A 72,089-nucleotide genomic window follows, 5' to 3' on the forward strand; every position below is an offset into this window, starting at 1 on the left:
AAAAGATATTTTACATGCGTAATTCCTGTAGTTTTTGGGCTTAACGTGCAACAGACTTAGATATAACTGAAAACGCATGTTTTATAATACTTTCTGTGTAAGTGTTCCATCTATACGTACTTTCTGTATGAAACAATGTAGGCGGTCAGGATCTCACATATAAATGGATGTATATAACATATAGCCGACGAAGGTAACATAAGTATATGTATGTGATATACGAAAAACTGTTAGATGTCAGACATCCTGTAACGGCATGATAACGTATGCTCCGTACTGATTTCTATAGTAAGCAAGAGGATATCGTATATTTGTACAATATATCGCTGTCCGGAGAACGGATTTTATTCTGTGCAGTTTTTACGTTCTAGATCCGTCACTCTTTCTTCTTCTTCTTTCTTTTTTTTACATTTCCTTCACTTTCTTTTAAACAAAAATACGCCCATACAACAATGGGTATAATTTATGCTATTTAAATCACATACACACACATACCCCCCATATATATATATATATATATATATATATATATATATATAGATAGATAGATAGATAGATAGATAGATAGTTAGATAGATATAGATATAGATAGATAGAGAGAGAGAGACGCACAGGAGCGTCATTTCAGGTTTTCTTTGGGAGGGCAAGACTCCTTGATATAAGTAAAATTTCGCGTTTTTCACTGACTTACTACTATTCTATTGATATAATCTATATACACCTCAAACTCAGGGGGGCAAATGCCCCTCCCTGCTCCCCCTAAATGCCCCTGGATACGCAGTTGCTTTACTTCTGATGAACAAAGAAAAATTTAATCATTTATATTAATCAAACAGTCAGTGCGAGAATTTCCCAGGATTTTCACGTTTTATTGAAAAATTCTCTTAGATTTGGGAAAATTCCCTCAAACTACGAACACGCGCTAATTCGTAATAGTACACTCTAGAACTAATAGGTGTCGCTACCTGCATTACTAACCTATCTGATGTAAATAGATGTCTCTAGTGTTGCAGGCAATTTGCAGATTTAAAAAATATTGTTAGAATGGTTTCATTCCAACTTAAAAACTGCATCGTTTCAACTTTATTTCAAAATAGAATAAGGAAATTATATAGATGGGAATATTAACGTTTATACAGTATATTGCTACATCATTATAGACATGACGATCTTTCAATTCAGTCACTGTTGCCACACTTGGTACAATTGTACCAAATTCAGCCCTTTTTGTCATTCGTCGGCCCGTTGGTACCACGCTGGCATTTTCAGCCCCTTTTGTGAAAAATTTGGTACAATTCTACCCAATTCAGCACCATTTAACAAATACTTGTCACATGTTCAAAAGTGTCAGTAAGACTTTCTCTACATCTTTCTTTTGATGTTTTTCAGGGAAGCTTCTAGGTCCCTGGACCGGTTTTACATCTTTTTAGAAATGTCAGTTTACTTACCTTATATCCTTCTTCGGTCGTGAAATGAGCGAGAATAAGGAGCAATAATTTATATTTAATATTTTATTATAATGTAGGCTACTGTTTACACTCGAACTCGGAGATTATTAATTTGTTTCTAGTTATATATATATATATATATATATATATATATATATATATATATATATATATATATATATATACCGTTTTGGTTTATTGGTCACATTGAAATAGAGACGCGTTTGGTTTCGTTACAATACATACCGAAGATGATAACTGTTTTCCCTTTTAATCTGCGGCCTCTGTTATCCTTCCTATGCGCAACAAAAGTTTCATCTACTTCCAAGGTTGTTCGGGTTCTTCCTATTTGGATGTTTTTAAAAAAAGTATTTTTAAAAAGAGTACTTTCTTGATTTGCAGTCTTGGAAGAAGGGGTGGGAGTGTTCTAGAACTTCACCTCTTTTAGTTTCTTGTTATTATAGAGCCATGTATTACACTGGTATAAAATAATGAATTCAGCCCTTTTTGTTTCAATTTGGTACTATTTTTCAGCCCACTCCAGAGATAGGACTGTGGCAACGTTGAATTCAGTAGTCAACTGACGTAAGACTCATCTTGTATATACTTTATTGAAATGTAGAACATTATGCACAAATAATGACCTGAACCAAACCTAATATTCATGATTGTGGCAATTCCTTTCAGTGTTATAAGCCTGTTTTTCTTGACAAGCTGTTCCACTAACGCAGAGTTTTCGTAGGTCACTATAAGGTGAGCCTGTCATTGTCGAGGAGCATCTTCCACACATGTTATACCTTTTTTAAACTTCCTACACCACTCATATACTTGCTGCAGGGACAAACGCGAATCGCCATGGTTTGCTGCCATCCTGCGACAAATTTCAATTCGTTTCACATCTTCACTGCTGCTCAAAAACTGGATCACCGATCGCTGTTTTAACGTGATGCATGTGGACAATGGGTCGGCCATCTTTATACTAACTTTACCACGTGGCGGTCATTAAGTTATAATGACAATCCTGCGGCGAGGACCATCAATATTTTATAAGACAATACTTATATAAAGATCCTCAGTTAATATTTGTATATAAATAAGGCTACTAAAACACCACAAAACATTTCACATTGCCTTCTAATATTTCCCTTTTTATTATGGCACATAATCACTACAATAAATACACACCTTCAAAGATGGTTCTGGAATTATATGTTATTTATATTTCGTTGCTATGACAACGAATCTCTATTTTAATATAAAACAGCAACGTATATCAACAGCAAAATAATTACATTTATATAGGTTTATCCTTTTCTTTCTATATATTTCTTCTTCCTTTTCTTAGATTGCTTGTGCATCAACTTGAAGTGCATTCTGCCCAAAGATGTTGAAATACAAGTAGAAAAATATACATATTGTTATAAAGTGCAACTCAAGACATTACTTTAACGTACCGAAACAATCATTCAACTTTACTGGATTTGATTACATTTTTAAGGTTTTCATTTGATCCTCCCTCCTATATTCTGACGGTTTAATTGCAATTTATACTGTATTGTTTCAATTTATCTATTTGAAAATGTATATTCTTGATATTAAACGTGCATCTGCTTTACTGTTTTATATGTAGGACAAATAATGATTGATTTTTATTAAGCTCGATTTAATCTACACATAGTACAGAAAGATCAAGATATATATATATATATATATATATATATATATATATATATATATATATATATATATATATATATATATATATCTTCATACCAAATTTAATAGGATTTCAAAAAAAGATATGCATATTGCAGCATGCTTCAAGCGTCATATGGTGAGTGCTACTTGAAATTCTACGCGTTTTAATGCCTCCCTTGCCCGGACAGATAGTGAACTCAACCTTGCCCTAGAGATCGTCTCCATACGTAATTGTTAAAAGGATGGAAGCGTACAGAGGAACACGCAGAAACATTAGCATGAATACATATACATGGCATGCAAGATGCATACGTACATTACATGTTAGGGCACTATGTCATACATGAATAACTGTGTGATTGACGTATGATGTATTTCCTGTTTGAGGTCTCGCTCATCAGTCATGGGAGAACTGTAGCCGACAAGACTACTGTATCATTGTCTGTGAAAGGTTTTATTGAAAGTGCCAGTGAGAAAGGAGAGGGGGATAATCAGTTCATGTCATTAATTTGATCCCTCGACTCTCTCCCCCCTCTCTCTCTAATACCAAATTGGAAAATCGAAATACGCATTGTCCTTAGATAATTATATTACTACATAACTGTTTTTTCCCTCATATGGAAAGACCTGACACAAAGCTATTAACGTATTGTTGTTATTATTATGGCTTTTTGGACAAAATGGTTAACGTGCCTTCTGCACGTAATACTGGGTTCATTCTCAGTGGAGTACTTAGTTCGGGTACAAACTCGAGGATGTTTTAGATTTCACTTTAATACAGTAGTCTAAGTCTGTCTTATATCGGTGTTGCAAGGAACCTTATTGCAATTATGTTGCTAGTCTTCAAACTATAGACTCTGAAGTATAGGAACTTTTACAGAAATACTGTGTTATCAGTCTGAAAATATGTAACAGAGTAGAAGCGGTGAGAAATAGGAAGAAACATTTTTAATATATATATATATATATATATATATATATATATATATATATATATATATATATATATATATATATATAACTAACTAACTAACTAACTCTATGGCCTATGGAACCCGGAGGTTCAGTGCCGCGTTCACAAAAGCTCTCCACTGACTTCTATCCTTAGCTAACTGGATCCAGTTTTTACTTTGTATTCCTATCTCTGCGAGATCCATCTTAATGTTATCCTCCCATCTGCGCCTAGGTCTTCCTAATGGTCGTTTTCCTATGGGTCTACCACTCAAGACTTTGAAAGCGTTTCTACTTTCTTCCATTCTAGCTACATGACCTGCCCACCTAAGCCTCCTAGACTTGACGACCCTCACAATGTTGGGTAAACCGTATAAACTATGTAGTTCCTCGTTATGAAGCTTCCGCCATTCCCCATTCTCGTTCCTTTTGGGTCCGAATATTCTTCTCAGGATCCTGTTTTCAAATACTTTCAGTCTATGTTCTTCCCTCAGAGTAAGCGACCATGTTTCGCAACCATACAGAACAACAGGCATGATTATCGTTTTATATATTTTAAGCTTCAAATTCCTCGACAGAATTCGCGACGACAAGAGATTTTGAACCGAATAGTAACACGAATTCCCTGCTTTTAGTCGACATTTAATTTCTTCGTGAATATGATTTTCGTCTGTTAATATTGATCCTAAATATTTGAAAGTATCCACTTTATCAAAAGTATTATTTAATATTTTAACGCCTCCACAATTTGCCGTATTACGGTCCCGACGCACTTCCATGTATTTAGTTTTCTCTGCATTTACATACATATATATATATGTATGTATGTATGTATATGGATTCTACGTTCTGAGAATAGGTTCAAATCTTCTTTTATCTCCCATTCAAATTGGAAGATATAGACATTTTGCCACTTTCGGTTTGAACGTTGAATATAATAGAGAGAAAATGGTAATGTATAGCGAGTTTTTTTTTTTTTTTTTTTTTTTTGCAATGGAGTCAACGTCTCGAGATGAAGCCATGTTTCCATATTTGGCCTTCGGTACTGGTTTATTTTTGGCACACCACTAGAAAGAAAGAATTGTTGAAAAATTATAATTATTCCACTAATTTCCCATCTTATTGTCACCTGAAATGTTTCCGTTGGGCGACATGAAAATTTGTCAGTTCGCTTGTATAAACTTCAAGGGAGCCACCAGGAATTAATTGTTGAAAATTTAAATTTCTTTCACGATTTGCGTATAAATACGGCTTCTCGATGTATGGGATAAAAACTGCAGTGCAAAAAAAAAAAAAAACTAACCTATGGTAATTGGCTACTAAAGAGCACGAATGCTATCTAACAGAGTCAGGGTAGGGCGAAGGTGGAGGGCCCGTGCAGTAGCGTAAGAGTGCGTCTGAAGGGAGCAGACGTGTCAGCGAGTATGACCGTATCCCACCATTCTACGTTGTCAGTGTTGCCAACCAAGTGTAAACATCAGAATGAAATGAAATCTTTGAGTTTTACGTCCCACAGTTATGCCGGTTAGGCTAAAGGAGACGGTGATGATGAATGAAGAAAGTGAAAAGAAACGGGAGAACCCCGAGAAAACCAACGCACATGGTATTTGTCCACCGCAAAGTTCACTTGGCGGGAGCTGGGATCGAACCCGGGACCCCAAGCACCAGAGATGAACGCTCTACCACTGTGCCACCGCTGCCCAAACATCAGAATGTTGCAAATGGCATGCGTGCCACTGAACGAATACATAACAAATGTGACATAAGCAGCATTAAACAATGGAAACCATAGTATGAGTGTCCCGTCTCATAAGCAGCCAAGTATAACAGCGTTGCCAACCAATGTGAACATTCAGGATTTTAGCATGAGCGGGCATAATTACGCTATGATCCATGCTAGGTTTTCCATTGTCCTATGTTGCTATTGTCACATTTGTTATACATTCGTTCAATGGTACGCATGCCATTTACAACATTCTGATGTTTACACTTGGATGGCAACACTGACAACGTAGTGTTGTGGGAGATAGTCATACTCAACGTATTTTTGCTATAGTCGTGTGATATCAAACTTGATGAATAAACGTCTTATCGTATGGAAGCTGTAAGACTTACATATCATCCTAACTGTTACCAATCAGCTTAGCGAATGGGAAAACTATAGATCCGACATTAACATTGGTCGTTCTTCATTATTAACATGTGTCACTTCTTTCCACCCCCTAAGGTCGTGGAGTGTCTTACCTGCAACATATTTTTTTTATAGACTTTAAGTCATATATGTACTATGATTGGTTGAAGTTGACTCTGGTGTTCCATAGTTATGCTGGAATATATACAGTGGTGCCCACCCCCCTCATGTCCATGACGCACCCCACCTCAATTGTCTATCCGTAGGTGTTCTTCCATGATAAAAAGCTTCTCGATTAATTTTTACACCACCTCAAATATATTTATATAGATTTTTAACCCCCCAAATACTCCAATGACGCAGTTTGCGTCATAGCCCCCCCCCCTTGTGGGCACACCTGATAAATATAAATATATGCACACCCATTCATCCATATTTTCCATATTAAAATGATTGTAAGGAGGTGAAAAGGCCACATTGCAAGTCCCAGTAGAATCTCAAACACATCGCCACGAACATTAGTGTACTTTTGAGCGCGTCGAGTGACACATGTGCTCACTACGAAGGTCTGGATTATATTCAAGGATTAACTCAGAAGCATTTGTTATTTGAACTTGCAGTACATCACTCGGTATTCATCCTTTCCCAGGAAATCTTTTTTCATTCACACCCCATAAACAGAAATCAAAAAAAAGATGGACGAGGTCAGGAGAACTAAGTGGTCAAGTAACCAAACTACCATAACCAATCCATCAAACCCATCACAATGAAGCTAATTTACTAACGTTTCAAGATACGGAAGTTAGTATCCTAAAATAATAAACATCGTTTAAATGTTATTACATCAGAATCTTCGTGGAACTCTCATGGAGCGAATGGTTCTGATAACTTGTAGTTGAAATTAAGAAAAAAAAAACACCAAGTGAATCCACTCCACGTGACGACCCACAAGGCACCGTTAGTTCATCATGTGGCTTAGAAATATATCATGCCAAGCGCTTAAATTCATTTTACAACAGTTTTTTTTTTTTTAGTGCTTTACAGAACATTGTACAGTCTGCAGCAAAATAACTGCAACATGAGCATGTAAGTTTATTGCGAAACTACGCCTAACAGCCGAGAGAATCAACATAACGTCTAAGTGGCACGAATCCCACCAGAAGAAACATCAACGTTCTCCCCTGCACACTTCTTTTGGTGCAAATGACTTCGTCGTTTAACAATAAACTTACATACTCATGTTGCAGGTATTTTGCTGCGGACTGTACATATATCAATTTCATCATGACATATTTTTGTTATAGAAAGAATATATTCTCAAGCTTGGTGACTTCAGCATTATGTTGATCCTAGCCTTTTTTTTTTTTTTTTTTCAATAAAAGATACCTGTATTATTGGTTCTAGCTCTACACTAACTGAAGGCACATGGAAGTATAATGATGATATAAAGTTTGAACAATCGAATTCATTTTGAACTAGTCGGGAATATTACGCCTTTGTTCTAATGATTAAATATTACAATTGTCTATGAGTGTACTATGACTTTCAAGTGAGTAATAAATTCCAGTTATTTTGAATACCAAATTCCTTAAAAATTTAGATCGAATTCTTTTAGTTTGTTGACGATATTTTTGTTGTGAGGGATTCCAAATCACTACAGCATATTCCAACTTGGTGCGTACATATGAATAACACATTTTCAAGTGTGTTTCAATATTTCTGAAGTCCTTATCACTTCTAATTATGAATCCTAATAATTTTAAACACATCATAACTAACATTTTCGATGGGTTAGTGAATGTTAATTTAGGGTAACACGTAGATCTTTAACTGTATTAGATCTGCTTATGGAAGTATTACTAAGCTTATAATCATATTGAAGGGTAATTTTGTTTCTGCTCAATGATATTACGTTACATTTGTGTATATTTTCTCCAAGTTTATTAACTGAACACCAGTTCGCAATTTACCAGTTCGAAAATATTTACGATGTAAGATCAGAAAGCCTTACTTCTCTTCTAGCGTGAAACACTAATTATAACTCTGATCTCGATTAGTCGGCAAATGAAGGCGTCTGGTCAATTAGTTAATCCTATATTTATCTAGGTTTAGGGCTCATGATAGACAAATTTGACGTTAAATTTGTAGTGCGGCTTATATAGCGAAAATTCCCTCTCTTTCTATCTAAATTCGCAATTAGCCGAAGCATCGAAAGTTATACTTATGGGTAAAGTTATTTCCATTTATTATTAATCGCTTTGAGGATGTTAACTCTAAAGGGTTCTTGGACGTATATGTTTTCACGTGTTTCTTTATGTCTACATATCTATACATATACGTATATGTGAGTGTGTGTGTCCATGTATACATTTAACCATTACAAAGCAGAGAATCCACAAGGGACATTGAGACAAATATCGGTCTGTTTGGAGGACAATAGAAGCTTTGTTCCGGCACCTAGTTAACTATGCTCTAAGCCGGAGTGCCCTGAAGTGGTGAGGAGCAACGGTCCAATGAGCTTGACGTGGTGGACACCAGACGCATACACATACACATACACTCTCTCTCTTTCATACACATACACTTTTCCTCCCTCTTTTTCTGTCTCCTAGTGTTTTCAGCTAGACGAGAATAATTTATAGGAAAAGTTGTGTCTTGTGTTACATAACAGTAGATCCATTGCAGGCCACGCCATCCACCACATCTGTTTGATATTTACTGCTTGTTTAGGATTCTTCAACCACTAAAACTTTGGGATCGTGAAATTTTAATAGCTTTAGTTGCTGTTCCTATCTCTACTTCCAATATGTAAACCCTGCTCAATGCAGTTATTTTGCATAGAGATTTAATAACGTCGAACTAAGAGATAGAGAGCTGTATCTGTGTTTAGACTGACTCTCATTTATTGGCCTATGAAAACGCAGTGAGAGAAAGGACGAAAGATACGTCCATCATCTTTTATTGCTGATATAGCTTTATTTTCTTTTGAGAATGGATTCAGAGTCGTTTATTTAAACATACGTACGTGTGTAGAGGCATGGAAGCTCCCTTGATGTATACAGAGATAGATGAAATGGCCAAGCAATCAAACTTGTGTTTGTATTATAGTTTTGAGCGTCCAATATAGATATCTAACAAACGCACTTGATTTTCTTTAATACATGGTGGGAGAGATTCACATTGACCTGCACGCAGTTCTTGATATATGTATTCTCGATAGTTTTAAGATTTTTTTGTTTTATCTTTGTTATAACAAGTGGAGAATTACTTGGATGACATTGAGTCAGACTATACGATAAAGGAAAGCTGAAGTAACGGTATCATGTATCGATGCACTGACTACGTATTGGTGAATATGAACAATCGAACTCGGCTATTTTTAATTGTTCGATGTGTGACGTAAGAGTAGGATTTCAAAATCCGAGGAAAACACAGATAAACTCAATGAGAAAAGCGAGGAGAAGATGAGGTGGCATGATGTGAAAGCGCCAGGTATCCTGCCTGCTCCTTTTTCTCTCAATGTGATTTATAGAGAATGGGAGACTTAAACTGTGATATAATATAGCATTCAGTTCAAAATGACTTGTCTACTAGACAGAGCTGGTCATGGTTATATTTTTTATATCAAAAACTTAAATAAAATACCGTACCTACTGTAGTTAAAGGACAGTTTATGTAATTACAGGATGGGTCTAAGCAACGAAAAATAAAGCAATCCATCTGTGTATACGGAGCAGCGGTGGCTTACTGGTAGAGTGTTCAACTCTAGTACATGGGATCCTTGGTTCGATCCCAGCTTGCGCCAAGTGATCTTTGTAGTGGACAAATACCGTGTGCGTAGGTTTTCTCGGGATTCTCCCGTTTCCTCCCACTTTCTTCATTCCACCATTTCATTCATTTCTCAACATCATTATCTCTTTAGCCAATCCAGCATAACCATGGGACGCAAAACTTAAAGATTTAATTTTTTCAACATATTTCAATAATTTTCCCTTATTTTCTCGCCTCTTGCTTAACATTTATGCAAAGAAAATGTTCTTTACGTCTGACAAGCTAGTAGAGAAAAGAGTTCTCAATGATCAAATGTCACTTGCTGAGAAACAAGAAATTGTTGGTTCATTATTCGTGGAAGCATTTGCTTTCCATCTGTTATAAATCTTAAGCTTGAATCTCTTTACACAAATTAGCTTGATTTTCACATAAATCTTTTCCAAATACGTACATCAAGAAGAATTTGCGTTGTTTCTGATAGGAATGACTACATTTTTTTTTCAATTTTCTTATATCTAGTGGTATATGGAGTTAAATAGGAAAACTCACTCCTAAATTTTAGGAATAAAAATGATACTAAAATCGCTCTCACTGCAGTTTTTCAGAGGTAATTTGACACATGAGTACATATACCAATTTTTCTTCAATGAAATTTGACCTTCCAAAAGTTTTAGCGTGTGGCCAAAAGGTTATGTGCTTTGATTCTCAGTAAGGTTTTGACCTTTAACCTTTAAGAGATGTACATATTTTAGCCCTCAGAATTTGTGTCCTACTTCCTATCAAAATGTTAAGAAGAAGTTTTGGTCCTGGGTGTAAGTTGTACTTGTTTAACACATGTTTACAGAATATTTTCCCCCATCAATTGATAAAGATTTTTTTCCCAAAAATTCACTGCTCGAGAATGAACATTTGGGAAGACATTTTTCTGGTGTTATGATCTCAAGATTTTAAATACAACATACACATAACAGAATAATGTTGTCAACTGCTCTCATTGACTTACTGAAAAATTACTGAGAAGGGTAATGCCCGCCAACTAACAGGTAACAAGTCTTGGTTGGACTTAACATGTGATTCATTTAATATCTCTTTTTCACACAACTTCTGAAATTCAATGAAGATATTTCAACTAAAAAAAAAACAACTAATTTAAACTTCCAATGATCATAAAATGATTTTATTGTCTAATTTTTTTTTTAAATGGACAAACGTAATAATTCTAAGAGTTATGCATTTATGGCAGAAATATGGACAAACTTAGCAAACATGATTAAATGCGCTATAAAGTGTGGTTATTTCATCTGCACATTATCTGTAACAGATTACGTAGTAAGACACATATCTATATCACATTAGGAAACAAAAACAACCAATATATAAAAAATCCGACGTTAGTTATTAAATATCACTAGATATTACTCTTTTGTCTTTATGTACACTCATATCCAAAATGATTGTCGCATATCTATAACTGTCTGCTTGTAAGAATATAAATTGATAATGATTTTGCAGGGTACTTTTAATACTAATACTATGTGTATAATCGGGAAATGTATATTTGTGGTAAATTTTATAGAAAGAGAATTATAAATACGAGAATTAGAATGAGTAAAACAAGTTGTTGCTAAATGGACAAGAAAGTTGTATTTTCGTTATATTGTTCTTATTTACTGCTTTTTTGACATGAAATTTGCCACATACATGTCTTTGCTGATTATACACATACTAACATTATAAGAAATACCGGGTTAATTCGTTATCAAATTATATTCGTACAACAACATATTTATAGACATGCGACAATAATTTTGGAGATGAGTGTACATTTTAAGCTTATTAATAGCCCATTTCGATTATTGATTAATTATCTTTGTTTCTGTGCTGAATTTTACACGGACAAATATTCTGATTTACATTATCATCATAACTTGTTCCAAGCAGAATGATGCCATCTAAGATGACATTAGAGGGTTGTTAGGGGACACGTGCCCACTGGTGGCATTGTCCGCTCTCCGAATGGTCTCCAGAGATACTTTATTGTAGTGTAGGTGTAACAACATAAAACTCTTATTTTGAATATTCAAAAAAGAAAGAAAAAACAGCTCCTTTGCCCCTTGTCCCCTAAAGAAATTAAAGCTGACGTCTTCATTACATCTAACTCATCACATTGAACCTCACAAATACTGAAATTGTTCTTCAATTGGACTTGTTTCTTCTGGTTTGAACAAAGGCTTAAAAAACAAGTGCACTAGATGGCAGAACTATGCCAAGTAAAGGCTCAAAATAATGTCTCTCTAGACACCCTCTCCGAGGATGGAGAAATATTTTATTACTACTATAAGACTTACAAACTATGCTATGCATATGTAAGTATCGGAAATCTTAAAGAACGGCTTTGTCTGTCCGTTTGTTGACAGATGACCGAGCAGAAACGGTAAGATATCGAGGTGTGGCTTCCTGAGATCAATTCAACGTCCCAAGAATAGGTTCCACCTTCTCAGTTAACCGTCTATTGAAACCATAGGTACTTCAAATGAGCCATTTCCGGTTTCAATGTTTATCACCATAGAATGAAAATGATAAAATATAGTGACAAACAGTTTTCTGTAGTCAAGTCTGGGTTTCAAGAAAACATATAATCACAACCCACAATCCTCTACCAAAACCGAAAGTAGTTGACATTTACTATTAGGTCCGGCTTCAATATTGCTTTCCATAAAACAAAAACGATAAGAGATGTCGAGAAGCATTTTTGTACAATCGATACAGAGTTTTAAGAGTACATATTGACTGTTTGTCGTGACATCAAGCGACGCCAAAAGATGATTGAGAGAGGTGCGGTAGTAACACTAGTTAACAAATTTAAACTTTTTGTTTTTTACATGAGAAAAATCACCTGATCTTAAAGGAACTTTTTGCGCTGAATTCGAATATGCACTCGGTTTCTCTCCATCACGTACAGTTTTCCCGTAACAGAGGGATTTTCGGGAAATTCCCTCTAAAAGTTCCCTTTTTAGATATTTTATTCCCCTAGCTCCTGTCCCCTTACATATAGTAACATAGAAATTATACCTAAGTATACCTTGATTTATATTTAATAAACCCTAAAAGTTTCGTAAAAATCGCTTTGTTCTTTCTAGAGAAATAAATATATTTGTATGTATACTGTGTGCACTGTTTATTGCACCTGATAATAATGCTTTCAGATCTGAGTTGGGGTAAAAACGATTTGCTTTATTACTACAAACAGACATAAAAATGAATATTTACAATAGTCAACAACACACTTGTATTGCTCTCTGTAAATTAGAAACGTGTATAAAAATAGAATGTACTTCCAACGTATATTTTTTTTAACGTACAGTATATGTACAGTATATCTTAATACATATATATATATATAATTCTCCAAGTTTTTTCGTTTTGTTCATGAAATGGTTATCAATATTTGTTATCAAATGTAACAGAATGCAAGAGAAAGAAAGAATGGAATACAGACTCATTGTTGACAACAATGAACTAATGCAGTCTGAATTTTCCACTACGGTATCGTTTCCCTCCTCCCCCCGTGCATTTCTTTCTTTCTTGTGTTCTTGACACCTGGTGAGGCAGTTTTGTACATTTTTATATTGACGTGTGGTTTAACACTACTTCACTTTCAAAGTTGTCTTTGCTGCTAAGAGTGCTTTCATGTTTGATCTTAACGGCATTATACCCAACTAAGACCAGAAGTTTAGTTTGTGATCAGTACAATGGCATCAAGAGGACGGCGTTCGTGTGTTAACTCACCAAATAGTTTTTGTTATGTGTGTGGCCAGTTTGTAGTTAAAGGACAGTGTAGATCCATTACGCCATCGGTGAAACTAGCATATTATATATATTTCGGATGTCGTGTGGGAGATCAGGACAAAACTTGGGCACCCAACATAATTTGTGCGTCGTGCTACGTCACTTTACTTGCATGGGCCAAAGGGAAACGGAGGTTCATGAAATTTGCTGTACCAATGGTGTGGAGAGAACCCACCAACCATCTGGATGATTGTTATTTTTGTCTCACAGTAGTTAAGGGACATTCTAAAAAAAAAAAGCAAATACAAAATAAGTTATCCCAACGTTAAATCCGCAATTAGACCTATTCCGCACGGGGATGAACTTCCACTTCCCGAGCCCCCTACCAACTGGGAAGAGATATGGCCAAAAGACTCTGATGATGATCATGACCTTGATGAATCATCGACATCAACATGTACATCCAAGGATCCAACGTTCATCCCTGACTGTGTTCGCGAGCCACATTTCATCCGGCAATGTGAACTTAATGACCTAGTCCGTGATTTGCACCTGACAAAACAAGAGGCGGAACTTCTGGGATCAAGGCTCCAGCAGTGGAACTTATTGGATGCAGAAACGAACATATCAGTGTACAGGAAAAGGCATGTTCAATTTTCAAGCTATTTCTCAATGCAAGATAATGTGTACGTATGTACGGATATAAATGGGTTGATGGCGGAGCTAGGAATTCCTTACGTTCCAGAAGAATGGAGGTTATTTATCGACGCGTCAAAGGTCAGCCTTAAAGCTGTCCTTTTACATAATGGAAATAAAAAACCTTCCATACCACTTGCGCACTCAGTGAAGATTAAGGAATCCTATGACACCATGTCAACTTTGCTAAATCTTATAAATTACAAGGACCATTGTTGGCAAATATGTTGTGATCTCAAGGTAGTTGGTATTTTATTAGGACTGCAGTGCGGTTACACTAAGTACCAATGTTTTTTATGTTTATGGGATAGCCGAGCTGATGACAAACATTATGAAGTGAAGGAATGGGAACCTAGAGTGAATTACGTACCTGGAGAATGCAACGTCAAATACGCTTCTTTGGTAGATCCTAATAAGATATTACTACCGCCACTTCATATCAAGTTAAGACTTATGAAAAACTTTGTCAAAGCCATGGACACATCTGGTGAAGGTTTCAAGTATTTGCGAGATAAGTTCCCTAACCTGAGTGATGCTAAGATTTCAGCGGGAATGTTTATTGGTCCCCAAATTAGGAAATTAATGCTTGATGATAGCTTTGACAGCAAGTTAAACAGTGCTGAGCTAGCTGCCTGGACAGCATTTATGTGTGTTGTGCGCAACTTTCTGGGCAATAACAAAGCTGAGAGTTACACAGAAATCGTACAGGACATGATATAGAAATACAAAGAGTTGGGTTGTAGGATGTCTTTAAAAATCCACTTTTTGCACTTCCACCTCAGCTTCTTTCCTGCTAACCTAGGTGCTCTCAGCGACGAACAGGGGGAAAGATTCCACCAAGATATAATGGCAATGGAGAAAAGGTACCAGGGACGATGGGATCCTTCAATGATGGGGGACTATTGTTGGGGTCTTGTTAGAGAATGCAACATTTCTTACAAAAGAAGGAAGTAGTGTACGTTTTTGTAACCCAATGGAAGTTTCATATATTGTGATAGTTTTGATTGTCTTTTCATGACCTTTTGGTACATTTGTATTATTGTTTATTGTAAATTGTCACACTTGTAAATTATATTGTATTATATTTTATATATGTGTTTTTTGGTAATAAAGCAAAACGTTTTACCTCAACTTAAGAGATCTGAAAGCATTACTATAAGGTGCAATAAACAGTACACACAGTATACATACAAACATATTTATTTCTCTAGAAAGAATAAAGCGATTATTACGAAACTTGGAGGGTTTGTTAAATATGAATCAAAGTATACTTAGGTATAATTTCTATGTTAGTATATGCAAGGGGACAAGATCTTGGGGTGTAAAATAATCGAAAAGGGAAATTTTTGAGGGATTTTCCCGAAAATCCCTCTGTTACGGGAAAATCGTACGTGATGGAGAAAAACCGAGTGCATATTCGAATTCAGCGCAAAAAGTTCCTTTAAGAACAGGCATTTCCTTTTATGTAACAAAACCTTTGTTAACTAGTGTAATTTCCGCAGAATTTGCTTCCGGTCGTGAAGCATCAGAGAAAAATAAGGATATATACAAAGGACGTTCAAAAAATTTGGCACAATGGGTCATAAATGTTTTATGGCTACCACTAGAACCATAATTTTTTGTGCATATACGTTTGTCCTTATGCTGAAGTTGTGTAACAAATTGTCTTTCTCTATTTACAGATACAATCAGAATGGAGAAGAAAGTGGACAACGTCAGTTACTGAATTCTTGTACAAAACCGGCGTCACTGAGACTCATCTATTCGACAAAGTTGCTTCCTTTGTATGGGGATAAGACATTGAATCGCAGCAGTGATAGGCACAAACGTTTGACATTGGTGGTATCAGTCTGCTGGACCAACACGGTCCGTCAGACCAACAGCTATAGTGAACGACGCTCAAAAAGATCACATTGACACCTTATTGAAGCGTCAGAGTTATCTGTGGATAGAGTTCTAACATTAATAGAGTCTTTAAATAAAGAAAATTTGTGCCTGTTGGATGACACGGCTGTTCACAAAAGAACAGAAACAAACCCATTCTGCCAATTTCACACAGCAAAAAATAAGAAGTATGGAATTGGAAGTCCCTCAACAGCCGTATAATCCGAATCTAGCCCCGTCCAATTTCTTTATGTTTGGTCTTCTGAAGGTTCAACTATGTGGTAGGTAGTTTGTTAGTGACAAAAATATCATTGCATGTTCGAAGCAGTCGTGTAATATTCAGCGTCCTTAATCTTACCGAAGTGCATTTACGGAATGAAAAGAATGGTGGTCTAAATCAGGTACAGCAGATGAGGAATACATTAAGTAATGATATGCACACAAAGGACACAAGTACATAAACACAAAATTTCACGATTCTGGCGCTACTATTTATGCTAAAGTTATGGGCTATTTTACAAAAAAAAAAAAAAATCCTTTGTATGATGAAAGAGAGAAGGCTCAAAGAGCAGAGGTCCTTCCACTGCTCCAACAATGAGATCATCAGGGTGATGGCCAACACATAACGCATACAGGTACTAAACAATTGGTTGTTGAAGACAAGTACACGTTCTCACAGGATGAGGACGATGTTCTTTGGCACCATTTTGGAAAATGCCAACGGTAGAGTCGGAAACACTACAGTGGAAAGAGGCAAATGAAAGAAGTATTAGTTAGCGATGACGGTGGTCTCGTCACCCACATAGACATCATTGAAGGTGTAGAGGAGATCGGGAAAAATTCAGCGTGCTTTCATACTCACCACAGAACCCACACCTGGAATTAGGTAATTGGAGGTAATAAGCTAAACATTTAACTCGGCTCTGATCTTCATTCAGGGGAGTATAATCAGTATAAGCTCTACACTCTTGCCTTCGTCAATGCTTTTCTCCGACTTTACTCGAAATCACATCTTCCAACAGGATAGTACTAGTCCTCATATCACCAGGACAACCCAGTGTGCTCTACATTTGACCCTGGCTTGCCAATCTCTTTGATCTAAGCTCTATCGAAAATGTGTAAGACCTTGTGAAATGGCGCCTGACTAGTAGTCGAACTCTGGCACGACTAGTCCCAGTTACGCAAAGATTTATGACAGACTTGAAATTCCATGCCAACATACCTGAGACACCAAACTCTGCACTAAAGATTCTTATAAATCAAACTGTAGGTTTTGTGTTGTTAAGAATCTGCAAATATAAGAAGAAATTAAGACTCCAAGTGATCCTGACTTCTGTACTCGCTTTCCCTCATTTAATATTTGCAGATCGTTAATGGAAAAGTTAAAGAAATAATAAACACTTCTGACCAGAGTATATACACTTGTTTATTAAAAACTAAATTTCAGTGTAACGGTTTCGACAATTTAACGTTGTCTTCATCAGACACTAACTGCATAGAGCAGTTTGTGTCTGATGAAGACAACGTTGTCGAAACCGTTACACTGTAATTTAGTTTTTAATAAACAAGTGTATATACTCTGGTCAGAAGTGTTTATTATTTCTTTAGTGAGTTCCAGAGTCGTGATGGATAGAGTTGCGTGGGAAAAGTTAAATGTTAGAGATATTTATAATTAGGTTAAGAAATTATTACAATATTAGAAAAATCTAAGTTTATTTCACTATTTCATCTCCGTATTTGTAGCTCAGAGTTTAACTGGAGAATGCTCTTTAATTTTTTTTTTTTACTTTTTAAAAAATATATTGAAAACTTGTCAGACAACACGAAAACTTCCCAGAAATCTCTCTTTTGCGTTTGAACTAAATTTCAGTTAAAGTCTTTGCTTTAAAGCACTCAAGACAAGCAAGGGAAAAAAAAAGAAGAAGTGAAAGAGTTTTTAGGGAAAGTGAAGTGAAGTGGAGTATTTGTGAAAGTTTTAATAGATAAAGGATTACACTGATCTTAAGGTTAAGCGCAAAATGGTTCCATTGAAGAGAAGAAAAGGAGAAAAAAAAAGAAAACACAGAAACCTAGTCACTTTAAGAGTTTTCTTCTCAAAAAGTGGTTGCAGAGAAAGGTTTTCACTTTCAATTACCTAACTGCTTACTTTACATGCTGTCTTCTTATTCTTTTTTTTTAATATTTTCTTTCTTTCTTTTTCTTTTTCTAAAATTATCTCCGCTTCTCAATGTATTTAAACAACAAAGAAAACACAGCGTATGAATCAAGTATTTCGTTTAGAAAAAGAGATTTATTCAAAGACTCAGAACATACCATGACTTTGTGATGGGTTAATCTGCGTAACCGAGGGAAACGAAATCGTCTTCAAAAACCTAAAGAAAATATTCTGAAACTACAGTACAAAATGTACAGAATGATATTCATAGGAGGTTTATAAATAATAAATCACCTAAGTGTAGCTAGATTTACAAACAGTACGTACACTCATGTCCAAAATTATTGTCGCATATCTATAATTGTCTTCTTGGAAGAATATAATTTCATAATGTTTTTGTAGGGTACTTTTAATACTGATACTATGTGTATAATCGGGAAATATATATTTGTAATAAATTTCATAGGAAAAGAGTTATAAATACGAAGATTAGAATGAGTAAAACAAAATGTTGGTAAATTGACAGGAGAGTTGTATTTTCGTTTTATTGTTCTTATTTACTGCTCTTTTGATATGAAATGTGCCACATACATGTCTTTGCCGATTATACACTTACTAACATTATAAGAAATACCGGGCGAATTCGTTATCAAATTATATTCCAACAACAACATATTTATAGACATGCGACAATAATTTTGGACATGAGTGTACATATCTATCTTAGGACTATATGTGTTAGATTTAGGAGTATGTGTAAAGCAGTTATGAGAAACCAAACGATAAGTGTTAAAATCTGGAAGTTAACAATGTATCTTTCACATACACAGCACATAAATTATTAAGCAATGTGTTTCAGGAGAATAAAAACTATCAAGTATTGTCGGCAACGAACATCATAATATTTAACGGCTGTTTCAGAAGAATAAAAGCTAACAATTATTGTTAGCAAAGAACATCATAATCTTAATGCTTGTTTCAGGAGAATAGAAAGTATGAATTATTCCCAGCAAGGAACATCATAATGTTTAATGGCTATTAAAGGAGAACAAAACCTATCAACTATTGTCGGCAACGAAAATCACAATACTTAACAGTTGTTTGAGGAAAATAAAAATATCAACTATTGTCGGCAACGAACATCATAATATTTAACGGTTGAAAAGGAGAATAAAAGCTAACAATTATTGTTAGTAACGAATATCATAATATTTAACGGCTGTTTCAGGAGAATAAAAACTATCAATTATTATCGGTTACGAACATTATAACATTTAACGGCTATATCAGGAGAATAAAAGCTATGAACTATTGTCGGTAAGGAACATCCTAATATTTAACGGCTATTTCATGAAAACAAAAACTATCAATTATTGTCGGCAACGAAGATTATAATATTTAACGACATAACATTTACTCTCTTCTCCTTTTTTCTCAAAAACTACGCATGATAATTTTTCTTCAAGTATATTATTTTGTCCACCTCCATGATGTATGTTGTCCATGTATATGTCTTTATTATTCTGTATTATTATAGGTGAATACAAGTTAAAATTTAAGAAACATTTATAGTTTGATCTTATATCTCATTAATCATAGCGTCATCTTAAAATGTCATAATGCAAATCTTGAGAGTGTATCTTAGTATACACTTTGTCTTAATACCATGGTATCTTTATCGTACAGAATAAAGATTTAGGTTAACGAAAAGATAAAGAAAAGAAAACAGCAATAACTTTTCTTCAATTTTTAAGAGAAATATGTTTGAGAATTTAAACTCATCTATATAATAATTTTGTGTCGCTTAATAAGACCTACGGTTTGGTATGTGCAGTGACGTACGCAAGGGAGGATTAAACTTCTGATTTAATTTCTCTTAAGCAGGATATTGTGGGAAAATATTCATTACTAAATTTGAATGTACTAAATTAGAATGTATACAAAAATCATCTTTGTTCTAAAAGGAAGTACATTTGAGTAATCTAATTTGACTAGAGAAACTCGACATGCAACACTGGGAATGTATCACAACTTTAAACACTTCGGTCCGTTATACTAATCAGCATTAGAATTAGGAATTAGATTCTAGGTTTGCAGCATGTATGATCGGTCACTTATGAGGGATGACGTCTATCGTTGATCATCCTGCCCGGGGAAGAAGACAGGAAAGTCGTACGAAGGAAGTGACCTGGAACCGTTATGTAAGGTACCATACCGTCATTCGCCTGATAAGAATGACTAAAACCTATTAAAACCTAATTGACGATGGCTGATTTGAAAAAGATTTTATACTTTTTTGATTTGAGTGTTCCCACCGGGAGTTGAATCCAGGGCCACTCGCACCCGTTATAATAATAATATTGATTCGAGTAAAATTAAATTATTTCTTTGCTATAGCACATGCCTGCTCTTGTTGTAAATTTCATTTTGTTCAGAATTTGCCAAAAACTATAGTATTTGGCAGGGGCGGATCCAGGACCAACTTATGGGAGGGGCGGTGGGTTGTCATACTGCTACTTTTAAGGGCTCCAAACTTTGCGATGGGTTTTATTTATATACATAAAATAAGAAAGCTTGCTATTCTGTGGGGGGGGGGAGATCGGCCCCCTATGGATCCGCCCCTGGTATTTGGATCTCTTCATCTTCCATTTTTTGTACTTGCTTCTCGTGATTAAATAGAAATTAATAATTTGAAAATTAAATCACAGAAATTAATTTTAGTATCATTATAAACAATTAAGTGTTAAGAAGGTATTTGATATAAATAATGCTTTTTGCCCCTTATTATCAAGAATTTAACTTTAGAACATCGTCTATATATGGTATATGGCTTCAGAAATGACCAGATCTTGTTAGATAGCAAGAAAACGTTTTAGAAACTCTCTCTTACGCGTTCGAACTATATGTCAGTTATTTTTTTATAAGATGTTTGTTTTAAAGCAGTAGTTTTCAACGTGGGTGTTAACGCTCTCCAGAAGGCATTCTTGTTTCCAAACGGGACGCTGGAATGAAAGAGGGCGATAAACTATCTAGGAGAAGTTTGAGATTTCATGACTTACTAAGCTTTTTATTATTGATGAATGTAAAGATGATTGCGCATTAAGCAAATTATAAAAAACAAATATACTTTTTAAATAATAATAATAATAATAATAATAATAAATATTGGGAAAGAATTTCCCATTATTCAATTGAGTCTATTTTTCTCTTGGATTACTTTGGTCATATATGGAATCGTGAGATTAAACACTGGAAAGTCGGAAAATAAAGACCACTCATGCGATGTCTGGCTAAAAGAATAACGGACTGGTGTCAAGTACTGTTCTTTGTGACAAACGTACAAATTAAAGGCGATTTTCTTCAATATACTTCCCTCTCATCTCTATACAGGTTTCCATACGAAGTTCCATTGCTGGAAGCAGTTGTGGAAATCTTCAGGTGTCACTGTCTTGAGTACTGCTGACATCTTCTGCTTCATTGTACCATAATCTGAAAAAGAGTTTCCTTGAGAGATATTTTCACTTTCGACAAAAAGAAAAAAATCGCACCGAGGTCTGGCGAATAAGGGGGGTGTTCCAATACTGGAGTCTTAATAGCTGCCAGAAACTTATTAATGGTCAAAGAAATGGCAAAGAAGCATTGTCACTATCCGTTGTTCTTCCACAAGACGGCTTTCCTTTCTCACACGTTACCGCAGCTTCAGCAAAACCTGCTGATAATACTGCTTATTCCCTGTCTAATCTGATGGTACTCGTTCAGTCAGGAGCAGGCCATTGATGTCAAAGAACACAATGAGCATGACCTTCACTGTCGATTTGCTCTTGCGTGCCTTTTTCATACGCGGTGATGAAGGAGTTTACTACTTCATGGATTGCATTTACTTTTCAGGATCATACTAAAAATTCCACGTCTCATCATCAGTGACGATTTTTGTTGTTAACAAGTTCGGTTCTGCTTCTAGGCATTCTATTGTGTCACTGCACACGTGCTTATGGGAGTTTTTCTGCTCTTGGGTAAACCTATTTTAACGCAAACTTTGCGCATGTTCAAATTGTCGTGCAGAATTGCACGGACAGACTCTTTATTGATGCGCACCATGTCTGCTATTATTCGTATGCCTGTGAACTTTGAAAACAATTGCACTGACTTTTGCCACATTTTCCTCTGTTGTTGTGACAGTACGTTTCAGTCTTTCATCATCATCAACTTTCTTGTGTCCCTCGCTGATGCGTTTGTGACACTCCAACACTCACGTACGTGACATCGTGTTATCACTATACACATCCTTGAACACATCCAGACACACTCACTCGGCACTTTCTTTAATTTCACAAGGAATTTCAAATTAATGCACTGCTCCAATTTCACATTTGTCCTTCTTAGGGCAAATTGATTACACATCTCTCTTCAATTCCTGTTTGCAGGCTAAAACCGACTGAGAGTGACAACACATTTATATCATTCTCTTCTCGAAGGTTCAAGGTTGCTTTGCGCGCATGCACTCTTCACTACTCCACGTATACTACAGACAGTGTTGTCACTCTTGTTATTTCTTAGCTAGGCCACATATACTATATTATAAGACTGATTTCAAGAATTGAAGCCCTCTTCTGGTTCCCAGATTGTTTCATTCAAAACTGATATTCAGCCTTTGTGTGGTAGGATTTGGTTAAGATGACGAGAGACATTCAGGACAATCACATTCACTCAAGGGGGCTCTAGAATCAGAAAGGTTGAGAACCACTGCTTTGAAGCACTCAAAGTAGTGAAGTAAAGTGGAGTATGCTTAAAAGTATTAATTGATAAAGGATTGCACTGATCTTGAGATTAATGCAAAATTGTTTCATTAAAAAATGGAAATAATAATAATAATAATAATAATAATAATAATAATAATAATAATAATAATAATAATAATAATAATAATAATAATTTATTTTATTTTTTATTTATTTATTCACTTTCCTTTGGCCCCAACGAGCTAATGCTCACATTAAGGGGCAGTACAATCCAATACGTACATACTTCAATAATAATATAACATGACAATATATGTTTGTCATAGACTAAAAAGAGACAAATAAAATAAAGAAAAAAATAAACAATAATGGAAATAAAGTACATTATATATATATATATATATATATATATATATATATAAGAAAAGGAAATACATGGTAAATACTAATACCCGGAACAATAATAGAAATTCAAAATATTGCATAAGATGTTAACTTGAATAACAATATATGAAATACATGAACAGAAACTTTTATAGTTATGGATTATATATGTAATTTACATTAACAACAAATTCAGGGAAATATCATATAGCGTGACAGTTATTTACAATGAGCTATAAACTGCTCCCAGTAATGCTGTGTCACCTGTTTCTTAAATATATACTCACTACAACACTTTTTAAGTTTATCTGGAAGGTCGTTATACGTTTTGAGTAGACTGTATTTGACACTCTTTGTGCCATAGTTAGTTGAGTTCATTCTTCTTATATGTAGTGCATTTCTACGTCTAGTATTGTATTCATGAATATCGTTATTTTTTTGAAGCCTGAGATTAATATGTGTCTGGGAATTTATAATTTTGTAGATTAAAATACTTGTTTGAACTTTTGTAATTAAATTTAGTGGTAATATTCCTGAGGCCATGTACAAACTATTGCTGGAATATCTGGGAGGTAATCCATACATTGACTTTATTGCTTTCTTTTGGAGAATTGCTAATCTCTTTATATCTGATTGCCTACCATTCTGCCAGATTACCGATAAGTAAGATAGGTGGGATTGAATGAGTGAATAGTATACTGCTCTAACACTTGAATTTGGTACGATATTACGTAAACGACTGAGAACTCCCACAACTGGTGATGTTTTCTGTGTTAACATTAATATATGTTTGTCCCATTTCATATTTTCATCCAGTACCAGACCTAAGTATTTTACAGTACGTGCTCTGAGTATAGTCAATTCATCTACCTGTAGTTTTTCAGGGATCCGTGTTTTAAATGAAGGCTTATGAAACACTAGAAACACTGTTTTGGAGGGATTAAGCACCAATTTGTTTTCGCAAAATGTTTAAATCGTATTTTATATTACACAATAGTTCTTGGACAGAGTTTTCAACATAAAGTATTGTTTTGTCATCTGCAAATAAGGCAACTTTACCTTTGAGGTTTAACTTCTTTATGTCATTTATATAAATCAAAAGTAATAGTGGACCTAAAACTGACCCTTGTGGCACACCATGAAGAACTGGTAATGCAATGCTCTCTTGACCATTAACATACACATATTGTGTTCTATTGTTCAGGTAACTTTTAAACCATTTCAGAGTCACTCCTCTTATTCCAGTTTTTTCCAATTTTTTAATCAAGATTGCATGGTCAACTGTATTGAAGGCCTTTTTTAAGTCAATAAATAACCCTGCTGCTAGTTTATTGTTGTCTAAAGCCTCTTCTACTTCAATTACTAAATCAACAGTTGCATTTAATGTACTGCACTTTTTCCTGAATCCATATTGGTGTTCGTAAAAGAAGTTAAATGACTCCAGATACCTAATTACCTTATTGTATACACACTTTTCTATTATTTTTGACATACAGTTTAGAATGGAAATAGGTCTGTAGTTACCTGGTTGTAATTTATCACCCCCTTTAAAAACTGGTACAACTTTTGCTACTTTACACAAAGCCGGAAATGAACCAAACTCAAAAGAAAGATTAATGAAATCAGCTAAACAGTATTTTAATGTATTTTTACATTTTTTAAAAATTTCGTTGGTAAGATTATCTTTTACCGTATTTCTTTTCATCTTTAGTGAGTTAATAACAGCTAACACTTCATCAGCAGTCACAGGCTCGAAGTAAAACGAATTAACTCTGCTTTGATTACCGTACTCTTGGTCATGTACTTTAGAGATTTGAGATACCAAGTCTATTCCTACATTTGTGAAATATTTATTAAGTGCGTTAGGTACTTCTTGGTCTACTATTTCTATTTCACCAACACGTAATTTAGCCACTTCTGATTTTTTATGCTGGGTTGTGTTTGTTAAAATCTCTTAACTACTAACCAAAATTTTCGAGGGTCATTTATATTATTCATAATTTGTTCGTGATAAAACGCATTTTTTAGATTTCGTTTCTCTTTCGTAACTAAATTTCTCACGTTCTTGTACTCTTCACGTATGAAATTATTTCCAGGATATTTTTTGTAAGAACAAAATATTTATCTCTTCTACGTATTAGTGATAATAAATGTTCAGTCATCCAACTATTTTTGTAATACTTACGAGTTTTAACTATATTTTTGCCATTAATTGTAGCTTTTTGAATTCCAACATTTATATACGAAATTAATTGATTATAGCATTCATCGATGTTATTCCCATCAAAAGTTAACTCATTTCTTAAAAAATAATCATTTGCTTTCTTAAAATCAATTTTAGCACAACTGTTTTGAACCTCTAGCTTAGTCGCTGAAGACTGGACCTGAGTTAAGTTAGTGTTCATAATTAAGATATTATGATCGCTAAGATCTATTGCTATATTATTAATTTGCACCTCATGTTCTAGTTTGTTAATAATGACATGGTCAAGTAAAGATTCACTTTTATCTTTACTTAATAATAATAATAATAATAATAATAATAATAATAATAATAATAATAATAATAATAATAATAATAATACAAACCTTGATTCCTTAGAGTTTTCTTTTGAAAAATGGTTAGAAAGGAAGTTTCTCAATTTGCTTTAAATTATTATCTAAGTACCTTCCTTATACAGTATGTGTTCATCCTGTTGTTTTTATCTTTTTTTTTTCTTTAATTTTATCGCCTGCTCCTAATGTATTTAAACGTCAGAGAAAGCACAGTATCTGGTTTACAAAAGAAGTTTGTTCAAGCACTCAGAAGCACTGCATTTGTGACTTTGTGATATGTAAATCTGTGTAACTGTGACAAAAAAAGAAGAGAAAACGTTTCGTCAGTTGTGTTACTACAGAGAAGTTAAGTTAGTATAAATTTTTATTTTACCAGTAACATTTACGAGAACAAAGCTTGATAGAGTGCCTGAAAGCTGTGTTACAAGAATCAGTGCTTTATTTAGCGTACCTTCTCTTAGCTTGTTCGCGATAGAATTTAAAGTTATTTTCCTCTAGAACCGCCACAGGCTTTTGCAAAGCACAAGGAATACATGCAAACACCTGTCACGGTACAAAATGTGTCAGAGATCAAGCTAAATTTTATATGAACCAATAACAATGTTTATCTGAAAAATCTTTCTTGGAATGACTAAGGTACATATGATTTTGATTTGATTTGAGTTTAGAATCCTTGTAGCAGCGAGGCTCTATGAGACATGGATCTCCACTTTAACATGGTCTGCGAACAACATGAGCTGTCACCAGAAATTAAAACTGGGTCTTCCGTGTGAGAGGCGCATAGGCTAACTACATAGTCACTAGGAACTTTAAGTATATTTGAGATTATAAACAAGCAGCTCCCCTAGTTTTATTACAGGCATTACTACAATGAAATGCCCAAACGCATGAGATTGTATCATAAGCTCAATTATCATTGAGCTTATCGATTGAGAGCTAAGGCAAGTAAGCACGAGAACTTAAAGCTGAGAGTGAATCACAGCCTGAAACCGTGTGAGCGCAAGTGGCAATAACAAGAGTGGATGGAATCATGAGCGAGTGTGCGATGGAGAGCGAACGCTGCTAAGCCCAAGGTCTTCAAGACGGTATCGAATCGAAGTCTGAGTCTGTGTGAGCGCGAGTAGCAGTAACAGGATTGAATGTGAGTCTGAGAGAGTGTGAAAGCCACATTAAAAAGATAGTAAGTCCATGCTCTTAGCTAGCACGAGATCAACGAAGTAAATTGGCATGATATAAATTTACCACAATCCTAATTGAGGTTAACGAATTAGAATCTTGATTACAAAAGTGGCCATTGGACAACTTATACTTTATTACCCCACTTCAACATATTCGAGAGGAGAGTTGATAAATCAGAATACGCCTGATTTGAAGAAGACAAATGTTTTACTACACGTTGCAACGATTTGCGGAGGGTTAATTAGTATTTAAAAAATTCCCTGTAATTATAGGTCTGTTCTAACACCCTACCCAAGAGGCGTAATGAAAAATGCCCATTGTGGAGAAGCTCACCCCCCAGTTATACGTACTGATGCGTTCGATTCCCGGCGGGAGCTCATGTGGTTCGGATTTCGGATTCCACGTTAATCACTAAGTCCACGTATCATATAGCCTCTCTGCTGAACGGGGATGTTAAACTCAAAATTAACTCAACTCAACGTGCTGGTGGGTGGAACACCTGGGTGGAAAGAGTCTAGAATTTGATCTACTGTCGAGAAGGAAGCGTATAAGGCAAGCTTACTTCCCTATAATAATATTCGGATGTGTCCCAATTCCACCAGGTACGGATTCGTCACAATCCAATTCAGACAACCCCAATTTAGCAGGAACCTCATAAAACCAGGAAATGGCTCGAGTCCTACTCCATTATTATGTAAAAACGTACTACGTGCACTACTCGTTTTTATTAAATGACAGATTCACGTCTTACTAGCAAAAGAATGGTAAGAAATTGGGAATCACGAATGCAAAGTTGGTTAGAATTATAGTTAAAAGCTAGATCATATTTTTAGTAAGTTTACTATCTAATCAGAATATAAAAAACGGCTAGGTTTAGCCATATTGTTAAATTAGGCAATACTACGTACAAGGGACGTCAAACACCTATCAACCAATAACTATCTCTTTTTTCTAAATTTTCGGGTTTGAAAATGTAAATCTAAAATAGCCTCAACAAAGTTGATGGTAGGAAAAGATTAACAAGAGTACTATCCTTGAGAGAAAGGAACACTTTGATTTTCTGTGGTCAGGTTGTATGTGTATTCAAAAATTTAACTTAATGAATTTTCTCAGCAGAAGAGTAAGTTATTACGTGTTTATTTTGAATATATTCTGTGTTTGTAAACATTGTGAATATAGAGGAATATTAGGAATATACAGGTCGCAAGTGGAACATTACGAATTCCAAATACTGTGGAACACTTAGTTCACTCATAGGGAATAGAGTTGAAAGTCTGCGCCGGTTTTATGTCTCCTAAACGGCCAACAGATGTTCGATTACGTTCAAGTCTAGTGGGGTCACAGGAGGTGTTCAACTTCATTCCTGTGTTCCTCAAACTAAGCCACAACAACTCTAACTGTATGAATGGACACATTATCAACCTGAAACAGGGCGTCATTACCCGTAAATATTATTTGGACTGCAAGATGCCTTACGTGGAAGGACATGATAACGGACAGTGTCTAGACTAGTAAGCGTTACCACAGGACTCACTGAAAAAACAGAATATTGAAGCCCACATCATCAGAGAGCCTCAACCATGTTTCATGGTTGGGCGGAACACGTGGACGATGACTCGCCCCGTCATATAACCTATTTTCAATCACCCGCAATCCATGTTCGTGGCCACGGGGCTAAAAGTTATGGCCTTTTCTCTATGATTTCGTCAGTAAAATCCAACCCCGTATGCCCATATCAAGTATCTCAAGGCAGATTGTGATCACAGTCTATGCTTATGGGAAATGCTGCTTGATCCTCCGTCACTCGCATCACAGTCACACAATCTGCGATTCTGTGTGACAGTGTGCTTTAATGCTTGGCGAGATCTGTCATCGACCTCTTTTTTCCTATTTTTATCACTGCTTCTCTTCGCGGATGGGGTTTTACAATGATTTTTGTAGGTCATCGTCGTCTTTGACACTGTTCTTTGCGACACACCCAACACATTTGCCACTTTCTCACGCTTAAACCACACAACTAAACGCTAACAGTTTGCCGTCTTTGGAAATCACAGAGGTTATTCATTTTACACTATCACCATCTGCGTACTTCTCTGCGCACTTTGCCGTCCTACTGCTTGCTCTTCACGTAGCAAAGACAAGTGCCCTAACACACCACCACTAACAGCCCGGCGCTTTTGTCGCCGCTTTATCGTTGGCAACAAAGACGTCTGCTATGTTTTCAACCCCATGTGATTCTGTTACTTTGATAATCACCTCCATATCTGTCTTTTGTCATATTTTGTAATATTTTTGGGTACACGTAACTGGTTATTAACAAGAATGAGAAGTGGGTAAAATGATTCCTTGGGCCTAGCTACGTAGAAGACGGCTTTCTGTATTTGCTGAGCTGTTTAACAAAATGATTAAATGTCATGACGATAAGAGATGGCGGCAAATGTTTGTTCTTTTTAATATTGCATCAATGTCAAAGAATCGATTCCATATCCACATTCATATTTTTCTCAAGCCCTAAGTATTAGTATAACTACTTCTTCTAATACTGGAACCTAATGGAGATAAGTGGGTGGTAGCAGTTACCAACGATTTTGCTCACTCACTTGTGATACGTCATTATTAGTATTATTTATTACCACTCAGTTATTCTCCTAATTCATAAATGATTGCTTTCGATTTTCCTTCCGACGTAGTGTAACACTCATAGTGGAGTATATTTACGTTGTAATCCAGAATTTTAGATCAAACTAAAACAAAACAGGGGCGCCTGGACGACAAATCAAGAAAATTCAAGGGACTCAGATTATGTTGATAAACAGCATTTTTAAGAAAATTAATGTTAATTCAGATATTTTAATAATGATAAGGCACGGCTAACAAGTAAGTAAAATTTGTTTATTTATTTCATAAGGACAACATAACAGCCTTAATGCCCAGTTATAGTGTCGTATACAAAATTATCTAACATGCATTATTATACATACTCAAATATACGCAGTTTAATTATGCAAAAGTTATTGCCTGACAATTGTTTTGAACTTGTTTTCGGATATACTAAATGCATGTATTACTATATGAAATCTGATCATTTCGTTACATGAAGCACACATTACCTACAGAGGAAACTTATCTAATATGTTAATTCTTGTTTTTCTACGATAGAATGTCCCAATGTTTGCTGTTCTAGTCTTACCTGTTGGAATACGTAATAATACTTCTGAAACTAATTCTGAACAGTGAATTTTACCGTTTAGTAATTTATTTCATGGGGGACATACTTTGGGTAGAAACCGGTTTTCCTGTATTCAAGCATTTTAAAAAATGTATATTTAGCATTGCATCAGAATATTTACTGACATTTGATGTCTAAACAGTACAACAGTATCCTAATTTTGACTTCACATACAAAAAATAAAGTATTATGAATGCTGATTCTTTGTAGAAATACTGCCCTGTCCTATAAATTAAACCTAGTTTCTATATGCACTACTCGTTATTGCGTCAACGTGTTGAGTAAAGATTAATTTGCTATCAAATATAACTCCTAAATATTTGATAGTACTTGGGTTAAAGAAGGAAGTGCTACTTATTGTACAGGTAAAGTTAATTGGATTTTCTTTCCTCGAGAAAGATACAGATTTACATTTGGATACATTCAGGACTAATTTATTCCTATCACACCATATTTGAACTCTCAGTAGATCTTATTGAAGTCTATTCACGCAGTCGCTAATTGGACTTACTTTGGAGTATGATGTGAAATTGTGGGCAAAAATGAAAAACTTGATGAGTTTTAATGCACAGAGAAATATAATTAATAACAAGAAGAAACAATAAGGGACGTAGATTAGATCCTTGAGGGACTCCCGATAGGGTATTGAACTTGAAATTACCAGTAATGTAAAACATCGTCTAGACCTACGATTATTCACCTGGAATCCTCACCAGTCCTCTTTGAATATATATATATATATATATAAATCTTGGAATTTAATATTTGTATCATTATTTGTATATTCTATGCTATTACTATGTTGATGTATATCAAGTTCAAACTAAGCAAGAATAGCACTCGATTTCAATAATTCAAAATTATGTTTTCATTAACGTTTATGTTTTAACTACAAAAGCCATTCACTTTAAAAAATTGATATAATACCAACTTCTTTTATCTTACATTATGATCATAAATTCCATATTTAAATCTAGGAGTACAGAATAAACTCTGGTTGTTTCTCATTACACACTGAGTGGTAAGGGCGCTTGGGAATTCTCGTCCCGGGCGATTACAGCCCACGCAACGGCCCTGAAAGAAACTGTATATACGAGGCACGTCCAGAAAGTGGGTTCCTTTTGGTAATAAAATTAAATTGTGTACAGATACAGAAAAAATATTTATTTCACAAAATTCTACAACTCTTAAACTACTTTTCCACATACCTGCCGAAATTTTGCAGGCATTTGTCATAGCGTGGCACAAGGTTTTGTATACCTTCTTCATAGAAGTTTGCCGCCTGTGTCTTCAACCAGTTGGAAACAGTTTCTTTCAGTTTGTCGTCATTGTTGAAGTGTTGACCGCCAAGCATACCATATTACATACCGAGAGTGAGTAAACATCACAAATTTGCCGATAAATTTCACTTGGTTTCACTTTCCTCGCATTCAGAATCACCGCTCTGATTTCACAAGCGGTGGGATTTTCAATCAACACCGACATTGTAAACAAGCACAACAAAGCGTACATGACTGACAGCGATCTCCAAATGGCGCACGTTTCTTCTCCTTGATACAGAGCGTCTACCGCGCATGTGCGGAACTGCGATCGCAGCGGAGATAAATTGAAACGGAACTTACTTTCTGGACGTGCTATGTAGCTCATAAGTCGAAACGTTGTGCAAAACAACACAAGTCTCAGAAAATTTCGCTGAAGTAAACGGAAATATGGCGTCATTAACACAGACAGAATTTATCCCTTAAATTTTAAATCGTCGTATCCTATTGATATTTTTAGATAGAAACTTCGTTCTTGCTTTATGTAACAGAAAATATATTAGAAATTGTTATTTATAGTGGCCATTCGTCATATGCTATCGATATCTTCTAATATGATGCCTTAAATAAAATGATTTTTTTCTCAATCTTTGTTTAAGGTTTAGCTGTATAACTTTGAAATTGATTCAAAAATATCGTGAAGTAATTATGATTTAGTGTTTTACGTGCTTTCCAACTAGCTGGAAACGTTTGTTGCATCTCTGAAACTGACGGAGCTAGAAATTTTAAGTGGATCTGTTTGTGATTGATGACAACTTTTAAAAACGTACACTTGACAATCAGTTATGATGATATGAATGACAGTGAACAATACTTATATTGCTACTAACAGCAACAATATTTGGGATAATTAGTACTATTATCTACCACAAATAAATGTGAAACATATAATTTAGGGAATCTCCTTAAGGGGAGTTGTATGCCATCATCATTCGGAAACCTAGTTCTTTAATACTGGAAAATATTTCCTATTACATAATTCAATGCAATTGACTGGACTCGTGATTTTCATTGGATTTTGTTTTTATTATATGAAAGGGGCCCTCGGTGGCTGAGTGATAGAGCGTTACCCTCTACTGGATGGGATCCTTGCTTCGTTCCAAGCTCGCGCCCAGAAAACATTATAGTGGACAAACCCCATGTGCGTAGGTTTTCTCGGAGTTCTCCCGTTTCCTCCCACTTTTTTCATTCCACCTTTTCATTAATTTTTCATCATTCCTGTCTTCTTTAGCCTAGCCGGCATAATCGTGGGACGTAAAACTTAAAGATTCCATTTCATTTCGATGTTTTGAAATTGTTTTTGGACAATTGTGTTTGCTATTGCACAAAGCTATTTTAAATAATAAAACGAACACTTATGTTTAATACACTGACTTAAACCTGCACTATTACCAGAAGTTCCTTTCTGTCTCTTTTTAATTCTCTGATATAACAACTCACAAGAAGAAAAATGTAAAATTTCATGAAGATTACAAATAGAGGAAACTTTCCATTTGTTCATTCAAAGTTATTTCTCGTTAAATATTATTCATAACGTTTACTTATCTCCATAAATGATTCTTCTTCCACGGTACACTAGCGTCTTACAGCGTTCCCTAAACAGTAATGATGTTAGCTTGTTGAACTAGCAACTGTAATAACAATCATATTACGTATGTCGTTTGTGGCACGACAAATACAGTACCTACAAACGCATCAGAGAGCCTGTGGACAGAAAACTCTGTTTGTCTACATTCATAACGCTACCACGTGTGCACTTACTCTCAAATCTAACGTAGTTGTTGTAGCTTAAGTAAATATTACTTTTACTTTTTGTTTTTAACATTTCCATTTATTAGTGAAGGAAAAATTAGAATATCTTTGTTACGCGTACTATTTTGCGTTTGTTTACTATCACTTTCTATAGTAGTGCTTCAGCTTAGTTGAAATGTAGAAAAATAAGAAAAGAATGATAATTTCACAGTTAGACCAGTGCAATTAAATAAAAATGGTTTAAAGCCAGAATTTAATAATAGAAAGCTAAAAAATTGGTAGAGATATTCAAAACGTTGTCGAAAATCACATATTCAAAGTTTCAGAAAATCCCATTTGGAGAAACCGAGATGCGACGTTATCAAGGTGACCACCTACAGAATTTATCCCTTAAATTTTAAAACGTCGTATCTTCTCTACTTTTTCAAGATAAAATTTTTTATCTTGCTTCATTTGACAGAAAATACATTAGAAATTTTTATTTAATGCGATTATATGTCATATACTAACGATATCTTCAAATATAGCGTCTTAAAATGAAACGAATGTGCATTCTCAATTTGTGTTTTAAGATTTAACTGTGCATATATTTGGGGGGGACGTGGTGGCTCTGTGGTACAGCGTTCACCTCTGGTGCTTGGGGTCCCGGGTTCGATCCCAGCCTCCACCAAGTGAACCTTGTGGTGGACAAACACCGTGTGCGTGGGTTTCCTCGGGGTTCTCCCGTTTCCTCCCACTTTCTTCATTCCATCATTTCATTCATTACTAATCATTACCGTCTCCTTTAGCCTAACCGGCATAACCGTGGGACGTAAAACTCGAAGATTTCATTTCATTTTCATTTTATGCATATATTTAAAATGAATTATTGTATGGGTAAACGTCCGGCAGCTGTCGTAATTTGCCGTTTTAGAAATCAAACATCGAGCTTAGAACCATTGTTCTATCTCAAAAATCAACGAAGCCAGTCAAGTTTCATTGCTTAACCATTTAAATCATTGTTAACAAGTGGTGACGTCAAATAGAATGCGCATATTTCCTTTGCGATCTCCAAATTGTTCAGGTGGAAGATATCAGCGCTGTTCATCCGCAACTACAAAGTGTCAAAGATGAATGATCTATTTATTGTATTTTATTTTATTTATTTATTTAACAATCGCCAGATACAGTTTAGGGATCATTTTATACTGGATATCTGACAACAACAGCAACATTGGAAAAGAATTTGGGAAGGCATCGGCCAGGGCCTGTGTAGTAGGTACCATCACGGCATTTGCCTGTTGGGACAGGAAAACCCTGGAAAACCTCAGTCAATACGGTCACACTGGAAATCGAACCTACGACCTCCTAAATGCGATGTCTACACTCTACCACTTGAACTACTTCGCTCGGTCCAGGAGGTTGGAATCCACGCTTCAAAGAACATGAAGTTCTGTTTCGAATGAATATATGGATGCTATGAGTAAAACAAATCAGAAAGAATATGACACTTCAACCTTGTCCTAGTAAAGGTAATAACAATGTTATAGCTTCTTGAACGCAGTGGAGCAATATATGAAAATTAATTTTTAAAACAATCATCTACTACGACTTTCCATCAGCTGCTGTACACTAAAATGATAGACATGGATGTAGTGATAGTAGAAGACAGAGTTTCACGATACCATTTACGTATAGAATTCGATATACCTTTTAATGAGCGGATATGATATGCTAGAGCTATCCATGTGCATTTTCTGACGCAGAATTTGCTTGTAAACCTGTTACTAAATTATTAAAGTAGGTAAACATATAATTCATAGACTGAAATATATGCGCTCAGAGATCCTTCAGATATGTATTATTATTGGAAAACATAAGTACATCTCAATGTCTACTGGACAGTCAAAATACGCTACACGAAACAATATACAATCTATTTGTCTCAAATCGAACTACCGAATTAGGTGCGCAATGTTGCAAAGTGGTTAACATTATGTGTATTTTTACTACATCAGGACGCTTAGGGAATTAGAATATTTACCTCTACAACGTCCGGCGTATGACCTCTTTCTTACGTGCTTCGAGCTACTTTAATTATACGAAGTCTGCCCACAGTTACTTACAATAGATCTTGAAACTAGAAACAATCATATCTCTTGAAGAATTTAACAAATCATAATCATAGTTATTGGGCAAAAGAAGAACTACGAAATGTTGGTAAGCAATGTGGACTTTTATTTCAATCGAACAAGTGGTAATGTGTGCAATCAAAGCAAGTTTATGGACGAAGAACGACCCTAATTTTTGATGCGAAAACTGCAACAGTGTTTTCATTACGACCTCCGAATAACATGCCAAAGTGAAAGAATCTAGGAAAGATAATAAGGATATTTGATAGATGATGATATGGTTGCACTAACACAATCCTTTTAAGATCTTGTGAAGTTTGATGTCCACTGGTATGGGCTTACAAGGGAGGTTCGGGAGAAAACACTCGTCTTCAGAGAAACTAAGCATACCATTTTAGAGACTATTTAATGCTGATTACAACAAGCTATTAAAATTCCTGTTTATTGAGAACTGTTCGAGACATTTAACTTGAAACTTTATATGAAAAAGCGAGTATATGCGCATTTAAACGAGGTAAGTACAACATTATTAGCAACGAACATTGACATACGAATTGAAATCTATCGGAGGTAACAGAAAAAAGTTTTGCAATAACTAACGGGTTTATTAGTTAAAATTAGTCATTATATTGTTCACAATAATGATGAAGATGAAAATTGATCACTGTTGTTCTTCTGTTCTATGAAGAAATGACGCAGGCAAAAGACTTCTTTGCACTATGAACATTTTATATGTGCAATTACGTTGGGTCCGTCAAGGGAACAGTTCGCATAACCAAAGCGAAAAGCAAATGCGACAGGTAATTCAAAAAGTATATAATTTATTTGGTAACCTACCTTGTGGAACGCAAACTGGAACAATCCAATGTATCGCGGTGATCGGAACTGATTCATTAGCATGGACACGAACTTTATTTGATTGTTTCGCATGTGCACTCATGCCCAAAATTGTTGTGGCATGCGTATACATATGTTGTTGTAGCAATATAATTTGATAACGAATTCGCCCGGTACTTCTTACAGTGTTAGTATTGTATAATCGGCAAAGACATGTATATGTCAAATTTCATGTCAAATGAGCAGTAAATTAGACCAATAAAAGAAAGCAAAATTTACTTATCCATTTAGCAACATTTTGTTTTACTCATTCTAATTTTCGTATTTAGAATTAATTTCCTATGGAATTTTCCACAAATATACATTTCCCGATTATACACATTGTATCAGTATTAAAAGTACCCTGCAAAATCATTGTCAAATCATATTCTTACAGGAAGACAATTCTAGATATGCGACAATAATTTTGGACATGAGTGTACATGATAATGTCCGGATGAAGAAGTTTCAAACTATGTACAATTTTCCTGCCATTGGTTGGAATCCAAACACATGTCCAAAATCGCGTGCAGTTCTTTGGTATATTCTGAAGCATTACGTCTTTGCCATCTGTCATCCAACTTGCAATGGACAATTTGTCTGGGAATGGACCCCAGTGATCAAGCAGTAGCAAGTTCAAACCATCACAACTGCATAATAACGATAGGTCGCTAGGAGGCGCAATCGTGCATTTGACTTTGAATCTGACGAAAATTTCTCAACCATAGAGGGATTTTTTTAGCTTGTTTTAGTCAGCATGCACTGAGAAAAATCCGTTCTCCGAACAGCGGTATATTGTACAAATATACAGAATCCTCTTGCTTACTACAGAAATCAGTACGTATTTTATCCGTATGCTACGTAGGCACTGCCCTTAGGTGTTACATCATGCCGTTGCAGGATGTCTGATATCTAACGGTCCTCCTTATATTACATACATATATGTATGTTACCTTCGTCAGCTATATGTTATATACATCCATTTGTATGTGAGATCCTAACCGCCTATATTGTTTCAAACAGAAAGTTCGAACATTTATACAGAAAGTATTATAAAACATGAGTTTTCAGCTATACCTTTGCTGTACGTTAAGTGCAAAAACTACAGGATTTACAAATATAACATACAATTTCACGTACAACGCATATATTTTTTCTCAGTGTGAATTGGTCTTTTAAATGGAATGCTTAGTTTTTCTGCAAGCGAGTGCTTTCTTCCGAACTTAACTTATTAGTGGGTTAGGGCAGGGTGAACTATGATAAAACTCAAGATCAAAGTGTAGCTGCGAACAAATAAATTGTGGGTCTACGCTTAAATGACATCCATGTTATGGCAAGGGACAAGGTTCCAACACTTGAAAATGTAGCCGAAATCATAAGACATACAGAAAGAGATATTGGAATTTACCCAAATCACCTTTAGTATCGTATCCTACGTGTCCTGATCGAATGTTTAAGGTATGAGTCGGCCACAATGACTGCACAGTGATGCAGCGTAAAATTTTTGTTTTAGTATGCAATATTCGATATTATATATTGATTTTGTGATATGACATTAGTGACGCAAATTCTGAGCTCTGAAATCAGCTATGGCCCACATATGTATTTTTCATCATCAAATGTTTTTTTTTTACGCATATTGTCCGTTGTTGAAGTCAACAAAGTTTCCGAAGACTGATACGGAATTCGGCTCCTACTTAGACTATTTTTTTTTATCTTTGTACGTCTTTCCGTCCATTAACTACACTGTTATCCTATTATCAATTGTTAAGGATTGTGTATGACAGTGCTGATGGCTGGCTGACTTCTACCATATACATAATATCCAATTATATAAATTCGTGTAAATTCCCTCAGCTCCTAACAGCACGTCCTCACACCATGGTGTCACTTTTTGTACTATATGCTCTTGTTACGTCGTAACCGTTGGCCGTTGCTATTCGTTAAATGTTTCTGTGAAATGCTCTAGACTTCCTGATGTCCGTTTACTTATGCCAGGATAGTGTACCCTTAAGGGCGCACTAATGGGGAGATCTACTGTGTCTGGATCTCCCCCGCTCCCCCGCAAAACATCCTAACTCAACATAAATGTGTACACGTTCTCAATAAAAGTATACTTGTTTAACAAGGAAATAATTTATGTAGCATGAAACTTTGATCTTACATGGGTTCGATTCCCGGCGGGAGCTCATGTGGTTCGGATTCCACGTTAATCAGTAGGTCCACGTCTCATATAGCCCCGCTGCTGAAAGGGACACTAAACTAAAATCAACTCAACTCAACATTTGATCTTACATGTCATCTGTATTCTTTCTCTTGTGAAAGCTCTCTAGTTATATTGTTTTTCTTTCTGAATATGTAAGTGGAAATATTTTATATTTACTTATGTCTTTTCAGGTGCAGAATAATATACATCCAATACTACATAGACGTAGTGGTTTGTATTACATAGACATTGTATTGAACCCCCCCTAAAGCTCGCACACCTCCCAACAAAAATATCTGGATGCGCTCCTGTGTACCCTAATAATGTTTTGTATAAATAATTAGTTCAAATAGTGTTATTACATTCGTAATAAATTACAGCAAACTGGATTGACAAGATATCAGATCACCAATTTCATAAAGCTAATTTTCGTAAGTTTATGTTCGTCGTTTTGTATTGCTTATACAGGTATGGAATGGATTTCATCTAACGATCACACTTAGGTATATACTGTAAATACTTAAATACTCATATAACCCTTCTGTCTGTTTTGCTACAAATGGCCCAACCAAAATATTTCATGGTCTATGTGTGTTTCAGAGAAAAATGTTTTGATCCGCCCCTACATGAGATTAAAGCGGCCGTGCTATTTATTGATGAATGAATAGTTACGTATTTTGAAGGAAATACGCCAATTCACATTTTCCTAAAACTATAATACATTACTGAAACACTTTTTTCTATTTGATTGTATACTCAAGAATTAACTGAGTTCAAGTATTTGCAGAAGCATCATTTTATATATTTATAAAACAAAGCGATTGTGAGTTTGTGTGTTACCTCACCACGCAATAACTACTAAACTAACCAGAGCATTTCTGTTTCAAGTATGTCCTCGGAAAATATGTGAAACGTACTTCGGAACCACCCCCGCTGCTCTCTTACCGAGGAAACTTTCCCTTTGCATTCGGAAAAAGAAGTGAATGACCTCGGTTCTGTTGCCAATTTGACATCCCGTCGTTTGGTCTTGACGAGTGAAGATTGTAGGCTACTGTTAGACTGGTTAACAAGACAGTACACAGCGAAGTCCATGAAATAATTCACTGTGGCAACGCTGTCTGCATCCAACTACTGAAGGACCTCGGCCTGTCTCTCCTCTCTCGATGGTAATACGGGAAAACACACATTAGCAGTAGCGCCAGCGGGGACACACCTGAAATAGAAAAGCTCTACAATGATACTTCACATAATTATCAACCTTAGGCCTTTCAAGGATCGTATGATATTACATTGTTTCAGGATGGAGTGTGAGGTGGTGGGTTGAATTGATAAGATATAACTAGGTAAATTAATCAAAAGTGACCCATATTATTATCCGATCCATAGTTTTCGGGATCGCTGAGACAGGCCCGTAGTCAGCTCATAAATGTAGGGGGGCCCGGCTGAAGTTAGGGGGGGCCCGATCCACCCATTTGATAGTTCATCACCATATTATAGTTCATTTGCAAGCCTACCGTGAAACTTTTGGGGGGCAGCAAAAATTTAGGAGGGCCCGACCCCCTGGATACGGGCCTGCGCTGAGATGAAAAGTGACAAAGTGACTCTCTCGATGCTATTTAACCCCAAATTCATTTCCAATCGGCATCGGACTTGAGGGATGGTGGTGTAAAGGGAGTGCCATTATGGATTTTTCTCATTACACTTAATTGCAGTACATATCTTCATAGGGCATATAGGTGACGCACTCAATGGTAAAGCGCTTGCCTCTGTTGCGTGGGGTCATCTGGTTCGATACCCGGCCAAGTAAGTTTGTGGTGGACTACATCGTGTTCGTGGGTTTTCTCGGGGTACTCCAGTTTCCTTCCACATTCTCATTCCACCAATTTTTCCATCATTACTCACTGGCCTCAATCATTCGTCCCCATTAGCTTGACAGGCATGTTCGTGAGATGTTAAAGATTTCATTTTGTAATATGGCGTAGATTAAAGTATTTTTCATAAACCTGCGTTTCCACTGGGAAGAAGGGGAGTTTCAACTCGTTAATCAATAAAACATAAATATTTTATATTAACCTACGCACATACGCGTTTGAAACATAAATTTCTGTATTGTGTATTAAGGGTTTATTATTCACAAATATGTAACTAATGTGTTCAAATTTTTCTCTTTTTTTTCCATAAAGGAAAAGAGGCTATTTCATGTGTGTGAAAGGGATGAAACGAACCATGAAATTTGAAACATAGATTTGGAACGAACCAAAGCGAAACTTCGATTCAGTGGAAGTATGGGTGACACAGAAACCATACAGAGAGAGAGGGGAGAAGGCAAGAGCGAGATAGAGATAAAAGAGAAAAAATCCTCTGCATTGGTTGTGTACGACGGGAATCGCTTCGTCTTTGTCATGCTGTCAGTTTAGAACAGGTCGGCCAATGGCTATCCACAACACCACACAATGGATTCCCTCTCATTTCCTAGGGCCATTTGTCAGTAGTGAATTAGGCTTAAGGAAGAGAATCTGCTAGCCCCGATGAATTCCATTTCAGTGGCGGACCGCCCGGGGAGGAACGGAGGGAGGAGTGCGTGGTCACTCGTAGAAGCGAATCGGTTACTGAAAATTACAAAAAGAAGAAGAAGAAAGACGTAGACGCTGTTGCAGAATAGAGGAACACGCCCATTGGTAGAAAATTACTCAGAATTAGGATCTCAGTAATCTAGACTGATTTATTAGTTTTCTTCTGTTACACTCTCAGAATATAAAAAAGCCAGTCCACTCCTCTAACATAATCGTAAATTGTGGACGATTGATTGAATTAAATATTTCTTAGGATTAGTTGTGATGGGACCTTTGGATCTTTCAATGTATGGTCATTATATGTTACAGAACCGAATGAAGCCCCGTAGCAAGAAACTGAATCGTAATTTGAAAGAGACAAACTAATGACTTTTGGGCTTAGATTTGGCAATTAGATTTGAAAGACAGCACCTCTCGAAGTAAATCTATTACATGCTGTGGCCATTTTGATTACCATTATTAGACTGCTTACTCTATGAATGTAGATATTTGACTTGGAAACTATTGCGTAAGTTCTATCATTTAAACTTATAATGGTATAGTCAGCGACAAGAGTTTATTTTCCTTTTGTTAAAAATTTATTTGGGAATAACGGTAGAACGTAAGTTATATAGTTTTACCGAGTTTGAAGGCAGGAACAGACAGGAAATTACGTTCTTTTTAAATTGCTTAAAACTGTACTCAAATTGTTCTTCCATTCTGAAGTTATTTTATCACACGGGAAAAACTTCAGTCACCGACTGTACATTCCGCTTTTTAGTAGTTTGTATCATTTCCGTTATTAAACAATTACTTATATAAATTTCTTGTGTAAACTAACAGTTCATATCACTTCAGTCACCGTTATTAGGAAAAAGAACATCATTCTGGTTCAGTTTTAATATTTTCTTACCTAACCGAACCGATTAGTGCAATACGCATAAGTTATGTGCAGAAGAGTTGGCTCGTTAAAAGATAATTGTGATAGTTTTCTATATATTAGGTTCGTGGAAATGATATGCCGAATTTAAAGTCTGAGTGGAAACTCAGCAACAAAACACAAGGACGGACTAAAAAAGCCCATCTAATGTCACAAATTATGAACGTACAGCAAAGAAGTTACTGTACTCAGACTACCAGGAAGAAGTGCGTTTTGAACAGAGTAGTACGACAGGATCCATAGAGACCACACAATTTTTAATGATTTTTTTCTTTGCTAATAATAACTGGGGTATCGCACACAGCCAGCTGGAAGAAATACTAACAAACAGTGCATTTGGGCCACAAATGATAGTGAAAGCACAATTTCCCATTGGTTTGTCAAATTTTGTTTCCCTGATATGTTGTTGAAAAATGAGCCCCATTAACATGCACATAGTGATGAAGACCCTAAACTGAAAGATTTGGTTTATAATGTAAGATTGAGAAGCATAACTATCCAATTAACTCTATAGCTCATGGAACTTGGAGCGTCAGCACCACATTCATAAAAGCTCTCAATAAATTGACTTCTGTTCTTAGCCAACTGGAACCAGTTTCTATTTTGTACTCCTACTTCTGCTAGATCCATCCCAACATTGTTCTACCATCTACGACTAGGTCTTCCTAATGATTTTTGATTTACAATTTCAAGAGATTGACAGACATTGGTAACGAAAACGGTGACCACAATAAATGAACTTGGTAACAAGAAACAAGATTTTCAAGTACGAACAAAATTTATCCTGTCACCACTACAAATCAAACTGAATATAATACAACAGTTTGTAAAAGCATACAATTGAATAATGCGAACAGTTTTACTTATCTGGGCGATAGGTACTCAAGTCTGTCACACGCAATTTTAAAGAGGGTTTCTTCTTAGATCCAGATATTCAGAAATTCATGGCATATGATGGCTCTCAGACAATATTGAACGCCATGTAGCAAGAAATCTGGGCTGCCTTTAAGAGTGTGCACTTGAATTTCTGGAACACAAAGTGAACATAACTATGTGCACATAGTTTCAAAACTTTGACAAAATTCAAAATCATGGGAAGATGGATGATTTTGAATTTACACTTCCTGAATGCTCATCTGGACTCTTCTTCATTCAAAACCTCTGTGCTGTAAGCAGAGTGCAAAGAGGGCCTTTTTACCAAAATATCAAGGACATGGAACAACGATATTAGGAAAGATGGGACAATGTATGATGAGTGACTACTGTTGGATGCTTCTCCGCAAGACTTCAGGTATATCACATTAAAGTTAAATCTTTCACACCATGATAAATAAGAGAAAACACAGAAATAAGAAGGTATATTATAAATTTTAACATTATTTTCATTATTTTGTAAGCATGCAAACTTATTCAAACTTATTGTGTACAAACCTAAACTTATTTACATATTTATCTAGTGCAAATGCGAATATATATATATATATATATATATATATATATATATATATATATATATATATATATATATATATATAAGGTTGTTCGTTGTATATCCGGTCTTTTTCGATTCTGTGCTGCCACCTGGCGTATCATGTTGGAATTTTAGGTTTGATGGTGGGAGCACTGTTGTGTCTGATCTTGTAGGTGCGTGAGTGTTATCAAATGGCACCGAAACTTAACCGGTATTGGGAGGGTTAGTTAATCACTCTTTTTTATCTAAGTTTTCGCATGTACGCATTATGAAACAGTGATTTGAGAATAGGTTAACACTCGGGGTGGCTAGCGCGAAGTAGTATACGCGTCAATCTTAGGGCATGTATATCGCCGTTAGGAATATGTGTGTTAGCATTAAAAGAGAAACAATACTAGATAAACCCTGCTACTATTGTAAATAAGCCAATAATCTATTCAAGCAAAATTAAATTATCAGGTTTTATTGGTTATGAACAGCACATTTTAGATCCATATTTTTTCGATTTTTTTTTCGGAAAATGCTCATGCGAATTTACTCTAAGCAATATTATTTTGTTCACTTCAGTATCATGTAACGGTTGATATATGCTTTTGTGTGTGAACAATATTATCGTAAAATAGAAATTACTGATGAAAGAAATTTTTGTTTCACGTCCCACGATTATGCCGGCTAGGCTAAAAGAGACGATGATGATGAGAAATGAATGAATGTCGAAAGAAGAAAGTGGGAGGAGAAGGGAAAACTCTGAGGAAACTAACACACGCGGTGTTTGTCCACCACAAAGCTCACTTGGAGCGAGCTATATCGAACCAAGGACAAAATGCACCAGAGGTGAGCGTTCTACCACTGAGCCACCGCAGCCCCAAATTACTGTTTAATAATGTTGCTCTATATCTCATTAAGCACACTGTATACTGTCGTGTTGCTTGCGTCATAAGAAAATGTTCAATGAGGGTATACATGAATATTAGTTTTATATTAATATGTCGCATTGTTATCGTAAAACATCATTTTCAGGTTTACGAAAAATTAGATTTTCCCCATTTTCTAGCAAATTGTGCATAAGGGTTACTCAAAATAATTTTGTTTAGCTCTATGCTGCCAGTTGCTGCACAAGGCGTGATCAAAATGTACGGTGAATCTAGTTGTACAGCGCATCCTATTGAGGATTTATCAATATTTCAATAAATAAACCCGACAGCCTGAACCTGTGTGATAGTCAGTTTCAAGTTTGAACGAGTTGTGACGTGGCAGTTGGCTTCTAGAGGCAGAAGAGTGAGGACGTGTTAATAATGTCTGTCGCGTGTCAACATTAAGTTTTGTTCTAAGCTGCGAAAAAGTGCCAAAGAATCTCGCAAAATGCTAAAACCACTGCATGACAATGAAGCGGTGGCATTGAAGACTATTTGCAAGTGGTACAAATGATTTAAAATGGCAATCAGTCGGTTGAACACGAGCAACGATCGGGATATCCACCGACGTCAAAAACAGATGAAAATGTGTAAAAAGTGTAATAGTGAATATGTGAAGAATGTGGAAGAGTATAATAGTGAATAATCTGTGAAGAATGTGGAAGAGTTAAATACTGAATTAATCTATGGAGAATGTGGTATAGCAAATAGTCTATGAAGAGTGTGAGAGTGGTGTCAATAGTCTGTAATGTGGCAAGAGGATGGACGGCTTTGGCATGAGTGAAGAATTTGTGTGAGCAAGAATGAAGTTGGAATATGCAAGTGGGCATTCCATAAGTACTGTGAAGAATATTACTTAGTAGCATGGAGATAATAATTAGTAAAGTACATGTGACCATTGTGTACGTCGTGGTTCGGATTAATCTTTCAATCTCACACTTCGCCCTTTTCTCCTTTTTATTTTCCAGCTATCTGAGGACGACTATGGTCAATGCCCATGCCTACAGTTTCGCCATGCGGTGGCTGGAGAAACGACAGACGAAAATGCAGACAACGTAAATATATTTGTTAGGCTGCGAATATGGTAAAACAAAACATTAACTTCACAACAAATAATAGACTCAAACTTAAATAATAAATGTATAATGTTACTTGATAAACATAAACATTACATATACTTGAATTTAGAATATGACTGTAATTTGTAACACTGTACTAAATATCGATATTAAGGTGGCGTGGCTTAACTAAAAGACAACTCACTTATTTCTTCGGCTAGCCTGCGTATCACTCCGTCGATGTCCTGGGTTCAATCACAGAGGCCACTCCTGGAATCGGCGTCCTGAATTAGTTCCACGGATGCAATCCTTATATATGCAGCCACAGGTAAAATGTCACTCCATTAATCCACTCGTTATGACGTTCGTAATAATGAAACAAACTAAGTCAAATTTTCAGACTAATGGTAGTCCAAAATTAAACTGTTAATATAGATCACTAATAAGACCTTTCAATTGACTTTAGTTTGGAAGGTTTTATACGTTGAAGAACCTAATCAAAGACGCACACACTTTATCGTTTTTCGGCAGCAATGGGTGCTGCTTTTCCAAAAGCGCGCAATGCGCGAACAAACGACGACACGAGGACTATCGTCCCAAAGATGCAGACGCACTGCTTGCGTTGTTCAATTAGCTATTGTGTATATGCCCTCGAGGCTGGAGCTTCCCGCTGATGACGTATAATGTCAAGTTCACACTCTTTCGTTGAGGAAGTGCGGACATTTCGAATTATCCAACCAGAAGTAGTCAATGACAAGACAGAGGTGTTACTGCAACTTTCCAGTTTTTCCGGACTCAAGGAATCGTTCACAAAGGGAGTCATTGTCTCTGCATCGTATGTCCATATTTGGCCACAAAATCTGACTGAGGCTTACCAACACAAACGAAGAGGCATACCAAAGCGATGAGAGAAGAGTTTCTAGAGTGTTTGGAATATACGAGGCTTGGTCAATAAAGTTCAGAATAAATCAATTTTTCCAAAGTTTCTTTTAAATCCCAAAAAATGAGCTTTAGGACGGTGACATACATTTGAAGTTTGTGTGCATGTACCCGTATTCGTAAATAAAGAGTAGCTTAGTTTGGAAGTAGTTATTTTTAATAGGAAAAGTTATAGCTCTATAGCAGTGGCGACTAGGAAAAAGGATTTACATGGCAGGTCCCAAAAATTTTGAAGCTTTTGAGGTTGAGGACCAGGAAATAAGTGATTATTTGGACAGGTTTGATCAATTCTGTATAGCCATGGAGTTACCGGACGCAAAGAAAGTGCCTACGTTGATCGCGTCTATCGGTGTGAAAACACAAATTATTAAGAGACATTTGAGAACTCGAAAAGATACAAGATCTGACCTACGCAAAAATCAAAGACAAGTAGTGTTACACTTACGATTGAAACTCAACACAATTTTAGAACGGTACAAATTCAGATGTATTCAACAGTAACAACGTCAGTACGTTACCGAATTTGTAGCCGCGTTGCAACAGTAAGCAGCATTGTGTAAGTCCGTCACATTTTTAGAAGAAGCATTACGGGATCAGTTTATATATGGCATAAACGACGGTAACGTGATTAAGAGAATAGCAGAAGATAATATGACCTTCACACTAGCTGTTCAACTGGCAGTGCAAGCGGAAACTAATGGTAACAACATGGTTATCATGAGAAAGAAAGAATTCGAAGAGGTCGGTCAGGTGAATATGTTGAGTCATTGTGAAGGTAGGCCAAATAAGCAAAATCAAACGCAGGTAAGGTACAGTAGTCACAGTGGAAATAGTGATAAAGCAGAACGGTGCAAGGATAAATTTGTGCATGATAAGCTGTTCACACTAGCTGTTCAACTGGCAGTGCAAGCGGAAACTAATGGTAACAACATGGTTATCATGAGAAAGAAAGAATTCGAAGAGGTCGGTCAGGTGAATATGTTGAGTCATTGTGAAGGTAGGCCAAATAAGCAAAATCAAACGCAGGTAAGGTACAGTAGTCACAGTGGAAATAGTGATAAAGCAGAACGGTGCAAGGATAAATTTGTGCAAATAACATAACAAATACTTCCTTACTGCGAAACATGTGAAGTGTAATTTTTATGGTGTACAAGGCCATTTTCACAAAATGTGTTTTAAAACACATGAAGTAGAAGGGACAAGTGACACAAAGGAAGTAACAGAAAAAGTGAAAGAAATTAAAGTGTCTACCCCAGAAACATCAGTAATACAGGAATAAAACTTACATAAGATCGTTGAATTATTGGCAATGGACGTACCAGACGGTAAACGCAAGGAATTATATAACGTGCCACTAATACAGTGTTTTTCGAACTATTACCGGTGCCGCAGTTTCAGTAATCAGTAGAGATGCATGCAATGAACAGTTCCCTAACAAATAAGCAGTATTGGATACCATTAAATTATGCAATGCCGAAGGTAGACCATTAGACAGCAAAGTGAAATTAATAGTGGAAGTGCAGTGGAAAAGTAGTAAGTGGCAATTACCGTTATACGTACTGGACGCTAAACTAAACCAACCAATTGTGGGACGGTCATGGATCAATATGACGTTACTTTGGCATTGTTGGAAAGAAAAGTTCAGTAGTAATATTGTTTCGATAGGAACAGATGACGTAACTATAGCTGACAACTTAGCGAGTACAATCAAAGAAGTGTTTGAGGGAGACTTAAACACACCACTGGAAGGGTAAAAAGTAGTATTACCAGTGAAAGAAGAAGCAGTACCAATTTTCAAGAAGCCATACGAAATACCAGTAAGTTTGAAACCACAAGTGAAAGATGAGTTAGACAAGTTGGTGCAACAAGGAATTTTGATGCAAGTGGATTCTTCCGACGCCACTGGTATTAGTGAAAAAAAATATATGAAAGAATCAGGTTATGCTGTGACTTTCGTGTGTCGGTAAATAAAGTTCTGGAAAAAGTATCGTACCCACTACCATATATTCAAGAGTTAATGAACAAGTTGAAGGGTGACCATTGTTTCGTATTGTGTGATTTAAAGCAGGCGTACCAACAATTGTTGATCCATGAAAATTCATTAAAATGCTTGACTCTGAACACACCTTGGGGTTTGTACCAACACAAAGGACTAGCATTTGGGTTGAGCTGTGCAGCGCAAATTTTTCAAAACTTCATGGAGTCAGTGTTACAAGATTTACCATGGGCTGCGTGCTTCTTGGATGATGTAATAATATGGGGAAAATGATACGCATGATTGTTACGAAAAGACACGGATACTCCTACAAAAGTTCAAGGATCTAAACATCAGACTGCGGGGAGACAAGTGTGTTTTCTTCAAACAGGAAATAGAGTATTTGGGACATCATATTAGTCCAAAAGGAATTAAACCAATGGAAGATAAGGTAGAAGCGATCATGAAATGTCCCGAACCGACGAATGTAACGCTACTGAAAGCCTTCCTAGGCATGCTTTATTTTCCATAGACAACTACCTGGTTTAGAGTCAAAAATTCCGTCGTTGTATACATTACTAAGAAAAGGAGCCACGTGGTGTTGGGATGAACGACATGCACAAGAATTTGCACAAGCGAAAGAACTGCTGAAGAAGGCGGATATACAACACCCATTTGATGAGAAGAAAGAGGTGGTACTCGTTACGGATGCATCACAGGATGGAATCGGCGCTATGCTGTGTAACAAAGTGAATAATAAATTGAAGCCGATAGCGTGTACGTCAGTAACATTGAGCAATGTAGAACGTAACTATGCCCAGCTTGAAAGGCAAGCGGTAGCGATAATGCACGAAGTAAAGAAACTTCACAAATATTTATTCGGTAGATGTTTTACAATTATTACAGATTCTATGCCATCAAGATCACATTCGGAGAAAAGACTATTCCAGACGCAGCTTCACCTAGACTCCAACGATGCATGCTGTTCTTGTCTTCGTATGACTTCAAAATCCTTTATAGTAAGGAAGTGAAAGTAGCAGATTTCCTATCCAGACTAGCGATTAATGAGTCACCAATGAATGTAAAAATAGACGAAAAAGAATTCATAAGTCAAATAATGTTGGCACCATTGACGGTCCAAGAACTAATGGAGGCATCGGAAGCAGACCGACTATTATCTCAGGTGAGGGAATGGATAGCAAAAGACTGGCCCAGGAAGTTGAAAGAAGAACATAATACTACAGAGTTAAGAAAATTCTTTAACAACAGGTAAAGACTTTCAGTTGTCAACAAATGTGTGATTATGGAAGGCAAAACTGTACTCCCACATAAGTTGAGAAAGAAATATCTGGAACAGTCACAATAGAATCATCTAGGTGCTTCGAGAATACTGGCTGTAGCTAAGAAAGCAGTTTCGTGGCCAGGTTTAGACCGTGATATCAAAAACATGAGCGAATTTTGTGAAACGTGTAGTAGCATGCATAGGAAAAACTCGAAGAATCAATATAGTAGTTGGAAAGCACAACTGATGGGAAGAGTGTATGTAGATCACATTGATTGTGTTTGATCTAATTTCTTTTTGTTAGTGGACAGTTATTCAAATTGGATTCAAGTGTGGAATGTAAACTCAACGACAGCATCTGAAACTAAACAAACGTTAGACGAGTTATTTCAAATTTTCGGGTATCCGAAGACTTTAGTATCCGATAACCGACCCCCTTTCTCGTTATTTGAGTTCACAACATAGCTAAAAGAAAGAGACATCAAGGCACTGCTAACTCCACCATACAACCCAGAAAGCAATGGTATCACGGAGAAAGCTGTGCAGACAGTAAAGCAACTTTTAAGAAAACAATTCTTGGACAATAAATATGCATGGAACCATAGATTGGGAGAGCATAAGCTGAAAGAAATATTATACATATTTTGATTCACACCGAGTAAGGCAACAGGAAAACCACCAGCGGAATCGATGTTAAATTTCCAACCTCGCACAATGTTTAATATTGTACAGAAGAGGGTGCTTGAACGCGGCAAGAAAGAAAGGAAAAAAGTAGAATAACAAGAGAAGAACGAAGAGATCTGGGTGAAGAACTATCGCGAGCGTTTTCCTAAGTTTATCAAAGGCGAACTGGTCAGGCAGGTGAGCCCAGTCGTGTTTTTGATAAAAAAAAAAATACAAGGAAAAATACGGAAGTGCCATCGACAACAAATAATTTTTCCGCAAGCAAAGGGAGACCAAGAAGATATCATGTCAAGAAATTGTCAAGAGGATATATGGTTTCTTAGCTGAAAGAAGACGCATCAGTGGAAGATAGACAACACATGCAACTGCCCAGAAGTCCAAACATAAATCCAGAAGATGGCAGAACACCAGCAACAGACACGGATAAGTAGCTACAACAAGATATCCAGGAGATGGCAGAAAATCATTAGGGCAGCAAGATTGGCAGCCACCAGAAGATCCGGAAGATCCGGATGACCAACTAAAAGATTGTCATTGTAAAAAGAATTAAGGGGAGAATAGTATAATAGTAAATGTGTGAAGAATGTGGAAGAGTGTAATAGTGAATAAATATGAAAAATGTGAAAGAGTTATATAGTGAATAATGTGCAGAGAATGTGGTATAGCAAATACTCTGTGAAGAGTGTGAGAGTCTGTGATGGGGCATGAGGATGGCTGGCTTTGGCATGAGTCAAGAATTCGTGTGAGCAAGAATGAAGTTTGGGTATAGAAGTAGGCATGCTATAAGTACTGTTAAGAATATTATTTAGTACCATGGAAATAATAATAATTAGTAAAGTACATTTGAAGTTTGTGTGCATTTACCCGTATTCGTAAATAAAGAGTAGTTTAGCTTGGAAGTAGTTACTTTTAATAGCAAAAGTTATAGCGGTATAGCAAAAAGTAACAAAAATGATTTGTTCAAAGTACTAAACATATCTTACGGGTCCGTGAAAAGCATTTTTACCACCGATTAAATAGGCAGATGACTTCCTCCTTCATCACGAAAATTCACCGTTCCACACATTGCTTTTGATCTGCGAGTTGTTGGCCAAACACAATGTTTCTACATGTTCAAATCCGCCTTACTCACTATATTTAGCAGCATAGGATTTCTAGCTTTTCCCACAAATTAAAACAGTGCTTAAATGGAAACGTTTTAACACCATTTCTGACACGATAGAGCAGCTGAACACCCTTCCAAAAAAAGCCTTCTAGAAAAGCTTCCAGCCATTGGGGTAAATCTATTGCTAGCCGAGGATAATACTTGGAAGGAGTTTAAATCAAATTCCATGTAAGCTTATTACCTTGTTTTTCTAATATAATTATTCACTGTATTTTTTATCACATTTGGTATGTGTCACTTTCAATCACCTTTTTTCATAAGAGGACCCATCACTGCGAAATTAAAATGCCGCTAATTTTACAGTAATTATGTGATATCTTCAAATAGATAAAAGATAATCGAAAAGTGGAACAAGACCTCTCTAGACAGTATTATTTTGCGTGAGATACCGTTATCACGACTCATTTATCTGCTTTCGATTTCCAGCCATTTAGATAATCGTCATTTATTTTCGCGTTTCTAAATAACAACAAACGAAAAGCTACTAGGTGACTCGTGATAACGGTACCTCATGCAAAATAACATCGTCTAGAGAAGTCTTGATCCACTTTTCGATTATCTTTTATCTATTTGAAGATATCATATAATTACTGTAAAATTTTACTGTATTTTAATTTTGCAGTGATAGAGACTCTTAAACGCTATAATAATATTGTCAAAGTTAATGAATAAAATTGGTTAGTTTGTGTTAAATGTGCTCGTTAAATATAATAAATGTAAAGTGTTTTAAGTGTATGTAAACCTAATATATTACAGATATTTTAAAACCAATTCGCTAAATGTGAAAACAACCGTGGGTGTGTTGCAAAGGATAACCAAGGCGACGACCGAATAGCGATAAATTTAAAGTTTAGGGATATCTAAAACGGGACGTGACATGTTTGAATTTACTACATAACAATAGAACGATAAATGACAACAGGGAGACGAGGAAAAGCTTAAAACATTTTTTTTAAAAAAAGAAAGAAAATGACAACTAAGTGAAGCGATGCGAACCAATCAAACACACGAGAGAGGATTCACCCCTTCCCCTCCTGTACTTAAACCGTCTACGACATCCCTCTGTTGTTTGTAAACTTATTCTGGCATCACCACCGTTAATCATTTGGAAGATCAAAGATTTGATATGCAACCAGCCATATTCAAGTGACCAACACTACAATCACAGCCACGCGTCACTTAACAAATGGAAAGGTTCTATTTACAGTTGACCGCTATTCGATCAATATTTGCCCATTTCGTTTTTCCTCCAACATCAAAATATGCATATATCACTCAATTCTCATGTATCGAACGGTGGTGACGATGAATACAGGGTGTGTCAAAGAACTCACATTCTTATTGAATACTGTTTCCTATCTCACTCTGATATAGGGACGTTATTCCGTCATCATGGGCAATCTATTCCCAGCTTATTTTGGTCTGTTGCTCATAATTGTGAATCAGGTAATATAGTACTGTTCAAAGTACCTGTAAACTTTATGTATGATACGTTTTTCTTTAATTGCAGTAATTAGCCATATTTATTTAAAATCTCTCAATGCCTATATTAGGGATGGCCAGAATCGGTTCCTGGTGGAACCGGTTTTCGGGCATGAACGGATCCGGTTCTAGAAGATCCGGTTCCGGATCCAGGTCTGGAACCGGTTCTTCGGATCCAGGCCTAGAACCGGTTCCCAAGATCGGTTCTGGAACTGGGTTTTTGGATCCAGGTCTGAAACTGGTTCCGGAACCGGTTCTGAAAACTGGATCTCCAACGGTTCCGCTGGAACCGCTGGTGACCATCCCTACGCTAAACCCGAGCTGCTGGCAGGCTGTGAACAGTATGGTAGATGAAATGGTGGAAGCGACAGGTAGGCGCCCAGGCGGCGGCCGCTTGTCTGATTTGGCTAAATAAACTGGGTAACTGGCAAACTCATTGCCTAAACAGGCAAACTGGCCAACTAATTTGGCTAAACACCCACTGGTGTACCATTTTTTTTCTGGGGGCACAAGCGAGTCTGGACGGGGAGGGCACAAGCGCATGGTCCTCTTTGCATTTTTTGAAGGTGCACTTTGTGCCTCCTTTATGGGTCTTTGGGGGCTTTCGGACCCAGGTCTGGAACCGGTTCCTAAGATCCGGTTCTGGAACCAGATTTTCGGATCCAGGTCTGGAACCGGTTCCTAACATCCGGTTCTGGAAACGGGTTTTCGGATCCAGGCCCGGAACTGGTTCCAGAATCGGTTCTGAAAACCGGGTCTCCGAGAACCGGTTCCTCGCGGAGCAGGTTCCGCCGGAACTTTGTGGCCATCCCTAGCCTATATTGCTTATATCTCTAGAAGCGATAATGAAAAAGAGTCTACAAAGTGAAGACGGCATTTCAGTAAGAGGTAGAATGATTAGGCGTATATAGTTTGCAGATGATACGGCACTTGTTGCAGAATCTGAAGAGAATCAATAAGATGTTAGGAAACTTGAAGAAGGGCTGTGAAGAATACGGGATGAAAATAAAGGTTAGAAAGACAAAAGCTGTGGTGATTGGAACAAAGATATTTGTGTAAAATATAAAAGTAGGAGATGAGACAATAGAACAAGTGATTAGTTTTCGATATCTGGGTAGTATTATTAGTGATGATATGATGTGTGAACGAGAAATAAAAGCAAGAATAGGAATGGAGAAGGAAGCCTTTAGGAGGAAGAAAATACAATTGTGTGGGACCTTGAATATAGAGTAGAGAAAAAGACATAAAATGCTCCGTGTGCAGTATTGTGCTGTATACGTCAGAAACATGGAGATTACGCTAAAAATGATGAAAAACGACTGGTAGCTTTCGAAATGTAGGTATGGAGAAGAATGGTGCAAATTTCCTTGGTCGAACGGAAAACGAATGAGAGGGTGTTAGAAATGATTAGGGAGAAGGAAACAATTTAGATATTATTAAGAAGAGGAATAGAAACTAGTTGGGACATTCGATAAGAAGGAACCGTGTCATTAGGAACATGATAGAGAGTATAGTGGCAGGAAAGAGAGGGAGGGGACGAAGGAGACTACAATTAATGGACGATATCAAAACAGTAAAATAGTACATGAAGACAAAGAAGTTACCGGAAGACCGTTGAGCATGGAAGCTTCTCAGTTGCAGCACGTGACCTGCCCATAATGGCACAATACCTATGATGATGATGATGATGATTTAAAATTTTACTCAGAAATTAAAAAAAAAAAATGATGACGGGAAGAGTCTAGGAAAGATACGTACCTAGACTTGCTACACATTTTCTTGATTGTCTGACCCGATAATTTCATCGCTCAGACCCAGTATGCTCCAAATCATAACAATCTGCCAAACGAAATGTTGCAACTTTTAAATATCCATCGCCAATGTTATGTTTCGGCACGAGACATTTTTGAAAGTGATAAAATTCCACAATCGAATTTTTTGATTTTTGTTGTATTTGATCGGATAACTTCCATTCTTTTTTACTTTCAAATATGCGTGTTGCATGATAGTTTCGCTTCTGTAAACATTTCTTACACGAACTTACTTTGGGTTAACTTCATTGTTCATGTTTACATGTAGGTTTTCGATACTGTCCAAGAACATGTATATTTTGTTTATAATGAGATCTTTACTTTGCAATTTTATTAAGAATAAGAATAACATAATAAAAAAATAAGTTCTAAATTATTGTTTTTCATAACGACCCAAGATGGTATAAGGAAACCTGATTTTGAAAATGTCGACAGTTTTGTACCACCTACATAGACAACTCGCATAATTGAGGCGGTATATGGAAAAAGGGCATATATTGCTATATGCCCTTTTTCCGGAGATCATTTTATCGAATTCTCCAGTCTTTCAAGAATATGTGGTGAAATTTTCATCAAGATAGTTAAAAAATTGAGGTTGGTACTCCTGTTTTTGTGTCGTGTGCAGAGCTATATTTTGGCGGTAATAGATTCGTACTGCAGTCCATTGTGTTTCATGGTGAATATATCTTAAACCTAAACATGAACGCCAGTAACAGCAATGATTCTAGTATTGCGGAAACCAAAAAGAAGGGTAAGAAAATATATATTCAGCGAAGAAACAAGAAGAAAGAAGATATTAAGCGTAAGCATTTTCGAGGCGAAGAGTATCTCAATGCTGGAGGGAAACGTATCAGCAGCAAAAATTTCAGGTACTGTTCTAACTGTTGTCTTAAATCATGTTGGCACAGTTTTCTGTGGATACACAAAACGAAATATTTGCAGGGTTTACAATCAACAGGAGAAATCATGCCAGGACTCATTTTTAGCTAACTGTATGGAACGAAGCATAACGTCGTCTGGAAAGAGGACTGTGAATCCCAAGAAGGAACGTTTGCACACTTGGTCGTATTCGTTGTGTGTTAACGGAAGAAAAATGCCGGTATGTCAGCAGTTCATACTAAAATTGTTAGTAGTGTCCGTGAAACGGCCGCGTGTTATTCAAAGTAAACTATTGGCAAATGCAGATTTCAGGGAAGTAAGGGAGTCTCACGCGAATAGGCCTCACAAACTGCAAAACAATGTGTTGGAGCTAATGGCAGAACATTTAAATAGTATACCCAGTGACTGCAGTCATTACTGCTCGCATAAGACTAATCTAAAATACTCTGAGAATCCTAATCTATCGATAAAGAAACTTTATGAGCTTTTCCGCGAGTATTACAAAGAGAAATCTGGCACTAATCTGCGTATGAACTACAAAACATATTTCCGCTACTTTTCCACTGAATTTTCATATGCCTTCGTTAGACCCAAAACCGACACTTGTGATTACTCTGCTGCATGTGAACTGACGTTGAAAGACAATCCCGGTGCTGAATGTGCATTATCATATGCACTTCATAAACGCAAGGCGGCAAGACGAAAAGAAATAAGGAATCATTATGTGCAGAAGGAAAAACAGGATATGTCTTATTTAGTGATGGAATTTGATTCTGCTCAAAATTTTCCTGTTCCAAGCCTAAACGTAAACACACAGCTTTACAAACGACTACTGTGGCTCTACTGTTTCAATGTGCATGTTTTCAGTGATGATACATCGTACTGTTATTGCTTCATGGAAACTGATGGTAAGAAGAATGTTAATTCAGTGGCTTTTTGTATGACTGTTTAGTGAAGAAACTTCAAGAATACTCCAATGTCAAGACGATTGCGTTGTTTTGTGATGCAGCTGGAGGTCAAAATCGGAACCTCACCATTCTCAAATTTTAGCATGGTTTGCCAAGACCAATTATCTTGAAATAATACAAGTATTTCGAGTACGTGCACACTTATTTTCACAATGCGATCGCAATTTGGGACTTATTAGGAAGCATATCAGCAAAAAGTAAGTCATAGGAACAGCGAAACCATATCATACTGCGATGGTCTGCTGCAGACGCAACCCCAGTCCATTTCAAGTGCTAATGAATAGAGATCTATTAAAAGAATGGGAGAACGGATTAAGCCATTTGTTCCTACCAAAACCTGTCTTCAACCGCCACACATTTACTTATGAAATATGTCATGATAAAGGTGAACCAATCTGGCTCTCTGCTTTGTTCCGAAAATTACCTCCCTGTGTATAAGCCATTCATTTTTTGGAATCAGAGGGCACCGCGAGACCGTATACATCTTGACCTTGAAAGCATGCCGTATCCAGAGCTCAACCGCCTAAATATCAAAGATGTAAGAGCTCTATACAGATTTCTGAAGGACGAAGACAAAGAGTGGCTGGAAAAATTATTTGATCGTTAGACTTCACCTTCTGGAAGCATTTGCAATTTGATGACATGTTTATTGTATGCAAATTTGGTAATAAACATTGTATAATGTAAGTAATTTGGTTTACTACATTTGTATCTATGGAAAAAGGGCATATAAGGTATTTTTTAGATTACATCATTCTGAAATATTTTTTCAACACAGCAAGTATAAATGTCTATAATTCCATAAATTAAATTCCAAAGTTTATTTTTATCATAGGTACCCAGTGAAATAAGCACCATGCATTTACGTATTGAGCAATGAAAACTTTGATAGCGATTTTCTCGAAATTGTATTTTTGCGTATATGCCCTTTTTCCATATACCGTCTCAATTGATCCTGAACTGAAAATTATTACAGCAGAACAATCGAAGATAGCCTAACGTGCCTTCAAAAAATCCCATCTCGACAAAAGCACGCTTTTAATATGCCCCCAAATAGTTTCGCCACGTTCTCTCGTCATTCCGACAACTGTGCGTCGATTTAGTCTCCATCTTCAACTGTCGGTTCCAGGGGCGGAGCCAGGATGGACTTCTGGGGTGGCGGTGGGTTGTAATGCTGCCACTTAGAGCTACTTTTAAGAGCTCCAAACTCTGGAATGGAATATATATATAAAATGAAAGTTTCCTCTTCTGGGGGGGGGCGATCGCCCCCCTGGATCCGCCCTGGTATTTTCATGTCCTATATAATTTGGTTTTTAAACGAGACGCTAAATTAAAAAAATAAATGTAGTACAGAAATAATTCCATACCAATTGATAAATATTAGTATCGTCTACTAATAGGTATCTTCTTTAATATCGTACGTATTGTATATTACAATATTTTTCTTCATCTTTTCACTATTGGACACAATGGTTCAGATCGAGCGGTTTCTACTGATAATTCGGGTCCCTGGTTCTATCACCGGCCAAGTACGTTAGTGGTGGACATCATTGAGTGAGTGGGTTTCCTCGGGCACTCTTCCTCCTTCCCCCATTCTCATTCCACCAATTTTCCATCATCATTCACTTTTCGTCATCATCCATCTTCCCTAGCCTAAAGGACGTAAGCGTGGGACGTTACACTGAAAGATTCCCCTTAATTTCATTTTCATCTTTTTTTACTGCCTGTGATATTTCGTTGCATGAGAACCAGAGGTACCTAACTCCAAAAACGCGGTTTTCGTTTTTTTCATGTTTGGACATAATTTTGAAAGCCCCACTTGGTGTAAATGGAACGAAACCCCACCTATTCTCCTTGTCGATCATCTGTTGTAATGTAGCTTAATTATCATCTTATTAAAAACACATCTTTCTAAGCAAATAGTATTTTTGTCCTCTCGCCTGTAAATTTACGAAAATGGAGTTACGTTCCTCTGGTTGTCATGCGACGATATGTGGGTGATGTACCTCAGTGTAAGATTGGTAACACCTCGTTTGTCAACATGCCACTTGAGTTCATGGTACAGGTTTCATGGGTTTTAAAATTTCTTCATGCATTCTTACTAAGACAATTTCTTCATAAAGATTCATTTCATTTAATCACCCTTCTTATTTAAACTACAACAAATAAAATGAAATTTACAACTAAAGATTTCATTTTGTTCTTTCTACCATAGTTCCATTACATCCTTACTAAGATAGTTTGGATTTTTCCTCAAGCAATGTGTCAATTAGTTTTTTTCCTCTATATCTTCCCCCTAGTAGATTACTACCCACTCGTATATCATTTTTCATTAGTCTGTCACCTTCTTCAATTAGCTTTTTTTACTTACACTCCAACTACACTTACTCTAAGTAGCCTACTCTAAGTAATTAAACCTTAATTACCCTAAATGCTCTAAGTACATTTACTCTAAGTGCACTAAGTACTTACACTTTAATTATTTTAATTAATCTAAGTACATTCACTCTAAGTACACCGAGTACTTTCACTTTACTCTAAGTATTCTAAGGACATACGCTCTAATTACAATAAGTACATATATACTAAATACTTAGGGTAATAAAAGTGTAAGTACTTAGGGTACTTAGAGTGTAAGTACAAGAAGTAATTGAAAAAGGTAACACACTATTTTAAAATGGTATATAAGTGGGTAGTAATCCATTTCCGCTTACATTGTTTCTTACCATACTTTCTGTTTCATCCAGTTAATTCTCCTCATTTTCTCCCATATTAGTGTTAAAATTCTTTCTTTTCCCTATTTCATATTTTCAACATTGCTACTACATACAGTGGAACAGTTCATATGAAGTATTTGTTCCGGAAGTCCCTATTAAACAACCTATAAAATAAGCTTTTCATTATTCTAAAGGCTATTTTTCTTCATTCCTACCCATATTTTTGTTTCTTATTTACTTTTCAAATCGACCTTAATTTAGTTGTATTTTTTGTTCCTGAAACTAGTAATCTATTATTTCTTTGCTCTGTTTTCTTTTCTCGTAGTTAACACAGTTAGGTTTTCCTTGTGGTCATTGCTTAAATATTTTCATTCTACATTCTATAGAGCATTTCCTCTGTTTATTTTCTTTTCCAGGTTACATAACAATGATAACATTTGCCTTTTTAATAGAGGAGGAAAACTACTCAAAAATTACCCTTATCGGCAATTGATGTTGAAAATATCCCTAAAGGTCCCGAGAGTTTAGTGTAAAAACATCACAAGTACAAGTACACACACACACACACCACTCCTGTTCGTCCTTGTTAATCGGGAGCAGTGCAAATATTCAAAAATTGTTGATTTTTGGAGTTATGTCACTATCCTATTAAAGAAGCGAGAATAACTCATTTATTCAGACCTTCTACCTTTCATTAAAATACTTGTAATTTACGGGTAGAACGCTCGCCTCTGGATCAAGGTGGTTTTCATTTCATCCGAAAGCATGAAAACTTGTGATAGATAACAGCGTGTCTCTGTGTGGCGGACAACTATTATGTTGTATGACTTAGCCCTATCTTTAAGTCTAATGCAATTATGTTTCACGTTGTCTAGTTTTGGATTTTCAGAACAATTGCTTTTATTGATTTCATCTTAGCTAAAGCACAGAAAACAATATGCGGTGTTCAATAATCAAAGATCTACTTTATTTGATGTTTACTCAGGTGTGCCACAAGGGTCTAACTTAGGACCTTTATTTTTTGTATTATTTATCAATGATTTGCCGTCTGTTCTCAAAAATTCAAATTGCTTATTGTACGCCGATGATATGAAACTGTATAGACAAATAAGAGAACCTAATGATGTTTGGAAGCTTCAAGATGATTTAAATAGCTGTTATAACTGGAGTCTTAAAAATAAACTGCATTTCAATATCAATAAATGTACTGCAATAACCTTTTCAAGAAAAAATAATCCCACTTATTTTGATTATAAGATTAATAACTTAAATATCAAAAGATGCCAAGAGGTAAATGATTTGGGAATTATTATCAATAATAGGATGTCTTTTAATGTACATATTGAGAAAGTATGTAATGAGGCTTTTAAGCTTTTGGGATTTGTAATGAGGAACACCAGAGACTTCCACAATGTGCATGCTTTAATAACTGTATTTAATACCCTTGTTAGAAGTAGACTTGATTATGCTTCTATAGTCTGGGCTTCTTATTACAAAAACTATATTAACAAGATTGAACGTATCCAAAATAAATTTTTGAGATATCTGTATTATAAGGTTTTTAATATTAATTCTTATGAAGCAAAGGTATCGTACAAAATAGTTCTGAGTATTTTTGGTTGTAGTTCATTGGCAACTGGACATGAGCGCTCTCAGCTAATTTTCCTCTACAAATTAGTGAACGGAATTGTCGACAGTTCAGAGTGTCTAAAGTTATTGAATTTTAATATAAAATCAATAAAATTAAGAAATCGATTACCTTTTATCTGCAACAGGTCTCAAACTATGGCACATTTAAATTCACCTATTACGAGAGTTTGTCGATTATACAACAAGCTGGTACAGGAGAATGTCGACTTAGATTTTGCTATGCCTTATTCAGTCTATGTAAAAACTCTTAAATGTAATTTTTGATTAAGAGAGATTTTCAATTCGAACCTGACATTGATTTTGTTATTTTGAAATTAAAAGAGTATTTCTATTAAATGAAAACATTTCTGCTTCTTGACAGAAATATTATTTCATCATTTATATTTTGGATATTTATATTTTTGTTATGTTCTGTTTGTTTTTCTTTCATTTCTTTTGTTACGAACGGCTGATTTTATAGTCTTTACTAGGTTCTATTTGTATATTTGCATTTCTTATTGGAGGAATTAATACAAATATATCTCTTGTGTTTTCTCATGTTCGTGATGTTAATTGCATGTTTATTTTCTTTTTTCTTTTTGTTGTGTGGCTCAATATTTATAAAGCTTGTAATTATGTAAGCCTATTGTAAATGGGAATATTCTTTTCCTGTAATAGGTGTCCAATAAATAAATAAATAAATAAATAAATAAATAAATAAATTCATAATTCATTCATTAAAAATGTAAAAATTTGTTTAAAATCAATAGCAGTATCACAGTTCATGCTACATGAAGGAGTTAAGTTAGGCTTTTCGTAAACCACATTCCTTAGCAAGCTCAATTTTACCAAATATAGACTTAAATATAACATTTTATCTCAAATTAAATTAATCCTAGAACACCTAGTGGGGTCCAATGGACTCCAGAGCATATTTTGATAGTTGATTATTTATATTGAATCACAACGAATTAGATCTTAATCCGTTACATTTATTATTTTTAATTGCTCTTTCTATTACACACATGGTTGTCATATTGTTTATGTTCCATTGGCAGGATAATAGTTCCATCGAAGACTTATCGTTGAAGCATACCATTGAGAACGTATTATCACTCTTTAAAGAACTTCACTTCCAGAATGACCTGTAAGTTATAATACGAGGAATCAATGACTGAAGCCAGGTTCTTTCAAATACGACGGAATTCTGAGTCTTTCTGAAATCCTGGATAACAGATTAAACTTACTCACGTTAAGAATGGGTGACATGCTGGATCAAGACTCATAATTAAATGTACCAATCAGTTTCTCAGTTTTTTGAACCTTTCAATCATCGCTCACCATTTAATATCTACAGCTTCACGTCCTTAAGTGTTTATAGTACCCAATTGTTCACGAAAGATATACATTCAAGGTATTCAGAGGAAATTGCATACAGGTTTGTGACAGTGGCATCATCCTCTCCATACATATGCCATCACTTCAAGACAGTATTAACTTCGACTCCGAGGCAGAAAAACACTTCGTTTCTGATACTCAAGGAGTAAACTTGTCATATAACTTTTCTTCCTCCAAGTATAAATCATCTCATGAAGTGTTTCTATTATGATACGAGCAAAGATCACAGTAAAAAATATACAATCGTGATAAATGAGATATAGCCAAAAATTTTGATTAATTCTCACTCAAATATTTATACATCAATCGATAGTTGAATAAAATAAAATATTCCTGCGCTTCTGCATAAGTTCTCATAAGTACACTGAGATAACTTTTCATCAAAAATTTAACAGTAAAGGCATGTAAAGTTGATTTTTCTCTGATTCCGTAGTTAAATTACGTAAATTGTGACTTGAAACCATTATAATGTTAATTTGTCATGTGTCGAAGTGGAAATACAACATGTTGCATTTTGTCTTTTACGAAAAATTTATAGTACCTAAGAAATTTCCTTAATGACAGGAAAGTTTTCACTTGTGTAATATTAAGAATATATTCTAGATTGGACAGATAAGAGTAACGTCATTCAAGAGAGATAAATGTCTTTCAAAAATGAAAATATTACAGACTATCGTATCCAGCACTTTTTTTTTTTGACATGGGAAAGAAAATATAGCAGAAAGAACAGATGTTCCTTGAAATGCATTTTTAAGTTATAATATTAAAAAACTCAATAATGAGAAAATGTTCGTAGTAAAGTGCAAACTTCACGTCATAAATGAAATTCTGTCATGATAATGAGACCTACCCATTTCTACACTATAAAGAGCAAACAAATCCGTACTATACAGACATTATACATGGAGATAAATCGTTCTATTATCACTATTAAAATATAGTCTAAGGAAAACATTATTTCATACAATTTCTACGTACAACTGGCCCTTCACTGGGAAAGTGCGATAAATAAAGTACGTGAATGAGTGATAGAAAGTCATTATAATGTTGTATATCCCAGAAAATTGATAAAAATACATTTAGAACGAATAATTTACAGTAAATAATGGAAAAAATTCCTGAAACTTTGTGTAATCATACAGTTCTTTTGTATTAAAATATGTATTGTAATGTTACTTTAATATTACCATACATGCAGTAACGCATTATTTGTTATAAAGGTGGGGGAAAAAGAAACCCAAAATTTCCATTACCCACAATTCCACACTGTATGACAAAACCCGGATGAACTGTCCTTTTTATGTGCTAGGACACAAGAACAACAGATAAGGAGAACAGATAGAAGCACTGTTATGTAACTGTTGTCAGACAATTCACATGTTTACAAAACTATTATTGAGAGAAATTAGATTTACAGAATACATATAACGTTATTCGTTACTTGTTGTAAATGCCAAATATACTACAAAAATCTATGCTAATGTCAAACAATAAAATCCAATGTGAATTCTCACAGCCAGTAGCTAGTTATTTCTGATATGCTCGGAAGGCGATGCGCTTGGTGCTTTCTTAAATGGACTTCATACTTCAAGTACATCTGTGCCAAGGCTAACTCACGCCTTAACCTTCTTCTTCGCCTGACATTCACTACATGGGGTCTCTCTGCCCTCACCCTTCTTAATACATACAAATATCCTTCCTTCGATCGGTCCTTACTTACGGTTTTAATGCATGGATAGCGCCCCTCTTCTTTCTATAAACGCCTCCTAATTCTAGAACGCCATGCACTCCGTCTTGCCTTTCGTGTCCGTCTTCCAAGCTGTACCTGAGATCTATATAACCGTACTCCGTTTCCCCATATTCTATATCATCTTGAAACACTCTGCTTACGTTATATTTCTCTTGCAGAACTACCACCCCTTACTTTTTTGACACCATGGATTCCGACGCCACCTTCCCGAAAACGTACATACTTCACCATGCACTGTTATCTCTTCTTTTCAGAGTTTATCAATACTCACTGCCACCGGGCAGCATTGATATCCCTCTCCCTCTCGTTGCCAATTTCATCACTCATCTCGATTCTATTTCATCTACTGCACAGTAGTCCTATTGTCTCAACAGACCTCCTACTGTGTTCATCACGATCTAGAGTAGTATTGGATCAGAAGGTAATCAGCATTTGTCGAACTATCCAAATACCTTGTGTTGTGACGTCTGATGCATTTTCTTCCCATTTCATCATCCTCTAATACTATGATCATGGTTAAAGGCAATGTTGTCCTGCAGCTCTCGCACTCAATGCCAGTGCATCCCTCCCTAATGTTGTTGTGATTTTGTAATATAATAAAGTTATTATAAATAAATTAAACCTAGCTTCTACCACCTATCTTCTCCCTCTCCAGAGTTTTCCTTCATTCCTCATTCCCTAATAAAGGGCTTGACCCTTTGGGCGGGGCTAGTCGTGCGCGACTAGCAAAAAAAAAGATATTAAAAGCTTGGTGCTTAGCCTTCCTAACATTAGGAGACAAATTTGCAGGCTAGAATTACAGCTTTCCTCGACTGATGTGGCAAGTGGCGATTGTCAGTTAACGAAGGCAAAACTCAGACAATAGTTGTTCTCCCATCTAAGTGTCGTAGTAATGTCCGACATAATCCAAATTTATTGCAGATACGGATAGGCGATTAACTTCTTCATCCTTCCAAAATAGTCACATAGCTAGGTATCGTCTTACGATGGACTCGATGGACACCCCAGCTTCAGAAACTTGTTACGAAGGCTGAAACAGACTACAACTTCTTCCACGTCTTGTTGGTCAGAACTGGGGATTAAACTCTAACTTACTGCTTAACACCCACAAAGCCTTCATCAGAAGTGCACTCACTTTTGGTCACCTGGCATGGTGTTCAGCCCCACAGAAATTCTATAATAGGTTGAGATTCTAGAGAGACACGCATTCACTTAGCATATCGGATCAACCTCCCATATCATAATACTGATCTATATGACAAAATTGACTTTCCCCTGTTCGTTCACCACATCACTCACTTGCGTCAAAAGTTTACAGCCACGAATCTCCAAGATCGGGAGGATATCTTTCTAGATACACTATTTACAGACTTACAGCAAAAATCTCCATATGAATACTATTATACACCGCACAGCGTCTTGCTTTCAATATTCCTTCGCAGTATTCCAGCAGATCATCACCATGCCACATTCTTCCATCATCACCTCATTCACCAGCATATTCCTCATCTTTTCCCATTATAGCACTGTCTCACTACACCAATAATAAGGGCTCTCCATACATCTTTCATCATCCATGGAGAGAAAGACAACGTCTAATTGTACGTACTTTAAATGCTTTCCTCTTCGGGAGAAATATGATGGCCTGTGTCGTGGTAGCAAATTGTAAGTTTCCAGTGTCCAGCATTAAGTGTAAGTTCCGAGTTGCAAGATACGGTTGACATGTTGAATAGATGTACCAAGAGCAAGAAAAACAGTGTCGTCTGCGTACTGAAAGGCGTGGACGGGATTTGGCAAGCGTGGCATGTCAGCTACAAACAGAATGTGTAGGAGAGGAGAAAGGGCGGAACGTTGCAGGACTTCTGATAGTAAGAAAATCGGATGAGACAGGCTATTGCGAATGGCAACATATGTAAGGCGGCCAGAGAGAAAGTTAAAGATGAGACGTACGTATTCAGCAGGTAGCTGAAGTCTAATGAGTTTGTGAATTAGCCCGAGATGCCACATTTTGTCGATTTTTTTTTTTCAAATTGAAGAGAATCAAACATGATGGATTCACTGAATCATAGTGTGTGCTGATTAGGCTGGTGAGGCGCGTAAAACCTCAACATTTATAGAAAACGAAGAGCGGAATCCTGTTTAAGTGAGAGGTAGGATGTTTCTGCGAGTGAGATAACTATGGAGACGTTTCACGAGAAGACCTTCAAGCATCTGGTTGAATGTTGTTGTTAGTTGAATCGGTCTATAGGAAGAAATTTCGTGAGGTGATTTATGTGGCTCGGGGAACATAAGCTTTTGAAGTCTTTCAAGACATAGGAAGGTATCCAGTACGCAGGATGAAGGTGAAATATTTGCAAGAAGAAGTAGCAAAGTAGAAGAATACTCTCTGAACTGGCGATACATTTAATATCTAATCCTGGTGCTATATTTCGTTTGTTCCGTATGGTATCGCTGAGCTCTGTGACTGTTATGGGTACGGTAATGGATTGATGTTGGTTGAGTACATGTAGATAACTAGGTTGTAAAATGGAGTAGATGGGTATATTAGATCAGCAATGTGTGGCCGAACCTCAGATTATGGCGGTGTAAAGATTGCCCCGAGGTGATCTGCAAAAACATTTGCTGTGTTTATATCTGTGGGAGTAGCGGAGTTCTTAATCCGTATGAGGTATGAAGTGTTACTGGACTTGCCGCATAAAGCGTTTAATCTTTTCCGGTTTCTTGTTGGGTGACTGGTGTTCGCTAGGTTATTGCAGGTTTTGATCCATCATCGTAGTTTATACGCTTTAATGTAATTGTGCACTGTGCGTTACAATTGTTTATGATGATTTAATGATTCAGGATTTCTGGTGCAAAGATAACCTATGAAAAGTTTACGTGAACAGGATATCATGTTCAGATATTGTGGTGGTAGGTGTGGTTGATATGGAGTGCATTTACTGGTTGCAATATAAAGTTTACTGGCTTTCTGGATGGAAGTGGTAACAGAATCAATAGTATATAGTTCATCTTCGGTTTTGGGTGATGTAAGATGTACTGTATGTTGAGCCATGTAACTGCAATAATGGGTACAGTTTGCTTTATCGAAGAGATAACAAGTACGAGAAGGCATCTGCGATCGAGGTAATGCAGTAGCTTGTAGTTGAAGCGTAAATTGGACAGGAGCGTGATCGCTACCTATTGTATCAAGAACATTAAGGAGCCTATGGGTGGAGAGGTTTGCGGAGGTGATGACAATGTCAGGCGTTGTGTTGGAGATGGTCGTGTAGGCTTTGGGAGAGGATGTATGATTCCAGTTGTACTTGCTGATATAAAAGCTTCGAAAGTGACACAATCTAGATGTGAGTGAATATGAAGATTGAAATCGGCCATGATGATATAGTGAAGGCATGTTTTTGAGATATACTAAACAAACTAAGTCGGAAGAGGATGGCCAGGTCGCACGTAAATTGTTCCAAACGTGATGCTGAAAGATTTGAAATATACAGTGGCGATGAGATGTTCAGGTAACAGATTAATGGCACAATGATGCTGACGATATGGGAGATGCGGAGAGAAATCAATTGCTTCGCCCCCATTTGATCTTGGTGCTGGGATCTGATTGTCTGCACTGATTCCTCCAGAAGGGGAGTTTCAAACTGAATTTGTTTGTGGAAAATGATCTCATATTCAAATAGAAAAAGGTTAAGGTCATGCTATAAGAATGATTAACTGGTGTGAGTGGTTGGAGATGCATGAAAATGTACTGTATTACCAGAATACGTAGCTGTGAAATTGATATGAAATGTGGTTTTGGCTGCAAGAGTAATTTGCTGTAAAATATGTGGCCGTATGAAGGGGTAAATATTCTGGAGTGCCAGACTGGAAAAGGTTAACAATTGATTTAATGTGATTCGAGTGTCAGTGGTAGGCGGAGTTGAAGGGGTTACGGATGTCGTACGTACTAGTACAACAAGTTCGGGATGGGCTGGTGTTGATTCCGGTTTTGCTTTACACTTATAAGTGAGATGGTCGTCACTACATGTCAAGCACTTCCCTAGCTGCTGTAAATTTGTAGAGAGCCAAGTTGAATGGGGTCCGGCACAGTAGCCGACTTGTAGGTTGTTTTTTTTTACATTCAGATGTGGTATGGGTATTGTATTACTGATAGAGGTCGCAGCGTATTGGCAATGGTGCTAATGATCGCGCTTGTTCAACTCTGTGTTTCCGATTATAAATATATACCTCATGAGCGAGTATATCGTCAATCGTCTTCTGTTGGGGAGTAAGAATACGGACCATGTAGGTGGGTCCACTGCCCACGGTCGTTACCGATCCTAAGCACTTTAGTAACAGAGTAGCCATCGAGTTTTAATTCCTCATGGATTTCGTCATCTGTGTATGATGGATCTACCCCGCGGATAACCACAAAAAGAAGTGAAGGCTGCCGTGGTTGAGGTAGTTGTTTTCGTGATGTATCTGAGAGACGAATGATTTCAGAGTTTGCCCCGAAAGTATCTACTGGTACCTTGTTGCGAATTGTGGTATAAAGATCAGGGTCTCTTGTTTTGAGAATGTATCTATTCCGGGTATGAACTATTTCCTTGAGAGCAGCACGTGGTAGATATTTTCGAAGTTGAAGTGAGACAAACTTCTCATTTGTAACTTACTGTCGTAATTACGGAGTAATATACAGAAAATTGGAACAGGTGAAGTAATCGATTCGGAAGCTCCTATTTCCATAGTATGAGTACCAGAGTTTTCGTGATGATATTTTTTCTTTGAAGGCAAATCCTGCACACGTGCAGCATAGATATCTTTAGACTAAGGTGATCTGGATCGAACGGAGGTCATGGATTCTAGAGATGCAACGGAAGTATGAGAATCTCTGCGTGTGCGAGAAGTTGTAACTGTAGCCTGCGCCTTCGACGATCCCTTCTGTGGCCTCATCTTCGTGGGGCACACAGGAGGTCCGTCAACTACAGAAGGAAGAGAGGTATGCCGACTGCTCGTGCGTTTGCCAGAAGTGGTGTGTGAATCCGCCATCTATAAAGATCGTCCCTTGGGTAACAGCCAAGGTGCAAAAAAATAGCAAGACTAATGTAAATATGATGAGATGAGAGAATTATCTCAAGGTTGTACTACCCGTTTGGATAGCAGTCACAGGTGGGATAGTTCCCCTATTTAACCAGTGATACTATGCACCCTTGGCTAGATCAGTCTAATGAACAGTGTCCTAGGAAAACGTGGAGAAAATCCAAGATAAGGAATAGGCAGGAATACAAAACTCGTCAATGTTGTAGAAGGTGACGCTTCAGAAGTGAAACCTCTAAAAAAAAGTATGAGCACTAAACTTTTTTTTAGGTGAGTAGGTGTAAGTAATACTTTATTTCTTTATTCAGAAGTTGAGGGCATCAATTAGTGGAATAGCATTCTTTGTTGTTAAGCAATCGAGTAACTAAGTGGTAATTACAATCTGCCATTAGAGAGTTGTGCCCTCTCTCTCTTGACCTGGGATTTGTGATCATCATTTATTCTTTATTTAATTTATACATGGTCAATGAGCTGTGAAAAAAATATATAAATAATAATAATAATAATAATAATAATAATAATAATAATATATTAAACAAATGTTACAACAATAATATTAAACTAGTAAACAAAGGTGCACATACAAAACAATAATCTAGGTGCAAAAAACAATGATAATAAATAGTGCAGAAGCAAATATTGTGGAATATACGGAGTATTGTTGAGATATATTACATTAGAAATTGACGACTAATGGAAAGTGATGAATGATTAGCTCTAGACGCCACAACACATTATAGTGATGTTACAAGAGACAAATGCATGTTAATCTTCTGTCCTAGGGAAAACCTTACAATGGATGATCGAAAATGACCTATGTTAGTGTCGAATCCATAGTTTTCGGGGTCCCTGAGATTAACAGTGACACTTTCGATGCCGCTTAAATCCAAATTCAGTTATTTATGTCCAAAACAAAACATATTCTCCCTGTGCGAAGAACGGGTATTCTGGTAGTATCGTATTATTGAAAAATATACATTATACTTTCACAACCGAGCTTACTTCGCATCCGTCTGCTGAAAGCTAAATTCGTAAAAAAAAAAAACTAAATTTATAAGGCAATTACATTAGATAGTAAGCACTAACAACAAACTAGGAAGAACTACTCCCAGTTCCTTCGTAGCTTGTTTACTTAAGGAGCTCTTGTTCGATATTTCTTTGTGAATTACTGCAGAAGTTTCCGATATGCAAAACAGGGAGTAGAAAATGTAACTAAGTGTATTAGTCATTGACATGTATGCTACATACAGGATACACAAAATACAGGTCTCTATATATCTCCTAAGAATAGCTGTAGCTTCAGGGAGGTCTGAGTTGGAAAAGGAAGAATAATTTTTCGAGGAGAATTTAATGGTCCGTCCAGAATAAATGAGGTCTGTAGCAGTTGTCATCAAGGGAATGAGATGGTTGTACACGAATGGAATCCAGTTAACCCTTCTTTTCCTCCCTGGGTTGAATTCATTTACATTCTACTTCCAAACTGGAAACGCTTGGGAACTGACATCCGCTCACATAGCAATTTGCTAAGTAAAGATGCAGCTCTATATTTCAAATGCTTATGGCGCATTCACTCCCTACTTCCCTTGGCCTATTTTATTTTACCCTGAGTGAAAATGTTTTCAACAGTGACTGTGTTATGTGATATTTCTACTACCATATCTTATTTCCAGGTTTTTATCACTGCAAACATTATTTTAAATTAATATTTATTCCTATTTCTTTAAATATTTCGAATTCTATGAGTTAAGAAAAACACAAAGGTTTATCACCTCAGAAACAATGGGAAATGAAATTAATTTCTAGTCCCACGATTATGTGCCGAGGCGAAGGAAGATGGCGATCATGAAAGAGACTGAAGAAATTGACGTGAGAGGAAATTGAAGAATTCCGACGAAACTCACACACACGGTGTTTATCCATTAAAAAGTTTACAGAGCAAGAGCAGGGATCGAACCAAGAATTCCCCGCAGCAGAGCCACTGCAGTCTCCCTACAACTGAGCACTGGAGTCTCTAATAGAGACAAAAGATCTCCACTCAACACTATTATGTAACAAACACGCGAGAGATGGCGTGGGTCAATGAATACTTGACCCATGACCAACGGACCCACTACCCACAGTCACCCATAACTCATTAGACCCACGACCCACTATGACCCACCACCCTCAATGGTGACCACCCACGACCCACTATGACCCACTACCCACCAACACCCACCAAAACCCATCAACATCAATTCTGATCCATGATCCATTCCTCCTTGGAATTCTACGGTTAATCGCTCAAATACCACCCTGTTACAATACCGGTGGATCTAACTTCCACGATATAAGATGGTAAAGTGTCTGTCATAAACCATATTATAATGAATTTAAATTTAATTATCATATATAATTATTTACTTGTTGAATTACATACTTTTCAGTGCAAAATAAAATTAAATTTGAAAGACTCAAATCAAGGTAAAGTAGCCTAACGTAAAGGAAAAAAATGTAAAAGTCGACTGTGCCTCGAAAGCCAAGTAGTA

The sequence above is a fragment of the Thermobia domestica genome, chromosome 12 (assembly GCF_964235325.1).
Source record: "Thermobia domestica chromosome 12, izTheDome1.hap1.1, whole genome shotgun sequence".
Lineage (NCBI taxonomy): Eukaryota > Metazoa > Arthropoda > Insecta > Zygentoma > Lepismatidae > Thermobia > Thermobia domestica.